The sequence below is a fragment of the Vanacampus margaritifer genome, chromosome 10 (assembly GCF_051991255.1).
Source record: "Vanacampus margaritifer isolate UIUO_Vmar chromosome 10, RoL_Vmar_1.0, whole genome shotgun sequence".
NCBI lineage: Eukaryota > Metazoa > Chordata > Actinopteri > Syngnathiformes > Syngnathidae > Vanacampus > Vanacampus margaritifer.
Window position 1 is genome coordinate 7,334,506 of NC_135441.1, and position 72,089 is coordinate 7,406,594.

Consider the following 72,089-nt stretch of genomic DNA (forward strand, 5'->3'; position numbering starts at 1 on the left):
GAAACGAGGGCCACAATAAAGTACTATCAAGTGGAAAATGAGGGCCACCAGACCCCAAAACAAAGAGCTGATAGCAAGCACCAAGAAAGCCTGTGTTTCCAGAACCCCCAGGCAATGCTACGGCGCATCAAGGCAGCTGATTAAGACAAAGGGAATCCAACCATCTAGTGACGATTGACATATCGTTTTGAAAATATCATCCATCCATCCATTTCTTCACATCATTCTAATTTTTTGAGATCAACAACATTCGATACGTATCTTGATACGTGTTAATTGGAGAGATTTACACCCCTAATATATATAAATTAGGAATTATAAATGAAATAGTGTAGTGTATGAAATAAATATTTAAAAAAAAAATGAAATGAACAAGCAGCTATTAGATTAATAACATCTTGAAATAATTGAATTAATATTCAAATTAATGGGGGACATCAAAAACATATTTTACAAAGTGATATAACTGAATACATATTGAAATAAGGGAAATAATGAACTAAAAAAAAGGAAATAATGAACTAAAAAAAAGGAAATAATGGAATAAATATTTAAAAAATACATGTATTTATATTTACGTATTAAGCAGTAATATTGATAGATTGAATAAATATTTAAATACAAAATATATATTGAAATAATCAAATAAATATGTAAATAAATAATCAATGAAACAAAACAATAATGAATTATTAATATTTTTCTAAATATTGAGATAAAAAAAACACATCAATATTAAAATAAATACTGAAATAATTGAATAAACAGACAAAGCACTTTATTCCATTTTGGATAACACAACATGACATTTCATTCAGATTGAGTTATTACTTGCACATTCTTAACAAATGGCCTTAACTTAAAAAATACATATATATATATTTTTTAAAGAATTTATTGAATAGGTCAATCAATGTAAAATATGTGAGTGGGGAAAAAAATCTCATACAAAATGACTGACGACAATTGTGGGAGCTAAACATATCCAATATCATCACTGACTTTGAGTCGTAACACGACATGCAAGTGGAATCATTTGCAGAGGAACTTTATCAGTTGTGTAAAAGTAAGGAAACATTTTCATGTTGTCAGACAAATGTGGCCAAGAGGAAGGTTTTGTTTTGCACAATTCAGTGTTTGTATGTGATTCAGAGAATGAAATTGATCTTTTGTTCATGTCCACATGAACTCTGATCTTCTGCAGCTTCACTGGCGGATTCCATGATCCAAATGACCCACCAAACTTTCTGTGTTTATCATCACGAAATGCAATGCACCGTGTTTTTATGTCATGTGGCAAACAAGAATCACCCCATGCCACACCCAGCCCCCAGTGTCTATTGTCTCCCACCTCAACATCCCACATGTGCGTTTGAGAGACCAAAGCAGAACCAAGCACACATTTCCACTCGGACCTCTCTGAATTTTTTGGACACTGATGTTCTTTTTGACAACTAACACTGGTCAGATCTTCAGACAGACTGAGTGCTGCATTGGCCGTGTTTGGGTCCAGTATGACGGGACTGTAGGAGACCATCTCCTTCATGTGTTCCCACACGCTGAACTTGAGGTTGCCCACATGCTTGACTTCGTCCAGCAGAGCTCCTGAGAGCAGTTTGGGCTTGTCGGGTAGCTTCTGGATTTTTGTCATTGCGGTCTTGAAGTTCTTCATGAAGGAAACGGGGTCAGAGGTCAGCTGCTGCTCTATGCTTCTGATCACGTCTGACACATCGGCTATGTCTCTGCTGAGAGCCTGAATCTTCTCCTTCATCATCCGACTCTTTTCCTCCTCTTCCTCCCTCACAGCAGACAACCTGGCGTCCTCCTCAGCCTGCAAGAAGCGGCGAAGTTCCTCGAAATCCATCTTAATCTTGTTTTCCACCTGCTCCCTCTGGACCTTGATGTACGTCGCTTGTTCATTGCAGTTGTCTCTTGTCTCATTGTAATCTTTCAGTCTTTTCTTTGCGTCCTGCAGGCCGTCCTGGAGTTTGTCTTTGTGATCTTCGTGAACTTCAATGAGGGGACAGAACTTGTGGCCAGCGTGGATTTTTGCATCTTTGCAGATGAGGCACACAAGCTCCTGGTGGTCCACACAGAAAAGTTTCAGTTTCTCCTTGTGCAAGCTGCAGATGTCGTCAGACTCCACTGAGGCTTGTGAAAAGACCTCACATATGTTCTTCAAGGCCAAGTTCTGAGGTACATCAATTGAGCTAAACTCCGTCCTACAGACTGGACACGCTCGATCTCCTTTATACTCACACCACTGCTGTACACACGCACGACAGAAGTTGTGACTACACGGCAGCATGACAGGATCTTTAAAGCTCTCCAAACAGGCTGGACATTGTAGATGGTCCTCAGCTGGGCTGGCCATCGTTCCTTGCGAAGATACCGACTCTGTCGACAAGCTTCCAACGTTCAGAGTGCGTCTATCAGTCACGAGTGAAGGAAATATTTGCACTTCCTGCTTTCATTTTCTGACTTGGCTGCAGCCACACCCCGTTATCTGGGATCACACAAAAGCGATTTATTACCACTTGCACATAAAAAATAATATAGTAAAAACAGTGTACAGAGTAAAAACAAAAAGCAAAGCACATCAGTTGCATCTATAGTCGACGTGAAAGAAAAGGGAGGAAAAACTGAAACTGAACTGAGCCCTGAATGCAAACTTGCTCAGAGAAGAAAAAAAAAGTTGAAAAAATAAGAGGAGGAGAAAGGGTGTTAAAAGGAAATAGCCGCTTACCCTTCCTGCTTGGTGCTCGATGTGCAGCAAACAACGAAAAAACAACCCGAACAGCTCACCTTAAAAAGAAGACAAACCCACCAAACTCGCTTTACAATATTGCAAAACTCCGCGTCTCTTTTGGTAAATTTTCCTTTCAAAATGAAAACACCAACATTGAAATACAGCTTGATTTGATTGATTCTTATCTGGAACGAGTAGGTAAAATTTGAAAAAAAGAATTTCAATTTTTATTAAAACATTTGTTAAAATCTTAACTTCCTGTAGGTGCTCCCACACAAACAAACCTCAATGTGTCAGTATAAAAAAACAAATATGAATCACTATCAATATGATCAATGTGCCACGTCAAACCCTTTTTTCCTTGTTTTGATTAAAACATCACATCACTTATTTCCAGAAAAATCACAGTTCCATGAAAAATTTAGTGAGAAGCTTTTATTATATACATAGTCAGATACACATTGAAGCATAAATTCAAATTTTTTTTACCGACTCTGTCGACAAGCTTCCAACGTTCGCTCTCAAGAGAGCCGCGGTGTGTCTGCCTCAGTCACAAGTGAATGATTGTTTCATATCCAAAAGGTCCATAAGTGCACTTCCTGGAGTTGTGCTTTTATTGACTCCAATCGATGACACTTGGACTTGTTATGATCAAACCTTTATGTATGTATTATTGTTGAACTGCGATTTGCCAGATGCCAAAGTCCAACAATAAACGAGATAAGTGTCAGGTCAAGAAGACGTTCGACGATTTGGCATCATCTTAAAGGTGCAGTGTGCCGTTTAAAAATCTAATGTTAAAGCTTTTTCTACATCATATATGCTCCACCAATGCCATATAATACAGTATAATATAATATAATATAGTAATAACAGTGGAGGGAGTGTCAGCTCAAGAAGTTTGTTATTGTGGCAGTAGGAGCCCATTAAAATGATTGATTTCATCCAAAGTGAATGTAGTCGTGGCAACTTAATTGAAAACACTGCCACCTACAGGAGAGAAATTGCAATTGCCGTTTTCACTTGATTGGAAGCTGGCTGTGTTGTTTAGCCCCCGGTGGCCACACACAGCAAGGATTCCTTTGGCCAACATGGCTGCTCACCGACAACTGCACAGGACGCCATCTTGTTTGTTTGTTTATTTGTTTTTTGTTTTTACAATGAACTGTATACAAAACCTGTACAAAATTTGTACATAAAATTAAAGTACCACTGATTGTCGCACCCACCTAATTGAGACAAAATTCGTTCTCCGCATTCGACCCATCCCTTGAGGGAGCGGTTTGCAGCAGCGATGCCGCGCTAAACAACTTAACAAAACACGAGGATGCCATGTTTTCTGTTTTAGAATGCCATGTGTGATGTATTAGTCCATTCTCTCCACATGCACTTCAAACTACACGAATGTGCTTGCTACAAATTCAAACTCAAAAGTACACAACGGTGAGAAGTGTTTTTGGTTTGTTTTATTTTTTACCTACAGCGTTGACACACTGCTTATCCTCACACAACTTGTGTCCTCCAAAAACTTGGATAGACTATATAAGTTGTGTGAGGATAAGTTGTTTGGAAAATGGATGGATGGAAATCCTCTGCACTTTTAACAAAATGTCAACGCTGTAGGTAAAAAATAAAACAAATCAAAAACACTTCTCACCGTTGTGTACTTTTGAGATCTATGTTGTCGAGCCCAATGACACGCTCCTCACAATTCCAGCCTCGGGCCTGGAGGCCCTGTTAAGCGATGTGTACTAGTCCAATTGGGCGGCATGGCTCAGTGGAAGAGTGGTCGTCTCCCAACTGTGAGGTTGTGGGTTCGAGGCAGCCAACTGAATGACATTATGCTTTTGGTTGTTCTGTTGCCTCTCACACGCTTGTGGCAACAACTGTGTTACGACCCCCCCGCCTCCCACCCACACCCGCCATCCACCACAACCCAGCTCCCAAACCCCCAGACACCCCCAGCACCCCCTTACCCAGCCACGCGTACCACCACCACCCCCGCCTAGCTGCCACCCCCCTAACCCCATCCCCACACATTTACTTTTCTGAAGAGTAGATGGACTAATCTTTGCTCTTTTTTTTTTTTATTCCAGTAGAATTTGTAACGGCAGAGTCCAACGACTGGAACCAGATAGATGTTTGAATGGAATCATTGAGAAAAAATTATTCATTTTGGGTAAAACTTTCATTTTTAATGGTGGCTATTCGTCCTATTAGAGAAATGGGAAGATTATTCCAGCGCTCCAAGTCACTGTAAATGCTATCCAGAAGTGAAAGGAAGTTTAGATTAATTAAATCAGTTAATTTAGGTGAAATTTTTATGGCTAAGTATTTCAAATGACTTATAAGAAATGAGTAGCGTGGGTCCTGGCTTGCAGGGTTCCATGAATTTTCTGTAATAGGTAGTGGTGTTGATTTTGTCCAGTTAATAGAATAATCTGATAAATGTGAGGAGTTAGTTATTAAGTTAAATATTTCCCCTAACGAGATATCAGTTTTTTTCTAAATAAAGTAAAATATTATCGGCATATAGATTAGTTTTAGTTGTACCCCGCCTACTGCCCAAAGCCAGATGGGATAGGCTCCAGCAACCCCCGCGACCCTTGTGAGGACAAGCGGTAAAGAAAATGGATGGATGGATGGATGGAAGATTAGTTTTATGTTCTGTTAGCCCGGAGTAAATTCCTTGAATCCTTCTTTCCTGGCTTAAAGCTAATGCAAGCAGCTCAATAAATATCGCAAATAATAAATAGGACATCGGGCATCCCTGTCTTGTGCCTCTCTGTAGAGTAAAACTCTGAGATGTAACTGTAGCTTTAGGAGAATCATATAATACTGGACTTACCAAAGCCAAATTCATTTAAAACAGCAAAGAGGAAGGACCAGTTAACTTTGTCGAATGGCTTTTTCTGCATCCAACGATATAATAACTGCCTTTTTATCATGCCGCTGTGACATGCTAATAAGGTTAAAGAGTCTCCTAATATTATTAGTAGAGTGACAATCTTTAACCCCTGGGCGTTATTTGACCATTTTTGGGCTTTTTGTTGGTTCTGACCAAGCCATTTCAAAATAAAATAACGCCCAGGGGTTAATAAAGCCTGTTTAGTCGCTATGAATGATTGTTGAGATTACTGTTTCTAGTCTAGATGCGAAAGCCTTAGTCATAATTTTAATATCAGTGTTAATTAGTGAAATCGGACGGTAACTTGATGGAAGGGTGGGGTCTTTTTCTGGCTTTAATAAAAGTGTTGTGCTGCTGTGTTCATGTGTGGACGTACGTAACCATTAGTCTTAATTTCCGTTACTACTCTTAAGAATAATGGAGCAAGCATTAACCAAAAGTGCTTAAAAAATATAGCCGGACAACCATCCGGACCAGGTGCTCTGCCATTAGGCATACTATCTAGAGCACTGTACAGCTCATTTATAGTGAGTGCCGCATCTAACATATCTTTATATTAAGTAGATAACTGATGTATATTTAAGCTACTGAGGAATGCCTCAATATGCTGAGTTTCTGAGTTTAGGTTGCGATAATAGTTATAAAAAATGTGATTAATTTCTTCTGGTGATTGTGTGCATTCACCAGTTGTCCCTTTGATAGCCGTTATAAAAGATTTTTTCCGATTGCGTTGAAGTTGGTTTGCAAGAAATGTACCTGATTTGTTATTATATTGAAAGTTGTTGTATCTCAATTGTTGTATTATAAACTCTGTCTTTTTGGATAACATACTGTCTAACTGTATTTTTGTATTTTGTAAATCAGTCCATATTTGGTTATTTGGGATTATTACGTTTTAATCCGTCAATTGTTTAATTTTATTTTCCAGGGCTTTTTCTAATTTTTGATCTTGTTTCTTTTTATAAGATGAATATGATATAATTTTACCTCTAATTACCGCTTTCCCAGCTTTCCAGAGAATAGATGGAGATAAGTCTGGAGAGTCCTTTATTTCCAAAAAGTCTGCCCACTCTCTTCTTATAATTTTATCAAACTCTGCTGTCCAGCGGAGCAGCTGGGGAAGGAAGTGATGAATACATTTTTCATGTCAGTCTCATCATACAAAAATATGGTAATTTGTCTTAGAAGAGAAGGTGAAAGATATCCTCATGTACCACTGACAGTACCTTTGGTGCACTGCAAGCCATAGCAAGGCACGCTAAGCTTGGAGGCAAGTGTCTTGAAGGCAGCAATAGAGCCCTCTATTGGGTGGACAAGGAACAGCGGCCTTTCTTGGCTCTGCACATCATTGAGGGATGCCACAGTGGGACCATCTGGGTTGACTAATAGCTCTGTCAGATTAGACTCCGACAAGGTTCGAATGACGTCCTTTTTCGCTGGAGCATGGAAATGTTTAAAACAGTGAATAAAAAAAAAGTGAGTTAATTTAAAGTTCCTTTAAATCCACACTTTTTTTTTAATGGGTGATTAATGTCCGCCCCTTTCTTGGAAAGCCTGTACCAGGGGAATTCCAGTCTCAACACAGCAGACACGTGGACATCAAAATTTAGCACTAATACATTTAATAATAATGCATATATTTGTGGAGACTGGGGTCAAGTTGTATTGTACAATTTTAAAAATGTGCAGAATTTCACAAATTAAAGATTAGATAGCTCTTAATATGAAAAGAAATAATGCACTGAGCTGCCAACAGTGTCTTACAAATGCAATTGTGCCATCTAGTGGCAGAAAATGGCCTCAACACAAATCAATCACACTTGTTTTTAATTTTAACTAAATTTTATGAATTATTATGAAATTACTGTATCAATGACTAAATAATGCAGCCACATTTCTATTAGTTAATTTTTTTCCCCAATTTTAGAGTATGAAAATTAGAAAAAAAATGTTATTGTACATTTAGAACAGATATAAAATTTGCCATTAATCATGAGTTAACTAATAAAGTCATGCAATTAATTATACTTAAAAATTATAATCAACTCGTGCACATACAAAAAAAAAGAGAAAAAAAAGAGAGAGCAATGATGATGACATGTCGAATCGGTAAAATTACCGAATGAACAATACTGAGCTCTCTCTCTCTCCAAAAAAATAAAAAAAATTTTTTGATCATCTGGCACCCCTAAAAAAATAAAATTTTTGAATTTGCAAGCAACAAAGAACAGTATGATGTCAATTCAGATATGTAATGTTACCATTTGAACTTTCTGATCGAGCGTGTCCAGTCTGTAGGACGGAGTTTAGCTCAATTGATGTACCTCAGAACTTGGCCCTGAAGAACATATGTGAGGTCTTTTCACAAGCCTCAGTGGAGTCTGACGACATCTGCAGCTTGCACAAGGAGAAACTGAAACTTTTCTGTGTGGACCACCAGGAGCTTGTGTGCCTCATCTGCAAAGATGCAAAAATCCACGCTGGCCACAAGTTCTGTCCCCTCATTGAAGTTCACGAAGATCACAAAGACAAACTCCAGGACGGCCTGCAGGACGCAAAGAAAAGACTGAAAGATTACAATGAGACAAGAGACAACTGCAATGAACAAGCGACGTACATCAAGGTCCAGAGGGAGCAGGTGGAAAACAAGATTAAGATGGATTTCGAGGAACTTCGTCGCTTCTTGCAGGCTGAGGAGGACGCCAGGTTGTCTGCTGTGAGGGAGGAAGAGGAGGAAAAGAGTCGGATGATGAAGGAGAAGATTCAGGCTCTCAGCAGAGACATAGCCGATGTGTCAGACGTGATCAGAAGCATAGAGCAGCAGCTGACCTCTGACCCCGTTTCCTTCATGAAGAACTTCAAGACCGCAATGACAAAAATCCAGAAGCTACCCGACAAGCCCAAACTGCTCTCAGGAGCTCTGCTGGACGAAGTCAAGCATGTGGGCAACCGCAAGTTCAGCGTGTGGGAACGAATGAAGGAGATGGTCTCCTACAGTCCCGTCATACTGGACCCAAACACGGCCAATGCAGCACTCAGTCTGTCTGAAGATCTGACCAGTGTGAGTTGTCAAAAAGAACATCAGTGTCCAACAAGCTGTGGAAAACAATGGGTCGGTTTAATTTTATTTTTATAGTTATCGTTAGTATCGCTATCCTCACAATATCATGTTAATTATCATATCGTGATTTCTTATCATGACATTTGGATATTGTGTCATACATGTGACATACTAGAATTATTGGTCGCACATTCATGATTGCATGAAATTACATTATAGCAGTCTAGTCTTAGTAAGAATTTAATTGTATTGGTATTTTTCTTTTCTTTTTTTTCTTTTTTTTCTTCTTCAGGAAATGTATTGGTATTTTTCTATTCATCTGCCCCAGGTTTCCACTGAAGCACAACCTGATGAAGACACAGCTATCACAGACTGCGCCAAAGTTGACCAGGTGATTAGATTTCTTTTTGAATGTTGTTGAAATCAGTTTTCTGCGATTGGCTGGCAACCAGTTCAGGGTGTACCCCGCCTACTGCCCGAAGCCAGCTGGGATAGGCTCCAGCACCCCCGCGACCCTAGTGAGGAAAAGCGGCCAAGAAAATGGATGGATGGATGGATGGATGAAATCAGTTTTCAGAAGCAAGACATTAGTGGAAGGTGGAGATACTAGGGCTGCACAATATGTGGAAAAAATCTTGCCGCACAAATGGCTTATGCAATATGTGTATTGCAAAGACGTGCAACAAATTAATATTGGATTGATTGTATACTTTAGTCTGAGGCTAAGCGATATGGCCAAAAATTAAAATTAGAAGTCTTTTAAACCAACCATCCAGCATTCTGCCACCACTTATGCAAAATTACAACTCACAATAACATCTGGATGTAACAGAACATAATAACAGCTTTTAATAATCCAGAAGACAAAATAAATTTCACATTTAGCAAATTTTCAACGATTCAATTTTAATTTAATTTATTCAATTAATTTGATTTATTGCCCAGCCCTACTTGAGTCTGATTTTGACCAATCAGAGACAACCTTAATTGCGCATCGCCATACAACAGAATTGTATCGAGGAGCATTACTAACAAAAAATAACTTATTTGGATAAGACTAGATCACAATGAGAATGATTATTTTTCTGCACGTACGTGTATTTCTTTAATTAGATTATAAAGATATATATATTAGGTCCATGTTTAATGTCACAATAATCTCCATCACTGTATAAAACACCCATGTCGCTTGTTTTGTCAATACTGTGCAGCCCTCGCAGGTGTATAGTCCTCACAATGTCGTAGTTGTGAATAACTGACACTCTGAGGACAGTGTATTTATACACTGCGAGTGTAAAATACATTTTGAGGGCTTGACGTTACAGATACAGTCCTCATAATTCATACTCTGGTCAGGTATGGACTCTCTGAGGACTGTGTATTTTCTATTAATTGTTTCATTGTGAAAAATAGACGTCACTAATTTACACAAACCACTAGTGCTGACGGATTATTTATTTTTGAAATGGCAAATAAAATGTGTTTGCATTCACAATACTTTAACCTATTCATTGTTCTGTATGTACTGTAACTGTGTAAATGCACAGGTACAGTCGTGTTACTAAGAATTGAATTTTATATGTATTTTTCTCTTCATGTGTACCAGGTTTCAACTGAAGCACAACCTGAAGACATAGTTGAAGACATAGCTGTCACAGACCAAGTTGACCAGGTGACGAGATTTCTTTTTGAATATTGATTTTGAAATCAGTTTTCAGAAGCAAGACGTTAGGAGTGAAGAGTGTAGAGTAGATGCTAGGGCTGAACTATATAACTAACAAATATAATCACAACAATTGTTTATGCAATGTGTATTGTCAAGACGTTCAAAATACTGTATCCAACAATAAGCTTGTATGGGACTAAAATTCCTAAAAGTCAACATAAAAAAAATATCACAAATTGAAGATTTGTTGGCAGTTTGGTGATTTAGATTATGCACTGTAGTGATCTTTTTTTCCCATTAATTTATTTATGGTGGATTTTAGAGGTGAACTCGCTATCAATTTATTTTTTAAACAGAAGTGTAAACATCAGGTAGTTTATTCACTTGTATCAAGCTTGGATAAATGTGCTTTATGTTTTGGACCTTTCGCTGCACTAGAATGGACTGGCATGATGGGTATTTTTTCTTGTGTGTTATTTGTATCTGCAATGGATCTTTGTTTCACGCAACCAGGATTAATAGTGCAGGCATTTTCATTGAATTTATATAATTTAGTCAAGAGGATAAATTATGACCCATGTTTATACCTCTGTCTTTAGTTGCAAGCAGCTAAATGTTGATTGTCTCAATCTTAACGACTGTCCGACTCGGTAAAATAGAAAAGTATACTGTAACTGAAGGACTGTATCACACAAGACTTGTTTTAGGGGCAATGCCATATATTAAGCATATTAACTATCCGTCTTGTTAAATGCTTCATCTCATCTTTCGAATAAATGTGGTGACTAGATTTATAATAATCTTTAGTATATTCACAAACTTTAGGTTCTAAATGTTTTTCTAGTTTGCTCCAGCATCTGGCACACATCCCGTTTAAAAAATGCAAAACTGCTTGATGATGAAGACCACCTATCTTTGGTAAATGAACTTTAGCACATTAGCCCATTAATGGCGGGAGCTACTTCTGCCGCGAGCGCTCGACACTTGTCTCGAGCTTCTACTTCAAGTCACTAAGTAACAGCGAAGTAAAGCTGGTAAATATTTATGACCACCCGCCAAAATGAATTTTAACCCGCATCTGGCAGGTGTTAATTTTAGAGCCACTGTATATATGCATATGTATGTGTGCGTCTACTGTACATATGGATATCATTGCTGTCCTGTGAAAAACAGGTTTCCATTTTCAGGTCGCGGGCTGCTCTCCGGTAGCGATCCTTCTTGGCGGCACGGCACGCTTTATAGTCTGGAAAATATGGTGGAAGTGTTTTTCACAGGACAGTGACAATATGTATATGTATGTCTGTATGTATGTATTAATTGTTTTTGTTTAAAAAATTAGGTTGCTGATGTATCCAGTTCAAGTGAGGATTCATCAGCAGAGGAACATGTTCCAGATTCTCACAGTACTTTGGACACTTCCTACATTGAACCTGTTTCAGAAATCCGAAGGTATTCCAGGAATGAGCTATGAGAAAACTGCTCATCCTTTAAGATGAGAGGTAGTCATGTTTTAAAGAATAAAATGTTCACTGACTCTTTTGCATCTGGTTTCATGTCTAGCTTATGCATTTCAAAGATATACTTGACCTAGATAACCTGTTCACATAAGAAGCATTGTTTTATTAACATACCAGTTTCAGTCTGTCCTAAAATTGTGGTGCTCAGGGATCAGGTATGACTTTGCATTTCACAGTGTTGTTATGCACAACAATGTGTCCTTATATCAGGTAAGTCATAACACATCAATGCTATTTTAGTTTGTGTAACGTCAGAATGCCAGAACTTTCAAGTCACTTCAGTGACATGGTTGCCGTGTGTTGTGTAAACTTTGTCCTTGTAATGTGAGTTGGTCCTCATAATTAAAATTTTTGCCATGGGCATGGCTTATTTAGGTCATTATCTATGTCCTCACAATTACGTTTTTTTTCAGGTTTTTCTTTTTTTCGTGAGTTGAGTTTTTTCAAGTTTTGAAGTGACATTTTCCTGGACAACCACCCCCCCCCCCCAAAAAAAATTTTTTGGGGTGCAAGTCCTCATAATACACAGAGGCAAGTATGTGTGTGTGTGTGTGTGTGTGTGTGTGTGCCTCACGCGCCATCCGCTGGTCAAACTGCCGTTGCAACAACACAACAAATAGGGCATTTTAGAGATGGTACTAGGCCAGGATCAAGAAAACAGTCATCCAAACCCGAGTCAACCAAAGTGGAAATTTTAGCATGGTGTCCAAAACCCCACGCTTCTCCTCCCTAGTTCCAGTCTCTTAGTATTTAATCAATAATTAAATCAAAAGACTATGAACCCTCATTGGGGTACTCACACAGGTGACTGTTGTCAGGGTTGGGGAGAGGATCGTCCACAGAGTGCTGACCTCTGTGTCGTCAGAGCGGTGCGGAGTTCGCACCGGGCAGGAGGACACCCGATGTCCCAGCTGTCCGCAGTAGAGGCAGGCTCCGGTCCGGAAACGCCGTTGACGCTCGGCCTGGGAGAGATGTCCCCCGCCAACTTGCATGGGCTCCTTGCCGGTAGTTGAGGACTCCGTGGGGCGCCCAGTTGCTCCAGAGTTGGGCCAGGAGTGTCGAGGGAGGGCTAGGCAGGTCCAACCGGCATTCCCGCTACTACTCCCGCATTCGATTGTCCAAACGATTAGTTAGTTCAATAAGCTCCTCCAAACCAGTGGTGTCATCCCGCATGGCTAGTTCGTCCTTGAAACAGGTGTTTAACCCCCGGCGATAAACTATACACAAAGCTGGTTCGTCCAAACCACTCTCGGTCGCTAATATCTGGAACTGAATAGAATAATTGACGACCGACATTTGGTCCTGAGAAAAGTCTAGCAAACGGCTACCAGCCTCCCTCCCCTTAACTGGGTGATCAAAAAACCCGTTTAACTCTGCAACAAAAACAGGAATAGAAGTGTGCAATCCTGGCCTAGTGTTGCTAATTGCCATAGCCCAGGTGGCAGCTCTGTCTGTAAGCAGACTCACCATGTGATGAGATGTATCATTAGAGTAGGTCAGAGGTTGTTGGTCAAAAATCAGGGAGCATTGGTGTATGAATTGGCTGCACAACCCGGGTTCACTGCCGTACCGGTAGTGGTGCGGGAGACTAGGTTTGTGAATGTTGCGTGCTGCTGCATCCAAGGCAGCCGGACGCGAAGTCAACGTGGGTGCCAGTCCCCACTCCGACTCCACGTGGGCTGTCAGAACATCTAAACGACTTATACTTGGGCTACTGCCACTGGCAGAGCCAGAGGGGAGGCCGGGGTGGCACGTGCCCCTGCTCAAATGAGATTGGACCCCGCAGGCGCCAAATGATTGACATATCACAGCACCAGTGCAGTGGCGCCGCGCGTCTTGCCAGTGCAGCCTCCAATTTTTGGTCTGATCAGTGTAATTTATACACTGATCAGACGCCGCATGCCGTCGGTCCTACACTGTCCGACTCCCAACGTCGGATTGGTGTATCTAGGCCTTTAGGCCCTGTCCAGACGGCAGCAAAGCCGGCTTCGTTCCTCAAACAAATCTCATACACACAGAAGCATTTCAAGACTTGCGTGTGTCCAAAAGGGATGTTTAACTGCTGTAATGTATATGCCAAGTCTAGAGTGGCGCTGTAGCGCAGCCACAGGGAGTTAATGGAAAGCGTAAAAGAAGAATCAGCAAAGAAGATAAAAAGTTTTTTTTTCTAACTTTATTGCAATCTACAGAACAAACATGGCTTTGCATGCATCGAAACAACATGAAAAAGACAAACACAGGAGAAATGACAATGGCGGGTGATCCAAGTACAACATCGCTTGATGAACGTGGGAATAAAGAAAAAAAAGATTTTGCTGCAAAAGCATAAGCAAGCTAAGGAGGCTGCGCAAAACGACTAACACGCAGCTATCCGCCATTGTTGTTGACAGACAGGCGGTTTGCGCGCAGTCACGCGAGAATTGGAGCATGCGTCATCAATCTGCGACAATACGTCGACATCGAGCCGCGACCATTACGTCATCACTGGAGGAGTATCCTGCATATAGTGTACAGACGGACGCGTTTTGAAATCTTTCCACTCTGGAGTCCGGTTTCAACAATGATCGGTTTCAAGCAACGAAACCGCGCCATCGTGTGGACCAACGGCCTAAACGGTAAGAAACTTGTGAGGATACATTGAAACTGGCTTTTGTGTGGACGGGGCCTGAAATGCAGGTGCTGGCTGATTACAGAATGGTAGCAGGTGTGTGTGTGTCTCGTTTACCACCCGCTGGTCAAACAGTCGCTGCAAAAACAAAACACAGCCTGAGAGCAGAGCCTGCCGGCACAAGACATGACAAATGTTAACCGCTTTGTTGTGTGTGGGCAATTTGAGTGATACGGTTGTACTGTGTGCATTTTATTTAAAACACACTTCATATTTCAAAGAAATCTCAAAGTGCTACAAGAAGTTTAAAAACAATATTAGCATTCAGAAATTACAACATAAAGCTGGATGAGGTAAAGGCAGACAAGCAAGTGAGCAAGGTTAAGAATGGAAAGTAGCATGATAGTTTTACAAATGAAAACTTTTGTAGCCCCCTTTTTGAACATCTCTGAACTTTGTGGAGCCCTCAGGGAGTCAGAGAGAGCTTTCCTAAGATGTGGGCCGCTGAATGGAAGGCCCTGTCCCACATGGTGGCAAGCAGGGTTGGAACTTGGGGAATCCAGATCCACAAAGTAAAAACCCTGAAACAGTTTTGTTTTAGCCACAGGTGCTTCTATTCAACAAGTGGAGATGAGCTTGTTTACCTGCCAATTGAGTAGAAGCACCTGTTGCTAAAGACAATCATTGGCAGGGTTTTTACTTTGTAGACCTGGATTCCCCCAACCCTGGTGGAGAATTTAGTCTTGGGCCAGTATTGGTGGACCAGACACTCCTGTTGTACTGCAGTGGCTTATCAGGAGAGACTATATGTAACCAAATCTATGCATTCGTGGCAACCTATTTTACTTTTGTTATGTTTACTTTACTTTCATTGGGAATGCTCTCAAAAATAACTAAATCATTTTTTAGTGCTATTTTTAAAGCTATGTCTTCCATTAGCCAACAAACAAGCTCAATCAAAAAGCTTTTTACAGCATTCCCAGCTAGCTATTCGACAAAATAATTCTGCCATCTGTCAGTTTTGGAGTGAAGTTTTATTGTTTGACTGAACATTTTTGTTCCATACAAAATAAACAGTGCACAATGTTGAACAATTGTCTGCTTACAACATATAAACGTATACACTAAATAACATCAGACTTGATCATTTCTATCTTCTTTGCCTTCTTCTGTAACACCATCAACAGCTTTCAAATTCTTCATGCATCTGAATACTGCAGTTGTGAAAAACTGATTCAAAAGTTATCTCATAGAGCTATCAAGTTGGTGTTAGTGGAAACTCATGTGATCATCTGCATCTCACAATATTGATATTTAGAAAATGAATCGATAATCAAATTAATCCACAACTATTTTAATAACCGATTAATCGTTTTGAACCAATTTTTAATTTAAAATGGTCCAAAATCTCTGATTTCAGCATATCAACAGTAATTGTTCACCGATTTCTGCAGTCCTTCATGAAAAAGACTGATTATCTTCTGTGGTTTAATCAAAATAAGACATTTGCAAAACATTTGATTTTACTTTGGAAAACAATAACTGAACCGGTAACAACTTAGTAGAACATCAATCATTTAATCACTATCCGAATACAAAGTACACAACAACCACCAATCACTGGTTAATAAACAATAATCTGGGGAAAAATGATTTCGTGATACACTTTGATGCAAATTTTAAATTAATCCGATTAGTCGATTAATCGATAGATTAATCAAGTTTAAAAATATTCGATAGTGACAGCACTACTGCTATTGTCCTTAAACATCAAAATACAAGGGAATTATTATGCAAAGCACATTTTGAATCGACTTGAGTTCCCACTTCTTGTCGTAGAAACTACAATGGCACTCCATCCATCCATTTTCAGTGGTGCTTCTCCTCATTAGGGTTGAAGGCGAGCTAGCGCCTGACTGATCACCACTCAATCGAAGGGCAGTACCTGTTATCCCTAAATGTTGTGAATTATTAGGCAAAGCACATTTTAAATCTAACTGTCTGGACTTGATCTTGTTGTCTTGGTGCGAAGGGTGAATTACAAGTTTGTCATGCCGTAGGTAGGCAATGTCCCCTCTGTCACGTATTGCTTTTACATTTAGGATGGATTATCTCCCAGCGTGGTGAGCTCTCTCCATCTCAATCTTCTCCCTTAACTGGAGTTTCTCCCTGAAAATTCTTTGAACATACTCTTCAGTGTCAGCTCAAGTTTCTCCTGGTAATTCTTCGATTCTATCAATGGCTAAGATTATTTCTCCTTTATTGGGCGGCTAAATTAGGGGTGGGAATCTTTGAATGTCTCACCATTCGATTCAATTCCGATTTTTGGATCTGCGATTCGATTCAGAATCGATTTTCGATTAAGAACAATTTTTTATTAAAAATGATTTGCTTGACAATGATTTTTGCTTCAATCTGTAGATGTGCAAGGAATTGTAATGATCTACTCCAGTCTGACTCGCTAATTCTAATTAGTAAGACAGTATAAAATAATTTAAATCAAATCGATTTTGGGACATTTGAAATCGATTCTGAAAAGTACTAAATGAGAATCGCGATTCTTATGAGAATCAATGTTTTCTTTTTTTGGGCACACCCCTAGTCTTAATAGTCCATTTTAAGCGTAATTACTAGTAGAATGTCACAGATTTTATTTATTTCTGCCTGCATGTCTTTACAATGATCAATTTGTTTGATTTGACTTTTTTTTTTTAATTTCATCCCTCCCCCCAGTATATCAGAGCTGTGATGCTTAACACTCAATACATGTCTATGCAAGTGTTCTCGAACTACACCAAGGAAAGGAACTACACGTTGAACCTAAGTAGCTAAATGTGCAGCGTACGCATCTTTTAAGTATACTTCAGCAGTAAAGGCAACTTAAGGGGCAGGATACAGAGGTCACTTTTTTCATATATTTCAAATCAAATTAAAGCAGATAATTAGCATAAGATGTGAGAGTCAAGTAACATACTTTTCTGTGATCAGCGGCTGACAGGTGGAAACCAGTCTCCGCCAGAGCTACTCAACTCTAATCACTCCCCGTGCGGCATGACAGTGACAGAAAGCACTTTGAACAGCTACTTAAATATAACTCGCTTTTGTCTCCCTCATTTAGATTAACATGAAAAGCAGGCAAGTTAGCAGAACGATTTGGATAAAGAAAAAATAAGAAGATTATTCCTTGTGAGTTGTTAAATAACACATTTGAATAATTGGTTTGTTAAATCATTTTTGAAAAGACAGCTCATCCATGCCAAATAGGGAAACTACCAAACTATAGATTTTACTATACTAAAGAATGATACATTACTGATTATGTGATTAAGCACCATGAATGGTCACATTACAATCTTAGTCAAAACAGTGCAATTAAATGCTAGTTAATTAAACACATTATTTAATTAGATTAATTAGATTATGTTCAATTCAGTAGGTAGAAAATAATGTGTCATAAATCACAAAAGCAGACCTGATGACTCTGAAATTGGGTGGGTAAATTAGCCATTAAATGGAATCATTCTATGCTATTAAATGCAGACTATTAAGAAAATACATTGAAATGAATTTTCTGAAAACATGCACTTCTTCTTTGCTCTAGTAGTGGTTTGTGAAACATTGAACACACGACACAGAAGTACATCATAATGTCACTTCCTTGCAATTCCAAAGCACTGACAATTTACCACAGTCATGAGCCAGTTGATTAAACACACACATTATGTGTGTGATTTCTTTATCGTAGACAAACCAATTAGGTTTGAGCACTACAAAAATGCAGCAGGTAAGTTCACTTGCATTCAACCAAAAACGGAAGAAGTCAAAGGAAGAGGGTGAGGGTGAGAGGGGGAATCGGTGGAGGACGAGCAGGAGGTAAATTGTAGCAGATTTACACTGGCATCAAGGACCTTCCAATTACAAGTTAAAAAAAAATACCAATGAGTATATTGCCTACGATGTTGATGAAATTCACGGGTCGGATCCAACCAGGTGATTGTATTTATTTATTTATGTATTTATTAAGTTATTTGACAGTAAATGCAACCTGTGCTTATGTGGGCTTACATTGATTGTTGGGTCACATTTTGTTGTGTTTGTCTATGTTGACTGATTTCGGGTATATGAAGAAAAATAAATCCTATTTTCAATAGTGTGTAGCATTGATCTTGTGTTTGATTAATGTAGCATGTTGTATATTTGCACTTTGTGTACTTTACTTAAAGTTACTGTTAAAAGTGTTTTTTTTTTCTTTTTTTTAAGTTAAACATAGCAGTGTGTAACTGGTCCAAACAGAGTTAAACCTTATGAAACGTGTGTATTTCATATTGGAACATAAGATGGTTTATATCTATGTCTTTATGGTTTTTACATGAGCGATTCATTTTGCACAGGATGTCAGATGAGATGTTCTGCATAACCCTGGTTGTGCTAATTGTGTGTCGTGTTTTTAAAATCCGAGCCCTATTTTATATTTCGTGCTTAAGCAATCATAAAAAAAAACGGTAAAACATCTTGTGTGAAGTAAATGATTTTCTTTTGCATGTGTTAAAGTCAAATGAAAACGGTGAAGAAGCCTCTTCCCTTATTTGGGACACCATGGAAGTATTCAGGTTTGACTTTTTAGTCAGACACAATCTCACCATGGTTCCATTGTACAATAAGGTCAAAGGGAATTTTTGATGAAGGACTATTTCAGTCAAATCTAATTTCCTTTTCTGCAAAGCATAAAGATATCCAATGAACTGCTGCAAACCTTAATGAACAAAGTCATATAACAGTGGACAAAGTTGTATTTGAACTGTGAACAGTGACCTAATTCCATCCTACCATTTTCAACACTGCTTATTCTATTCAGGGTCACGGGGTGCTGGAGCCTATCTCAGTTGACTTGGGTGAAAGGCAGACCACACCCTGACTTGGTCACCAGTCAGTCACAGGTAGCATATACTGTATATTGTAGAGACAAACAGCCATTAACGCTCACATTCTCGTCCCTGAGGGGGAGCTGAAGCCACGCTAAGGTGAGCATACCACTACACCATCAGTGACTTGATCTAATTCCTTGAGGGGGGGTGGTGGGTTTCTTTAGTGTACAAACCCCAATTCCAATAAAGTTGTGATGTTGTATAAAACGTAAAAATAGCATACAATGATTTGCAAATTCTTTCAGCATATATTCATTTTAATACACTGCAAAGACAAGATATTTAAGATTCAAATTGATTACGTTTATTTTATTTTTTTTAATGGTTTTGCCTTTTAAACTACAGCACGACCATAAAGATGGGCAACAAGACTGAAAATAATGATGAAAGATATTTAACTCATTTGCTCGCAAATATTACAATGCTCCCAAAGACGTATTTATACGTTTTTGTTGTTTATGTTGTTTATGCTAGCGCATACAGAATGCTTTGATGCAGCCGTTGAACTGAAGAGAATGCTTGAAACAATTATAGTTATTACAAAAACGGCCAACAGGTGGCAGCAGATTATAAGAGATCAACTAGGTTGCAAAAAGCTCTTTCGCCCACTGTTTTCAACAGATTTGTGAATAATGATAAAACTTAGCTACATTCTAATGCTAATTGCTGCAAAATGGAAACAGATAGAAACATACTTGTATGTTTTTATAGCAGTAGAACCCAATATTCTTTGGGCCTTGCAAAATCCGTCAAAATTCAGTAAAACAGCCGGAACAAAGGGGGTTGTTTAAGTGAAAATTATTGGGAGTGAATGAGTAAAAAAAAGAAAAAAAGTTTAATAACAGCAAACAAATGCAGGGGATATAGAGGTTTCATCAACTATGATAATCGATCATCCATCTCATCAATAGATTCAAAGAATCTGGAGACATATCTGCTTGTTAGCGGCAAGGCTGAAAACTTGCAATGACTACTCATGAACTTTGATTTCTAGGGTGGCAATAAAATAAAAACTGGCATTATTGTGTAAAGCAGCGGTTTTCAACCGCGGTCCTCAAGTACCCCTATCCAGCCTGTTTTCCATGTCTCCCACAACCAACACAGGTATTTCAAACGAGGAGCTAATCAGAAAGCTCTGCATGAAGCCTGATAACAATCCTCAGGTGTGTTGGTTGCGAGAGACATGGAAAACAGGCTGGATACCGGTCCCTGAGGACCAGGGTTGGGGACCTCTGATATACACCACCATTTTTTAACTTGCTTATTTACCAATAAAAAAACAACAACAACAATAATAATAAAACAAACCAAAAACAAACATTTTTTTTTTTTTTACAGCACTGAATAAATGGGGAGGGGTGGGGGGCTGGTTGAGTGTTAACCTGTCTTGAAGAAATTCATAAAAGGTTGCCACTTGTTAAAGAATTTGGTCAAAGTACCACTTCTTAGCACAGTTCCTCACCTGAAAATATCAAAAAAGATGGGAGGATAAAAGGTGAAACTCAGTAATCAGCTCAGTGAAAGACTGAAATGCCCCATCCTTATAAAGATCTTTAAAACATTTAAGTCCCTTCTTCTGCCACATGACAAAAGTGATTTCAGTAAGTGTGTGTTTAAACACTGCATTCTTTAATAGTGGAGTCAACACCGTGGGAGCCAAAAAATTAAACTGCTTCCTAAATTTAAACCATATCTTAAAGGTTGCGATAACCATGGGGTTGCTGGTAAGGCCAGAGGGGTTTGTGGTACCGGACCAGTCAACAAAGCAACAAGAGAAAATGGGGAACATGACTGCGCCTCCAAGTGACACCAAAATACATCAAGCATCCTGGACAAAAATGTAATTTTAGCTATATTTGCTTGCAGCCCAATAATAAGATTGGAAATTCGGTAGAGAGAGCCCAACATAGAATTTACAATTTTAAAGTACTTTCAGTCCAACTCTAGGTATTTGCCATCCCACAAAAAATGAGAAATAGTTGAGTCTACTGCCTTAAAAATAAACTTAAAGGCAAAAACACTGGCAGCCGATGGAACAAAAACAAAAACTTTGGCAAAACAGTCATTTTAATGGTGTTTATTCGTCCAATCAGAGTGAGCAGGAGGGAACCCCACCTTTGAAAGTCTGCCTTCATTTCAGTCAAAAGAGGAGAAAAATTTACACAACGGAAGTAGCGGAAAGAGGGGCATCCCTGCCTGCAACCTCAATTCAGAGGAAAGTATCCAGATTAAATAGTATTAGTAACAATACTAGCACACGGCACCGGGCCAGCCTGCCACTACAGCCAACTGGGCTTCCATCGCACCAGGCCAGGCCTCCACCGTGGCTGGCTGGACTTCCACCACCGCTAGCTGGACTTCCACCACACCAGGCTGACCTACCAACACAGCTTGCTGGGCTTCCACCGAACCAGGCCAGGCCTCTACCACAGCTAGCTGGGCTTTCACCACGGCTAGCTGGACCTCCGCCACAGCTGGCTGGACTTCCATTGTGGCTGGATGAGGTTCAATCGTTCCACCAGAAGAGTTTATCAGCGACCTGCAATATTGCTGGCCTTCTTACCGGCCCTGCTGCTGATCGGCCTGCTCCTTGGCCCTGCTGTCCAGCCTGGCCAAGGAGCTAGCCCTGCTGCTAGTGGACCTTCTACTGGTACTGTAATAATTGATCAGGCTAAAGTTTGCAGTGTATCATGTAATGTAGATACAGGACGTAAACAATGACGACACCTCACAAGGACCAAAACTTGCAATCGCGCAATACTCATGCAAAGAGCTAAAGCTTTTTCAAACCGTAAACCATGCCCAAGTTATTTGGAATCCTCAGACAAAACCTAGAGGACTTTTTGGAGGACATATTAATGTAAGGAGTATATTACCAAAGATTGACCAAATACATAAACTGATAACAGACTCAAACTTGGATTATCTGTGTATATCTTAAAGGTGGTTGAAACCATCCACTCCAACAGGCTTGGTTAATGTACCTGGTTATAAATGTTACAGGAGGGGTAGGGATCAAAAAGGAGGTGGTAGTGTATTAATATATATTAAAGAGCAATTTAAATCTGAAGAAATTAAAATTAGTGCAACATTATAATGTCTCAGAATACAAATAATCCTATCACCAACAATGAAATTTAATTTAATGGTTAGTTACAACTTTTTATGATGATTTTAAAAGTCTTCTTTTAAATATTGACAGGGGATTAGAATGTATAATCATGGGTGATTTTAACATAAATTGGCAGGATAAAAAGGATAAAGTTAAGTTGAAATGTTTAATGGATAAATTGGAATAAAAAACAAATGACAAATCAACCTACTCCACAAGACATAGTGAAACATTGATTGATTTAATCTTTGCAAACAGACCAGAAAGAATAACAAAATCTTATAATGTCATCACAGGGATCGCTGACCATAACATGATATTAGTTGCAAAGAAGTTAACAAAAAAAAAGAAGTCTCACACAACAAAATTAGGGAAACTATTCTAAGTCTAAAAAATGATCTGTCAAAAGATTATCATAACCTAAATGTAGAGTTTATAAAAACGCACTTCAATACCGTACTAAATCCTATTACTCATCTTATAAACCTTTCAATACGAACAAACACTTTCCCACAGAGCTGGAAAATTGCTGTAATTACATCAGTTTTCAAATCAGGTGACAAGGACCAAGCCAGTAACTACAGGCCTATTGCCATTCTTCATGTAATATCAAAGTGCTGGAGAAAATTGTGGCAGAACAATTAATCTAGAGACGAGCCAACGGCTGTATCCCCAGCAAATTGGCTTCAGAAGTCATTACAATACAGAAACCGCCTACTGGAACAGACAGGTCTTATTTTTTTCAGTTGCATGTTTTTTCTTTTCAGATTCAGATTGTATTTTTTATGGTTTCAAAACTTATTTTTTCACTTTCAAATCGTTTTTCACTTTCAGATCTTTTTTTTTCACTTTCAAATCTTTTTTTTTTTTTTTCAGTTTCAGACTTTTTGACCCGAATGTTTCGTGGGGACGTGGTGTCAACTGAGCGGGACATGGAATCATGAGTGACAGTTGCATAAAAGTGCTTAGGTTTTTAAATGGAATTTTGTCACTGGGATCAATTCATATGCTGCCAATCAGGTGTATATAAGTGTTGAGTAAAGAGTTCTTTTAATTCCTACGTTCCCTGAAGGCACTGTCACTGGGGGTGGTTCCAAAGCACTTTTGTGCAGCTGTCACTCATGATTCTACGCCCCGCTCAGTTGACACCACGCCCCCACGTAACATTCGGGTCAAAAGTCTGAAACTGAAAGAAAAAGATTTGAAAACTGGGAAAAAAATAAGACCTTAAATGTCAAAATATATATGGAAGCAAAAAGGACTGACTGAAGTGAATCAAAATTAATTTTGACCCGAAAAAAAGGTTTCACACGCTTATTTTTATTTTGAATACCTTTTTATATTTTGCGAAATTCAAGATCAACACAACAATTTTCAGTTTCAAGTTTTTTTTTTCAACTTTTGACCCATACATACATACCGATCAGCTGCATCGGATCCACTGTGAGAGGAGAGCGTTCCGATCACCTGGCTATGGTGGCACAGCTGCCAACCTATAAAAATTAACTTCCTGAACAATTCATCTGAATTTTAAATTTTTTTCTAAATGTTGTTATTGTGTGCGGGCCATGGACATCAAGGTGTTGTAATTAGTTGAGTTTCCATCCACCCATTTTTATTTGAATTTTCAAGAAATGTGAAAATAAAACTGAACGAAAACGCTAGAAATTCGAAAAGGGGCCCAAAATTAGCAAAAAGTTGCACTTAGAGGGGGTAGATTTTGAGGCGTATCGAAAAAAAGAAAATGGTTTTGCGAATAACAGCTTGCAAAACTGTGACGTCACGTGTTTTGACCGGATATTATGTTACGCGTACATTTGTAGTCGCAAAGCAATGTCAGACGATACAGTAAGGTATGTTGGGGGGATAACAAAACAGAAATCATTTTAGAAGTAATGGTATTTTTATTATTTTAGATAGAAAACAGCAAAGAAACGCTACAGTTTATCAAGAATTACAAAAGCAAACTCATACGACGTCATCGCACGCTTCCTGTTCTTCTTCTTTGAAATGACTGGTGGAGCACATCTTTATGGTTTATACCGCCACCTACAGCGGCGTAGCCCCCTCTCAATATTCTTAAAAGAAAAACAGATGGAAACGGGCATAAATCACATTTCCGTTTTGTGCATTTTGATTAAATCTGCTTGAAAAATTCGAAACAATTTGATGTAAACCTGACTATAGTGAAAATAAATATTTATGCTTCAAATGATAAATCAATTAGAACATTTTTGAAATAATTAACTTAGCAGTGAAATTCGCACACATACATATGGCCCCGAATTTTTAAATAAAAGGCAGTACTCCCCTAAACATTTTAGTGGTGCCAGCCATTTTCATTCAAAGACATATTTTCAAGGACCGAAATAAAACAGGGCCTCCAGAAAGGTCTGGTACAGTTGGGGCTAGGCCAATTTGAAGTAGCAGCAATCAAGGAGTGGTTTGGGTGGCAGCTGTTGGGAAGGATGTCGACTCCCATCCAAACACTTATGGTCAGCAGATATTACCTACATTTTTCAGTCATGGCTCACTTTAGTGCTAAGAACTCCAAACTTCATGTGTAGTTGGCCAAGTCACGCTCAGTGGGCCTTAGATGTCTGCTGGCAAAAGAAATGGGTCTCACCTTACCAGCCTGCTCAGCTGTCACTACAGGCCACCCTGACTTGAATGAACCTCCAAGATGAAGGGGCGTGAAAGATCCATAGAAACAAGAAGCGGCACAGTTGTAAGTTTGATCTTGAGTGCCTCGATGCTTTTGATAACCTTGGTCACTAGTCTGCCACCTGCCGCTGTAAAGGGCGAGTCAAAATGGTAAAACCTTCCACAAACAGTGGTAGTAGCTGGCATCAAAGGAACAATCACAGTTCAGAGATGGTAGCTGGAGGCTTCCAGTTGGACTGTGACCGCCACCTTTCGTGGGTCTGTGGGGACACTCTTGTCAATGGTTTCAACATACCAAAAATTAACGAGAAATGAGCACAGTTGGGGCCATGATCGTTTCACATTCAGACGTCAAATCCAGTGCAGTCTTGAGTTTATACAACATAAGTTCTCATTCAAATCACAAATTTCCATCTCTCAAAAACTATATGAAAGAGTCACACCGTAAAGTAGTTTCCGCCTTATGAAACCAGAATACATGTTCTGCCCCAAATTGGAGACATGAAAAAGGTTAAGCCAATTACCTGTTCACACCTGAGAGGCGATGGTGATCAGAGAGAGCTGAGTGAAGTGGAGCGAGAACACAAACGAGCAGGAAAAGCGACCAATAATAAAATAAGACAAAGGCACTCCTTGTACGACTGCAGACTACTTCTTTGTCTTCTCTTGCAACAAATCCCCTAATAATAACTGCACCCAATTTCAACCTACTAGAAAAATAAATAAAGAACGGAATACAGCTTAAGCATCAAAGCGTGAAAAATCCCTCTGTGGTAGGTTGAGCCCTGCATGTTGTCTGTTTCCCTCTCGGTATTATGGCAGATCTTATAAATGAGGGGACATTTTGTTGGCGAGATTACCCCGGCTTCGTGGAGGGCAATATTCATTAACTCTTGTTGACATCTCATAGGGTGATTATGATCCCGCAGAGTTCGGGGGACGGAGCATATGAGCCACAACAGAGACTCTTTGCCGCTCACTGGAACTGAGATAGAATCCTCCTTGCGTTCTGTCAAGAAATGCCAAAGGTTAATTTATGGAAGAATGCGTTTTTCTCCTGTCCAGCAGAAAGGCCACTTATGCGCTAAATAAGATTAGACCGTAAGCATGGACCTTGGACTTTATAAATGCCTGGACGAATTACAGTATCTTTCTTTATCATTGTCTTTCCTCTTGAGGTCTGAAAGTGTTTACGTGCCATCATTGTATTCCGAAAAAGCTGTTGACCTTGTTTAACAAGACACTTTTTTTTAGACAGATTGAAAAAATGCATCTCCGTTAATGACAGTAACAGAGCAGCACAAATCCCTTGCATACGTACTCTACATGGACTGGCACCGTGACACCTAAAAAGGCACAAGCCACAGTTTATTTTATTTTTTAAATATTTTTTTATGTGTATTTATTGTCTTTTCAAAAGAATGTATGTTAGAAATAGCCAGCATGCCTTTCTAAAATCAATTTTCACTTCTCAAAAAGGCTTGTCATTTTATGGGCCATTTTTCCATTTAATTTAACTGTCAAAATAAACTTTGCTCTGATTGGGTTGCTGTTCTTAATTTGATATGGAAAGCAGTCTGCCCCTGATTGGTAGTTGCCGATATGTGGGCGTCTTGTCTTCACTGTGTTGGCTTGATTGAAAATCAGCAAGCCGTTGGTGGAATTGTGGCCAACCACAGTGAACTCTGCGGCAACCATGGCAGCTAGATGCCCTGGTTATCCTGGAGGAACATATTTCCACCTCCATGGTGATGATAACTGGTTCACAGTTGTACTCTGATTTTTTATTATTAACTCTAATCCACCTCCATTTTGGTAGCCCAGAGTGCACTCTATGGCAAACTGTATGTGTATAGGTGTGGCTGTATCGCTTACAACCCAAAAATGTATTCTTAGCGTGTGTGAAAGCCTACATTGAAAAAGGCACAGCACAATTCTGGCTCTGAAATACTTGGGAGTTTCTCCCAAAATAAACTGAAATAGTTTATTCCTCAACTCCTTTGAGGTTGGCAGCTGGGCACACGACGCAGGTGTCATCACATGTTTTTCCTGAGTTGAGTGGGCATCAAAGTGGGAAGCTACTTGAATAAGGAGTGTCTAACCTACAGTCTCCACCAGAAGTATTGGAAAGGTATTAGTAGTACTAGTTTGGATGCGTTTTTCTGTAATTGCCAAACAAAATGGTTTTGTAGACTTCAGAATTCATTCTGAGCCCCTCCTCTTCTCCGCTCGAAGTTGGTCCGGTCTGAAACAGTGACACGGCTAGCATGTTTAACACCAGAATTAAGTGCTTGGGTGACTGAGTCCACTTTTAACAGACGTCTGACCTGGAACTGCATTAAAGGGGAGTGTATCCAACGTTGCACTGGAAATGAATTACTGAATTTGTGATGTTATACCATCTATTAATAAAAAATACTTGTAGTATTAGTAATGTAATCAGTAATTGTTTGTTTTCACAATCAAATCCTGAGTTTTTTTCACAATTAGAACATTGTTCCTCAAATGAAGTCAATGACTCCCAAAACTGCTCCTCAAAGAAAGAAAATAAATACATATTTTAAGCTTTGTAAAGCAAGTCACAAACACATTTGAACATGCTATGCATAAAACTGTGGAAAATTTTATTTTAATGGCATGGGGCATTTGAAGAGCTTGCGGTGGCTGAACCAATCCTACGCTGTCAGTTTACAATTACTTGTGGTCCCCCCAAAAAGAAAAAAAGAAGTAAAAGTAGCATGAGAGGTAGGCCTTCAGCTATCAGACTCCTCATTCTGTGGAACTATCTTCCTGATACAGTCTGGAGGTCAAATACCCTTAAAACTTTCTTTTTGATAAAGCTTGAAATAAGGGATGACTCGGGCATCTCTTTGTTATGCTGCCATAGGCTGAGATTGCAAGAGGATCTCCCTTGATGCACCGCACTTTTCTTCCTCTACTAATGTCACGGTAATTACTACGGACATACTCATTGTTAGAAGTACTGTTCTCTCATCACCGTCCATGCAGTATGTTACTGACCTGCTTCTCATTGTCTTTCTCACTGCACTGGCAGTGCCATTGCGCCTTCGCATGGAACTGCATGCTAGCAGTGGTGTTGTTGATATTTTTGCTCGCATTGTTCATTCACTCCTCGCTCACTTGCTCAACCTGGTTCAAATTGGATATTGTGAGAAAAAGGGAGCTCTTTTAGCTTTGAGTGAAACTGCAGGGAATAATTGCGGACTGCGGGGAGGACGCTGGCGTTGTCTGTTCACCGCTTCTCTGCATAAAAAATTTAAAATCTCCGTCCAAACCATTTCTAGCTTCGGTGCCCTCTCAGAGTCAAGCTGGACTGGACTGTCTGTGATGTCCTGGTGACACCCGACCTCTGAAAGCTGGCCGTTTCACAACGGCTTTCAATACCTGCCGGCATTCATTTGTGCGGCACGGCCATGCTAGCAGTACTAGCCGTTGCTATTCTCACACTACTGAAACCCATCAGTTGCACCAAAATCTACAGACCCTGCATTGCCTCTGCCATCAGCTGGGAATCTGCGGGGGGTGGGGTGTCGTCCCCGTGGGGGCTGTGGACTGACCTTTTCTGTGTGGCTGCCGTCCATCGCTACTCACTTGGACCCTGGCTAGCTGTTGGCATTGAGGGCTCATCACGCAGCATGTTGCTGGCTGCCACGTCGAATCAGCCGATCCGGACTCACACCATCAGCGGAGCCTCACTGGATCTTCCTCACGACCCCATTACATTCATCGGAGGTCAGGGCGCCGCTTTGTCTTGTCCAAGAGCGGTGAACATTGCTCCATCACATCACTCTGGTCGGCATTGCGTCCTGTTGCAAAACGGCTGCGTCATCGATAGAGTCATCAAAGCGACGCTAATCCTGGCCCTGTTATGGATTGGAGTGAACGGCGCTTTGGAAGACCTGGAGTGGATTACAGTATTCTCCGTTCTCTCAAGAAATAACTAAATTATTTCTTCAAACGCAGCAGGAGGTCGAGAACATCATTTGCAAATCCAAACCATCTACTTGCCCCATTGATCCAGTCCCGTCCTTTTTGCTTAAATCTCACCACCACTCTATTATTTCCCTCATTACCGAAATAATAAACCTCTCTCTGAAAACGGCATTGTGCCATCCACCCTTAAAACTGCACTCATTAAACCCCTCCTCAAAAAACATACCCTGAACCCTGAACCCCTGTCTAATTACAGACCAATTTCAAATCTTCCGTTCATCTCCAAACTCTTTGAAGAAATTGTTTCTACCCAGCAAAAAAAATTTGAAAAATTCCAATGTGGTTTTCGCCCCTCCCACAGTACAGAAACAGCTTTTATCAGAGTCACTAACAATCTGCTGATGACTTCTGACTCCGGTTCAACTTCCCTCCCTTTTTTCTCAACCTCTCTGCTGCGTTTGACACTGTCGACCACAACATCCTCCTACACCGCCTCCGGCACAACATTGGTCTCACTAGCACTCCCCTTCACTGGTTTCACTCTTACCTCACCAATAGGACCAAGTACGCCAGGGCTCTGTACTCGGCCCTTCCCTCTTCGCCATTTATATGCTTCCCCTTGGCCATGTTGTCAGCAGGCATGGAATCAATTTCCATTGCTATGCTGACGACACACAACTTTACATTGAAATCAATTCCACCAGCTCCCCCGCTACCTCTACTGCCCGTCTTAGCTCCTGCCTGGAGGTGATGGGGGCGTGGATGAGTCAAAACTTCCTGCAGCTAAATGGCTCGAAAACAGTAGCCATTCACACCGGTACGCCTCATCAACTCCGCTCCTCTCCTCTCACCTCTGTTTAATTTTTTGGGTCACACTATTCCTCTTTTCCTTCTGTTACAAACCTGGGGGTCAAGTTTGACCCCCACCTCTCTTTTGACAACCATGTCACCTCCATCTGCAAAACCTCCTTCTTCCACCACCGTAACATTTCCAAACTGCGCCCTTCCCTTTCCCTTTCTGCTGCAGAGAAGCTCGTCCACGCCTTTTCCGTCAGGCTGGACTACTGTAATGCCCTCCTAATAGAAGCTCCAGTATGTACAGAACAGTGCTGCCAGAGTCCTGATAAGGGTGCAGAAACACAAACACATCACTCCCATCCTTCGCACTCTGCACTGGCTCCCCATTCACGCCCATATAGAATACAAGATTGTTTTACATACCCATCACTCTCTGCACGGTGCGGCCCCCACCTATCTCACCGAACTACTCACACCACACACCTCTTTCTAGACCCGGTCAGACCAACAGCACCGTCTGGTCTCGCCCAGGACACGGCTTAAAACGATGGGCGATAGGTTCTTCGAAGCCGCAGCTCCTCGTCTGGAACGCCCTCTCGGACTACTTTTTAAGAAAGGACTTAAAACCTTCCTTTTTAGAAAGACGTATCAATTGTGATTTTTATGATTGTTTTATTTTATTTATAGTGGATTTTTTTAAATTTGGTTTTGATACATTGGTCTTATTATGTGTTTTATGTTTACTCACTGTAGCACTTTGAGGTTTGATGTAAAATATAAAGTTCTTCACAAATTCACAAAAAAATATTATTGTTATTATTATTAACAATTAAATTTTTTCAAAAGGCTACCAGGTTACTTTCTGGTACATGGACGATGACTTTACAATACAAGGCAGGACTCGACCATTTCAATTCTGGTGATATAATCAAATTAATAGAAGAGACAACGTTTGCCACATTTTAGCGCCAAAGCTGAGTCTTTTGAACACATTCCTTGTAGACTTCTCTAGACCTTCTATTAGCAAGAGTTGCCATTTTTCCGAGGTGTGGACAACCCAAAGCCTGTTGACAAAAGTTTTTTCTATTGCCAAATACAGCCAAAGAGCCTCCAGAATCGAAAACCGTGGAGGGTTCTTGTGTCTTGTGGAAACCTGGCATTCAGCTGTTTGACTAAGAACCCAGTTGAGTTCAGATGACATTTATTTGAAGCATGAAAGAAGAATACATGCATATGAACTGGAAGTCATTTGTAAATCATTTTACAATGATGACAAAGGCAGCATTAACTTTGGAATTGTTTATAATCAGTATCCAATCAGACATCTGTAATGCATGTTTTATTCTCTTACCTCCTTCTTCAAATTGTTGCTACTCTGTTCTACTGAACAGCAAGGGAGGAAAAATGAAATGTTGCAATATTATAACTACGGATTGGCAAGTACCGATGCCCAGCCATAATATCTAGGTATAGATATCGATACTGGTATCAGCTCTTATGGCCCTACGATCAGGAACTAAAGGCAGCTGCCAATTAAGATACAATTTCACAAATGTATATGTAACAGACACACATGCTCCTGGAAGCCCAGGCTTTATTGATGCTTTCTGTCAGCTCTTTGTTTTTGGGTCTGGTGACCCTCATTTTCCTCTTGGTAGTACTGTATTGTAGCCCTCGTTCTCCTTTTGTAATACAGTACCATCAAGAGGAAAACGAGGGCCACCAGACCCAAAAACAAAGAGCTGACAGTAAGCATCAATAAAGCCCTGGCTTCCAGGACCCCCAGGCAATGCCACAGCACATGGAGGCAGTGGTTAAGGCAAAGGGAATCCAACCAACTTTTGAAGATTGACATATCATTTTGAAAATACCATCCATTCATCCATCCATCTTTTTCCCCATGCAAAACACTGTGTTGTATGCATGATTTCTTCACATTATTCAAATTTTTTGAGATCCTATTTTCATGGGTTTTATGAGGTGGAAGCACAAATAATGTAAAAATAAACAAATACTTGAAATCACTTAAATTGTGGACCCTAAATCTATAATCTATGAACGTTTGACTTTTTCAATGAAATTATGGAAATTAATTAACTTTTTGAAGATATTCATTTTTTTTGACAAGCACCTGTATATGGCAAGGATTAACATGCTTATAACTTCATGTATTAATATATTGCGCCATACAATGCATTCTGGGAAATGAGTGGCTTTACCCTAATAATTGATTTGAAAAGATACAAACAGTGAAAACTGGAACGGGCCACATCACATGTTTAGAGACGTCATTATAACCAGCAATCCATACACTATTTGTGTTAACAAGAAAATATGGTTTGTGAAAATGGTTTTAGAAATGAGCACGTTTTGGCTGCGTTCACACTGCAGCGCAAGTGTCTGATTTTTTCATGCAGTGTGAATGGTACAATTCCGATCTTTTCACACACGACCTGGGCCTCTTTCGTGTGTGGATATAAATTGGATATGTATGCGATAAGTCTGCACTGTGAACACCCATCCACACGCATCACTGTGATTAGTCAACTGCTGGTCACATGGCATACAGACGCCATGTTGTTACCCTGCCGAAACCGAGTTGGCCAAACACTATCAATTGCTCTGAGTATGCCATCACGTGGGTGCCTCCTAGTGGTCAGACTAAGACACCACAGTTGAATTAAATGGTGACAATTCCTAAATGTTAGTTGAATCACTATTCAATTTAATTTTTTGCACTTCAAAAAGGTGATGTCACACCGTGGCATGCCCGTTCATCCGTTTAAATAGCTTATCTCTTGTAGTATATTCATTTGAATATACTTGTAGATTGAAAAGGAGTTGCAAATCATTGTATTCTGTTTTTATGTACGCTTTACATAACATCCCAGCTTCATTGGAATTGGGGTTTGCATGAACAAAACCTTTATTCAGTCACCTTTTGAATTTGTCACATGCGGTAGAGTGTGAAGTCAGTATTAAACAATGTGTTTAATTGATTCCACAATTCATCTCGCACCTCAATGATTAAGCCCATTTAGGCCCTTTTAATGGGACAATCTCATTTAAGTGATTAATGTTTGGGTAGAGGTAGTACTGCTCCATGGGGTCCAGGCTATACTGAAGCTAACAATAAATAAATAAATAAATTAAAAGAAAATAGTGCCTCCACTAAACTTACACAGAGCACAAAGAAAAAAAAGAATGCAATCGGTGTAGGCAATTAAAAATTAAATAATCAAGTCTTAAAGCAATTAAAATATCTGCAAAGTTCATTACTTGGTTGAAAGACGGCTACATGTAATAGTTCAAGTTTCGGATTATAGCTGTTCGTTTTAAACGTAAAGTTTATCTTAGTATAATAAAGCGCAGAAATGAACAGAATAAAATAAGTGCCCCAGTGAGCAAAGGTTTACACCAGCAAAGCAGAAAGTCATTCAAATAAATTCCTGAGTGGAAAGGCCATATAATTTTGGTACAAACTGATTTTTAATATTTACATGTGTTGGATATCATCTTAGGTTGTTTTCATGGCTAGGCTATCATCAGCGTTCCCCCACTCCTCAATATTCTACCACATCACTGCGGTCATCTATCATATATGAGTTTTGCAGATTTGTTGTTGGTGCAAGATTATATGCAAATTATTTATTATAGCAATCACTCAAAGCACATTGATTTTTGGTTAGAGATTGTGCATTTTCTGCCGATATCAGCAGTGACCTAAAAGTTTAAGTGAAAGTTAATTTGACATTAATATGTCTTGATAGTATTCATAGGATAAAAAAAAAACTTCAATAATTCATTTTTTAAAAAGTCATTAATGGTTTTAGAGAGTGATAGTTTGACTCGCTCATGATTAACTGGGCTTTGCATCAATTTAATCAAATAGATGGATGTTAGTGGATACAAGCGTATAGTTGTTTTTTTTTCAGCCTAACATGAATGTAAAAGGTGCTTCAGTCCTCAAGTCTCAAAGTTGGGCGGCCATAGCGAGTGGCAACATAAGATGGCTGCCAGTGCCTTCACTTCTCGCGGCATTGTTGGTCCATTCATATACACTCAACAAGAATATAAACGCAACACTTTTGTTTTTGCTGTCATTTTTTATGAGATGATATTGTGTATGTGGTAAAAGTTTCAGATCTTTGAGTTCATCTAAAAAAACGGGAGCAAAAACAAACATGTTAAGCTTATATTTTAGTTGAAGATATACGTCTGTGGTCTTGACACACATCTTCTTTTGAAATAAACGCATTCAGTGCCAGTTTAATGACGTGATGTGTTTCTGGTCTCTCCTGCGCCATTTTGAATGTTATGAGGATGGGTTACCGCCGCCAAAGAGTGACATTGCTCACGAAGAAAACCTCACAGAAAATCAACAAATTTCATTACACTGTTTCTTTTGAACCGGGTCGAACAGCGGTCAGTGGAGGCCTGTCCATCCCATTTTCTTTCTTTTACAAAAGTGGGTGTGGCTTGCCAATCTACTCTGTTAGGACATGTGTCAAAGGGACTAGCTTCACCAGAGCACTTTGATAACATGTAACACAGAAGTAATAACTGTCTAGCGACCAATCAGCTGACATTGTGCGCAACACTTGAGCCAATAACCCACTGAGGGGCGGACGTTTGTGACGCTAGCGAATGTTGATTTCACATCAGCGGTGTTCAAAGTCGCAGCCTTTCCTAAATGTTTCCAAACCTTATCTAAACAGTCTTAAAGATTTTCTAAACAGTCTTAATGGTGTTAGGGAATTTTGAGCATGGCAAGAAAGACCAATAAGACAGCCTCTGTCTGTAATTATTAAATTATTTGGTACCTAGGTCCTGGCTTTCATATTGTTCCAAAGCAGCTCACATGTCACCTTTATACTTGGCTGGATAATTATACTTAGGCGGCAAACACAATGGGATTGCACCAGCGAAATCTTCCTTGTGTTGTATTTAATTACCTCAGTCCAAAAATGACACAATGACATCAATTTTCCAGGTTCAAATTAGATTAATTAGCATGGACGTTAGGGGTGTTTTTTGTACATGCCATAAAAATGAGATGGGATCATCACACTACTCATTACAGAGAAAAGCACTAGCCTAAAGGGCGGATGGGGAGGATAATACTCTAGAGCAGTGGAGTGTTAAAAACAAAACAAACAAAAAAAGATGCAACACCAATCTTAAACCTTATCAAGCACATCACTTTTGTTTGTGGCAGACTCAGCATAAACTATTAGCAAGTCAATTTATCTGTAAGTAGCGTGTTGATATGAACTAATGGTGTGGACATACTATATAGCATTAGCTTCTTCTACAGGAGGGTGCATAAATTCCCCCAAGTGTAAGAGTTTGGTACAGTGAGGAGAGAGAGAATCATGTCCTACTTGAGTAGGTGGATTAAAGGGGGTGAGAAAGTGAGTCTTCATGTTTATTTCATGACATGATTCTTCAGTAAATAATCTCTCCTCTAGTATTAACCACGCAAATTTTTAGTCCATGCTACAATGTTTCTTCTCATTTATATAATCCGTGACCTCCTAAACTGACCTAAAAGCACTTGAAAGGATTAGATATCATTCAGTTTCTTGCTTGTTGTTTGGTTCCAGCATCAGTCTTCATCTCCACTCTTTTTCTTTCTTCCTCTATGGATTTATTCTTATCGATTCATTCCTCCTCCTTCCCTCTCGCTCTTCTGCTTTTTCTCTTTGTAGCTGGCTGAGAGTCCTCATGCTTCGCTATTAGTTATGCAAACACCCCACATCTTTTTAGACCCTTCCACGTATATGGTTTTTATGGCCATTATAAGGTGCTAAAAACATTATGGCAATGACTTTCACATCTCCTAATGAGCTGATTAATCTCAGAGGTTGATGCTTTGCTCACTGGTGGGACCATTTACAGCCATGGCGAACAAATCACAGGACTGTTTATCTCCATCTTCCTGTCCTTGCCCTCATCTGTTTGATGCTCCCTGCATAATTTTGCACCGTACGCTCCCCTGAGCAATGGCTGGAAGCGGATGCTCTCGCTCAGCGCTTTGATGTCAACGATTTTGTTGGATCCTTGCCTAAAAACTTGAGTGTGCGCATCCCACCATGATCTTGCTTTTAACTTCCTGAGACATCAATAACCGCCAAGTTACATTCAAGCGTGATGCTTATGGTTTTGCTATAAGATAATCTATTTCAGTGTTCATAAGCTGGAGGCCTACTGACTCTAGCTCCAGCTGACACTCTCTTGACTGTCTCCCAGCAGCCTGTTGCCATGGTTACCTCAGCTCAGTGGCAGCCTGATGCAGCAGTGTAATGTATGATCTAATGTATGTTCATTCTCCTTCGCTAAAGACTGGTGGTTTGGGCACCTATGATCGGCCATCTCTCTATTCCCTTGTCCTCATCCCAACCAACAGTCACTTTGCTTTTACGTCTCCTGCACAGTCCATTTAAGGGAGACGACAGAATGTGTAAGTTTACCAAAGTAAGAAGTCTGACTTCAACACCCTGGAGCACAAACTCAAGCAAAAGTGGGCATGATCTGCAGCTGAAATGCCAGCAGGAAGAATATAATGACTTGGTTCATGTCCTTGAAGGCTTGCATTGGGAGGAAGGCAGCTGAGATTATGTCACACATCAAGATGTGTAGTAGATGGCAATCGCAGTAGGGGAGGTTGCAATGCATCTAAATTATGCATCAGCTCAACAACAGATATTTTCCTTCGAAGATTGACAGCAGGCTATTGTCCACTTACATTGGGGCCAAAGAGTAGTTGTGACTGTCCAAATCCAGCAGATAGAGCTGCTGCGCTTAGGGGTAAGAATAATCATCTTTATTTGTCTTATACATAGCGATACATGAAATTTGACCGCTACAGTCCAGGGAGCAGTTTGGGGCTATCAGTGTTTTTGGTATTGAACGGATAGCATGCAACATTCTTAACCACTTGGCCACGGCTGCCCATAAATATGTAATGTGAAATGTGAGGTTTTGGTAGGACTAGTCTTACTTTGGTTTGCTAATATGTGAAAACAGGTGGTTCTTGGGGTTATCATGCAAATCTATAGCTTTCACATAACTCTTGAAAATAAGGTAATGGCAAAGAGGAGTACCAGTACTTACTTTCTCTCCCCCAAAAAATAGTGTACCAGAGGAGATAAATCCTGATAATGAGTTCCAATCATTTTTTGACGACATGGTAATGGCAAAAAAAAAAAAAGAAGAAGACGGAGAGAGATATGGTGGATAAATTTACATCAGACATCCTTGATGAAGTTGTGTATGTCGGAAAGTGTTGCCGTTTTTAAAGTATCAAAATGACCAAGCCATAATAATACTGTATAGTAAAGGCTTTTTAGTTGTTCCAAATAGAATGCCTTGGAATTATCCAGAGTTTTGTGATTGTCCCATCCAAAGAGCACCTCAAGCAAACAATCTAAGTCCTAACACCTGTACGGACATTTTATGAATGCCAAGAATATTGTTGAGCTAAACAGTTTTGTAAAAAGGGAGAGTCCAAAATGCCTGACTGTTACAGTAGCCCAAGAAAACTGTTTGTTTCACATTCTTGTAATTGTATACACAGACAGTAACATTGCTGGTTGGTATTAATGCTGAACAGGTTAGCACACACAGGATTGGACACTGAAAATGTCGCTGGCTGCCATCATCTCTGTGACGTAACGGCAGCTAAATGAATATACTAAAATCCAATTAATTGCATTCTTCTCTGTGCGTTTTCACAAATTTGGATAATGAGGGCCCAATTTTTCTTCTTTTTTTTTTTTTAAACCCCTCGGGGCGACTGTAGACGCACAAAGAAATAGGTGATTTTTTTTTTTTTTACCAAGCATTAAGAAAAAGGGAGCAAATTCTCTCTTGCCTTAAGCATTTTGTCATTTGTAACAGTTTCATGTAGTATTAACATGTCAGAACAGAGGAGCAGAGACGGTCCTGGCTGTAATAATCGCCAAAGGTTAGGAGTCCTTCCACATAGGAGAGGAGAGAAATTGAGAGTATTGTCTCTTTACACGCTGGCCTATATTTAAACCCTCATGAACCTGAATGACCTAAGTGCCTTAACCATTGATCATTTGCAAGCATTTATATAAGGTTCTTGTGTGAGAAGTTTATTTCATGTTATTTGCGCACGCACAGTGACATGTGACTTCATTCAGATGTCTGATGGTAGGGTGCAGTGTTATGAGTTCCTTCGGAGGTGTTCATCATGAGCTTTTAAGTGCATTCAGTTGTCGTTCGGATTTCTTTTTTTTATCACTTACAACAGTGGTTGTAAGTACCCATATCCAGCCTGTTTTCCATGTCTCCCACAGCCAACACAGGTGTTTCAAACTATCAGCGAATCATCAAGCGTTGCATGAAGCGTAATAACTATCCTCAGCTGTGTTGGCTGAGAGAGACATGGAAAACAGGCTGGATAGGGGTACTTGAGGATCGGTGTTGAGAAACAGTGAATTAAAATGCCAATACAATATGAATATCAATGTTGGAGGGAATGGTAAGCTATTTTAGATTGCTACACTTATAAGAGCCATCACCTGACCATGGTTGAGGATTTATGTGTCCCAATGATCTTAGGAGCTATGTTATCTGAAGATTTATGCCCCTGGCAGGTTCACCCATGGCAAACGGGTCCTAGGTGAGGGACCAGACAAAGCACGGTTAACAGACCCCTTATGACAGAAATAAATGGACTCCTCTCCCCCTCTCTCTGCGGCCCTGCCGCTGCCTCCTGCCCTTCTTGTCGTCTCCTTCTCCCGTCCCCTCCCCCTTCCCTGTCCGCCTTCCTCCCCCTCCCCTGGGCCGGGGGCTCCATCCGTGGCCCGGGTCTCGGCGCTCCGGGGGCCGGGAGGGTGGGTGGTTTGGTGTTGTGCCCGCCCCGCTCCGGTGGACCTCCTGGCACTTCGGGCGGGCCCCAGTATCCGGGGGGCAAGCCCTATCGCCCCGCCGGGCTGGTCCCATATGCCCGCCGGCGTGCCGGTTTGGTGGATGGGGGGCCTGCAGTGCCCCGTCCTGCTGCGTTGGGTTGGGGGCGCAGGCCGCGTTGGGGTGGGGGGATTTGTTGGAATTCAGATGTCTCTGGGGTTGGTGAAGGACTCTGGTTGGTGGCCTGGTGGGTGATGTCTGGTCGGTGCTGGACTTCACTTTCCTTTCTTTGGTCCTTCTTCGGGTCTCCTGACGGCCCCACGACTCTGGCTGGATTCTGAAGTGTTCGGTTTAGTTGAACGGTATGGGATTTTTTAATAGGTTTTAGGTGCACTAATGAATACACGCACGTACGCACGCACACACACACACCCACATACAAAAAAAAAATAAAAATAAAAAAGGGAGAGCAATGATGATGACATGTCAAATGAACAATACTGAGCTCTCCAGAAAAATAAATAAATAAATAAATGGACGGACATTTTCCTTGCCCAGACGCCAACACCCTTTTCAGCTAGTACAGTCATTAGACTTCTGGGGAATAATGCAACAAAGTCTTTCACATCTAGATTTGGGGGTCCTATGCCATTCTTCCTATTCTCTTCAGTTCCATCAGGTTGGATGGTGAACGTTGGTGGACACTGGACAGCCATTTTAAGTGTTTCTCTAGAGCTGCTCAATTGGGTTAGGTCAGGGTTCTGGCTGGGTCATTCAGGAATGGTCATAGTTATTCCAAAGCCTCTTTTGTAATTTTAGCTGTGTGCATTGTCTTGTTGGAAGGTGAAACTTCAGCCCAGTCTGGAAGAGGTTTTCTTTCAAGACCTCTCTATACTTGTCCGCATTCATCTTTTTTTTTTTATTTGCAACCGGAGCTGAAGCACAACCCCATAGCATGATGCTACCAAAACCATGTTTCACTGCGGCGATTGTATTGGGCTAGTGATGAGCAGTGCCTGTTTTTTTTCCCATGCATGCTGCTTAGAATTAAAGACAAAAAAAGTCTTCATCTCATTAGGCCAGATAATCTTATTTCTCATAGTCTTTGAGTACTTCCTGTGTTTGTCTGTTTTTGAAAATGGATTGCTTTTTATATAGCGCTTTTAACTACACCATATGTTGCCCAAAGCGCTTTACAATTTTAAGGCTCACATTCAACTATTCACACACACACTCATACACCAGTGGTCGGCTGCTGCCAAGCAAGGCGCTGCCAGGTCCACTGGGAGCAGATGGGGGTGCAGTGTCTTGCTCAAGGACACTTCGACATGGTCACCAGGGGTGAGTATCGAACCCACCCCATCGCGGATGGGAGACGACCACTCAATCACTAAACCACACCGCCCTGAGTTTGAGGCAAACTCTATGCGGGCTTTCATGTCTTGAACTGAGGAAAGGATTCCGTCAGGCCACTCTGCCATAAAGCCTCGACTGGTGGAGGTTTGCAGTGGTAGACTTTGTGTAACTTTCTCCCACCTCCTTAATGCATCTCTGGAGCTCAGCCACAGTGATCTTTGGGGTTTTCTCTACATTTTCACTAAGGTTCTTCTTCCACGATTGTCAGTTTCACTGGATGGTCATGTGTGGGAAATTTAAAGTGGTCTGAATACTGTATGTTGAACTTGAGTACTTACAAAGATGCTAATTATTACAATAAAGCAATGTTATTTGATTAAAGGTGCATTGCGGAGATTAAAATGTTAATGTCAAAGATTTTTTTTACATAATGATTGCTCCACTAATACCCATATGAGTACTAAGAGCCCTGACTTTTTAACTGCGACTGCACCTATCAGCTTGTATCTGCCCTTTAGTGTGGAGTTTTCTGGACGAACACTCCACAGATTCTTGGGGTTGGGGAGGGGTGGAGGGTGCTTGTCCCTGTGGGCATGTAGTTTTAGCGTATGACACAATTGGGATGGGAACAGGGAAATAAACGAAGAGGCCGGCTTTGAGCACAACCCAAACTCCAGCTCAGACTCCAAGAAAACTGAAAGAAAAAAAAAGTTTATTCAAGCGCAATGACTTGCACGCGCACCATGATCTTGAAACAGATGCTGCAGTTACGCTTTAGGCCAGAGGAGGCAGTGGCGAGTAAAAATAGTGACAAAGTTTCAACTAACATGCAGCAATGTGTCAAACTCCAACATGTCGTGCTACCCCAGTGTAAAAGTGGGTACAATACACTTTACTAAACTTTCTTATGGGACGCTAGTCAAATTCTGACTTGTTTCATATTTCAGAATTGTTTCCCCCATAGACTTAGCTGATAATTACATATTCTTCTGAGCAGCCTGGACAAAATGGCTTGTACTGCATTCTTTAATAGCGCAGATGCGCCAAATGGACATATGGAACTACTCATGACATTACCAACTTATCCATTTCTAACACTAGTCAGGTCACAGTTGAAATACAGTGACATCACAATGGTTAAGTGAATCCAAACTAAGTTCTCCACCTTAAACAAACGTTTTGCTCCATCACTGTCTTGCCCTACCCACTGAATTTAGCTTCAGGTGTGAGTTGACCTGTGGGTAATTTCCTTCTAATTACACCGCATGCTGCCATTTATGAACCATAACAACAGTCTCTTCATCTGTGCTGTGTTGCTAAATCACGAAAGCTCCTATTGATCAAACCTCTGCAAGCACAGCTTACACTGTATAGAAAGAATTATTGCAAGTCTTACTTCACTGCGCAGGGTAAAATTGAAGAGCTTTTCAATTTGTTCACGATGTTCTTTGACATTTCAAACATTGTACACTTTCTGTTTGATTTCTTTTGATGCATTTTTAAATGGCTGCAAAGATCCACTTTGTATAAGGAATAAGGCATGTTTTTTTCTGATTAAAGATTACATTGCTCTGTGTCCTTTACATGGTGTTAAAAGTATACTACACCTCAAAGTTTAAGATGGTAGAATTCCTATTTTAACTCAGTAAATTGATACTGTATGTTTTCTACAGCATATTGATAATGCTATTAGCTTGTGTTTATTTATTTCTCAACTACTTACTGTATTTTATACACACGGCTGTCGTTGAAACTCAGTGTTAAGTCTTACAGTCTATTTTCCATGTTTCCAATACTTTTGTTCATTAACTCGTTCACAGCCATAAATTCATTTTAACTATTTCTATTAGTTTAACATTTTTTTTCCACTTTTGTTAACAAGAGTATGAAAACCTAGATTTTTTTTATTGTACATTTAGAACAGATATAAAATTTGTGATTAATCGTGAGTTAACTAGTGAAGTAAACAGTGGTATCGGTGCCGATACCAATAATTCTGACACTAATCTAGGACTTTGGATGCAGCATCTTGTGTCTTGCTCATGCACGACATTCACTGATATGTGACACGTTCACTGCATGCCGGGCTAAGATATCCTATTGGCCCTTGAATGCTCTGAACCAATGGCAGGACAGCTTTTTCATGTTGAGAAAAAAAAGGTATCGGTATGGTATCGGCATCAGCCGATACTGCAAAGCTGGGTATCGGAATCGGTATTGGGGGCCAAAAAACGGTATCGGAACAACACTAGAAACTACTGTGAACAGACTAGCCATACTGTTAAAAAATGCATACATTTTAACCTGTGTCAGCCTTTTCACTTGTGTAGTGCTCATTTTACCTCAGCGGTTTCAAAGTAAGTTATTTCTTTCAACAATGGGAAGAGCCTGGGAGCAAAATAAAACCAATAGGAATAGATAAATACTACATCAAAAATAGTGGCGCTTACTGGTGCTTTAATCCTGGGATCCTATATTCCCAGTCACAAAATATTGTGCTCAGATATTAAATTAATTCATCCCTGCTAAAACATAACTTCTTTTGAGGTGACTTTATTTTAAAGGTGTCTATTTTTTTTTAACATGTCCTACCCGGAGGCTAAAATTTATTAAATTAATAATATCGAATGAACTGGATCAGTCAAATTAGGACATCACCTAGGTGTTAAATCATAGGGCCCTATTTTCATAGACCACAAGGCGCCTGTGCACTTGCTATAAAAATGGGCACATCTTGATTTTTGTGCCGGGGGTAAGTCTAGTTTAGTGTGTTTATGAATTTGGTAGGAATTGTGGCCTATTGCACACCCTTGCGCATCTGGTAATTTGGTGACCATACGTACACTAGATTTTAGACTAGCTAAAGATGATGTAATGCGTTTTTGATGGATTTGATAGAAGTGCAGGCAGACAGATTCCGAGCTCCACAGACTTGTGTTGTGGATGTTGTCGTATTTCATTCATAAATATGACAACAGCGTGCATAGGACAATCCCTCTGAATCATTGTAGAAATCAATTTATGAATGAATTATCAATATCATATTAAAATATTTTTATTGCACCCCTCCGACCACATGGCACAACTATGAGTGGTGGTGGGGATGGGTGGGAGGATTTTCGGGAGGATTTTCGGGAGTCTCTGACTGACGATCCAATGTGCACCATTTAAAGGACTTCCCGATCAGCAACATATGGCGAAAACAATCTAATTACATACAGGAAAATGTACAACATTAAAATACTACTGACAAAAATAAAATTACAAAAAAAGGGGTCTGTGGGGGTTGAGGCAGTTACACTCCCACCAAAATTTGCCATAATGAGATTACACCCATCCGCCCCCTATCCCCCCCAAAGGGTATGGCTGAGGCAAACAAACGGCTGCTTTCCAAGAGAAGTACCAGTTTTTGATCTGGCTGTCCGATAATCAAATCTTTCCCCTTTGACTTCCGCTCACCCACTTGAACCTTGACCCGTCACATGAGACCGTCAGTCCCTTCCACAGTCAGAACCACCCGCCCCATGTGCCACTCATTCCTTGGAAGTGTGTCATCTTTTATGATCATTACATCATCTACTTTCAAATTAATCTTTTTTCCAATGGCTTCAAAACTGCTCAACCAGGTACTGAACCCGGCGCCAGCTTTTTGTTGAGTACACAGCTTCCTTTAACAAAGTTCCCAGCGGGTGGTAAGGCAACTTTAGACGCCATCGAAATAAGATTTGGGATTAAAGGCTCCAGGTTATTGGGATCATTGATACTGACAATGCTCAGTGGACGGCTGTTGACAGTAGCCATAATTTCATAAAAAAAGTGTTCTAAGCTAAACATCGTCTAACCGACCTGACCTCTGAGTGATTGTAACATTCAATATACCTACTGTATTGCGAATAGTTTGTGTTTGCCTTTCCCAGATGCCACCTGCATGGCTCGCCGAAGGAGCGTTCAAGACAAACTCACATTGCTTATCTGCCAAGAACATTTCCATTCTTTTGACAATGGTTCAAAGCTTCTCTAAGCTAATTTCTTGCTCCTATAAAGTTTGTCCCTTGATCATAATAAAGTTGAGACACCACTCCTCTGAGACTGATAGGAAACCTCAGGGCATTGCACAAGTTTTAACAAGCCGGGTCCATGTTGAAAATCAATTAAAACAACTTTAAGACATCCTGCTACTCATTGATTTGGTTGGTGAACACGAGCTGATTTTTCCTCCGGGTCACCCACAAGCAACTCACCGGAGGGGTTTTCTGCTGTAATGAGCTCTTGCTCCCGTAAGAACTGAGGCCCTGAGAATCAATTCGATTAGGACATTTCTGTGATAGAGAAACCTCTGGAGGCGCGATCAGTTAGCTTTTGGGCTGTCTCAACATAATGCCATTGACTTGGGTTTGTACTGGAAATCTATGTGATTAATTGTTGATTTAGGCCAATACTACCTGCGACTCAGTCCAGAACAACTCCTCAATTTTCATCTCCAGTTCTGTGCCAAAGTTGTATGGGTAATAATTTTATCCTTCAGCATCTGCAGACCGTCCTTCCACTCCTCCCACTCACTTACATTATCATTCACAACAGATTACATTGTTAAAGTACCACTAATTTATCTGTTTACTTTTAAAGTTTGGGTATTTTGCCTGAGCAAAAAATGAATGAGAATGACACTTTAAATTAACTTCTCAAAATACTACCACTCAAATCAGACATTTACACTCTAATAGACGCACCAAACCGATAAAAAAAATAATAAATAAATATATATATATATATATATATATATATATATATATATATATATATATATATAATAACAACAATTTGCAATCAGGAGATGTCACTATAAATCATATTAAGTTTATCCTTTAACCGCATATGTTGTTCTCTTGCTTGCACACAATGTTTTTTTTCCCACTTTTAATGATTATTTGCTAAAAACAACAAAGTTTATCAGATTAAACATCAAACATGCCGTCTTTGTAGCGTACTGAACCAAACTCAGGCCGAATGACCCGCAAACGACGGCACTCCGTCCTCTGCCTATGTATGTTTTGATACATTTGGAATACATTTTTTGGTTGATGACAGCAATGTATCCAGTACAGACAAGCATTCTATAATGAGAACTGGTCTTATCAATATTAGACATCTCACTTTTAAATCCTTGATATCAAACGAGCTGATCAAAAACCATAATCTTGATATGAGTCTTGATTAAAACCAGATCACTGTTTTTAATGATAATATAATTATCATTATGTGCACCACAAAAACAGAAAAACACATTTGTTTATTTTTAACTTAACCTCTTAAAAAGTTTTTTTTTTAAATTGAGTTATACATGCAAGTTGTGATTGTTTATCTTGGGTCTCTGGGTATTCTGTATCTCTTATCCATTCGCCATTGTACGTCTTGTGACGATGTGCATGGTAAGTAAAACGCCATGACGTGTGCTAAAACTATGTAAATAAGTAGAGGTACAATCTGTAATCTATTTTTCTTTTTCTTATCATCTCTGACTTTTAGCCTACATTCACAGGCAAGTAGGTACCATGACAACCGCTTTATTAATCACATCAATCATCAGTAATACCATGGTGACCGTTGGGGGCTGTAATCTCCTCTCAGCAAGATGACTATTTCTTTCCTGAGAGGCTCATTACCTTGATGTTGATCTGTGTTTATTTCTGTAGATATATTGTAGGTGGTTTCCTTGACCATAGTGTTGCCTCAAACATGTGGAATCTTCCTTGATATTTTTATCCAGATTGTTTGCGTTTTTAGTAACTAGTATGTAGGTACATTGGTTACCACTGTTGTGATGTTTTTTTTTAACATGCAAACTGGTCACAGTTTTATTAGGAATATATGTCTCACTAGCCTGACCATGCAGAAAGTGAATGAAAATAATCAATGCCCTACTGCATTGATTCCCAACCAGGGTGCAGTGGCACACTAGTGCCGTCAGAGGTCATCCGGGGTGTCCCTCAATTTGTCTCATTAATTACAAATATATCTTGGTTCATCTGTTTTTGACAGCAACAGGAAGTGACAGGCATAACCATTACCTGCTTTCCAATAGTGTCACAAAGTAAAATGAACGTGTCTCCTCCACCTGTTGCCATTCATACAACAAAATAGGCCATGGCTGCCTGAAAGTAAACATACCCAGAATTTACATGCAGTTAGTCAATTTGTAAGTAAAATGAAACAAGATCATCATTATTAAAAGTATTCATAATTTTTGTCACATTTTTTTGATGGTGTGCTGTGAGATTTAAAAAATAAATAATTTAAAAAATAAATAAAATGGGTGCCTTGGTTCAAAAAAGTTTTGGCAGTGTGACACAGACAGCACCCTGTTCAAACTATTGTGCAGCCTGGTTATAGAGATCCGGACGTTGACGTCACGCGTCCCAAAATGGGCGTTGGCGAAGCCATTTTGGCAGCATGGAAAACGCCGCTGCCACTTTGAGTCAACGGCAAATGCCACACTTTAACAATAATTGACAGCTGTTGTGGACCAGCTGCCACAACGAGAAGAGGCAAAAAAAGGATCGAGCATACTGCAGGCTACCAAAAGAGGAGCCAATACGTAGCCAATAGAGCACTTTGTACATGGGGGCTGAATCAGCAGATGCTAACTGTTACCACTCGCAAAATGTGGGGGAAATAATCTGTTTCGTTCATTTGTGCTGCTACGGTTTAATAGATATTGCACAGTTGAATCTGATAACTGACTAACACCATAAAGAAGACTTTTTACGGCATAAATGACGGAGGCCGCGGCCAAATTAGCAGCTGCTAAGTTGCTAACGTATCTAAAAAACACTGCAAGACTTGGGTGAAACTGCTAACTTCGATGGCATTTTGAAATTGAAATTTGAAATAAATACGGATTGTACAAACTTGTAAAGCCTTTGTATGATCAGATTTGAAAGCACTCATCGGCAAGGAGGTAATTCCACGTAGCAGCGTCACAGACTTGAGAAAAAAAAAGCCCTCCTGACACTATATCGGCAATCCAACATGTCCATCTCGCACATGTATATCATGTCCTTTTCATCAAAGTGACTGTCAATGTTCTTGGGTGGAAAGTTGGCGGATAAACGCTAGATTTAGCCCTCCTCACCGTTATAGTCCATTAACGCTGCACCGTTACTTTCCTGCCGCAGGGGGGCATGTTCAGTTAAATAGTCACATGATGTCCAGATCTGTATTTGGCATCTTCAGGGTAGATTTTTTTTTTCAATTCAAGTACTCAATAGATGGGTTTCCATCCACCTATTTTTATTAAAAATTTTAAAGGATTGCAAAGCAAAATATGAATGTTAACCCACCCACCCTACCCCCCAAAAAAGGCCTAACATTTTTACGTTTGGAGTGAATTTTTCAGCGTATCAGTAAAACTAAAAGCACATCACACGTTTTGACCAGATGCTTCGTAAAAAATACATAATGTATTCACAAAAATGTCACAAAGTTTCACTGACCACACGGTAGTCCGCTCATAATGCGAGTAACTGTATAGCAATAGCAACTTTTTTTCTGTTGGCACAGGTGGTTGATACCTTGGAAGATGTGGCCCTACAAATGGTCCAATTGTGTCACACAGATCGTAAAACATGGCACTTGTCGTGCGGGAATCTTTCACCCAGAGTTTGTCTGTAAAATGCCGCTGAACAACCACTTCCCAGAAGCCTTTTATGAGCCTGTGCACTGTAAAAAAAAAAAGAGAAAAAGAATAAAGAAAAAAAAGAGTAATACTAACTTGAAAAAAAATCTTCTTTTTTTTTTGCACTCAGACATTTACAGACAAGTAATTTCAAAAGGAGAGTTGTGAGTACATTTTACCAGTTTATTTAAAAAAAAGGAAGACAGCCACTCTACCAACTGAGCCATGCCGCTCCTGCTGTGTGTTGATATATTGATGGTGTCAGGAGGAATCCTTGTATACCTTCAAGAGACCCGTTTTTGGTCTCATTTTGGACACACCGGCAATAGTGGCAAACAGCAAAAGTGGCATGGCTCAGGTATTAGTGGCTGTCTCCCAAGCTGAAGGTCATGATTTCATTTCTCAAGACTTAAGTTTTAATAACCTGGTAAAATGTACTCAAAACTCTCCTTGTGAAATTTACTTAGAATTTCCGAGTGAAAAAAACCTCACTACGTTTTTGCAAGTAAATATTACTCTTTTTTTCCTTTTGTGGTTCACATACAGATGGAGAATGACGATGGTCTCCTTATCTACGACTGTTTTCTTATAAACAATCTTCTACGCCGGCTCCTTTTCATGACGGCTCGGTATGCGGCGGATGCTGATGCAATTGTGAGCTTCTTGCAAATAATGAAAGCTCAATCAGCAATCTGTCTATGATCACTTTTGTTGACAGTCGGTCGAGTGTCTTGTGGGAGAGAGTCGCTCTCGTGATGTAATCTCATGGCGCAGTCTCCTCTCAATATTCCCAAAAATAACAAATAGAAACCGGTATAAACCGCATGTTATTTTTGTGCGTTTTCACTAAATTTACTTAAAAATTTTGAAACATTTAGATGGAAACACCATTAGGGTTAAAAGCCTTTGGGACAGCTAACACCTTGAAGGATGCGTATGGAAGAATGGACTAGGATGATTAGGATGGGGTACCACTGTAAAACAGACCAAACCAAGACCGTGGCCATCCAGTAGACCCTTGTAAGTTTGTTCACTTGTGTATGAATATTTTGGCTTGGATATGAATCATGGCTTTTGCACAGCTCTGAAGTCCCCGTTTCACAGAAGCAAGGAACATTTGCATGTTATCCGTTTGTGGTGCTGTAATTCCTTGGCAAACGTACAATACCTCATTAATAAAGGATAACAAGGCAGACATCCCTCATGCCATGTACAGACTCAAATGGGCAGATGGTTCATGATTCGTTGATGGAGCCAAACTCTTTGCGTGGGATCACCAGTCGCACAGAGGTGGAATTTTGTGACAAGGCTACAATATTTGCAGGGCTTGCAAGGCTTCACATGAGACTTGTGCAAAGTTGAGAGAATTTCCTATAAATAATTATGAGGAGATTGCTTTGTCATGGCTGTGCCCAAAGGACTTCAGCTTAGTTAGATGAGAGAAGTGGGAATGAAAAGAAAAGTTGTCAAAATTGCTGCAAGACATCTCTTTGTTTCTCTGCTCTGAGTTTTGCCTGCTGTCATGCTGAGGGCAAGCCAATTCACTGACTCCATCAGATAGAGAATTGGCTTGGCTCCTGGTGCAGTCTCAACACGAGTCCATTTGACTCATTAAAATGGGCAGTGCATGCTTAGAACCTGATGCATGTGCTTTCATTTAGAGCCGTTTCATTTGTAGCCGCTGATTTTGTCATTTCAACACAAAAGGGTGAAGTGATTAAAATCCACAATGGAATTTCCCATTTGTATAGATTGAGAACAATCCTCTGCCCTCAAACAGGAAATAATTGAAAATGCTACACTCAGGAAACCATTATCTTCTGTACAGGTGACATTTTAAGTACCTAACTTTTCAAAATTCTTATCTGTCACACAAGTGTAAAAACGTTTAGCCACTGTATAAATAAAAGTTGTAAACAATAGGATTGTGGACTTAACTTGTTTTTACATAAACTGTAAAGAGATAACCCTTAGATTTACAGCCACAGTTGGCCTTCCGCCCTGGATGCCATCAGGTCCAACTTGTAGTAATTCAAACATTAACAGCTGGTGATCAAGAAGATGGACAACATCCTCTACCCTTAGCCATCAAGCAAGAATACCATCTTGGGTGGGAGTCTCTGTGGGGTGGTGGGCATCAATGGTTAAGTGTATTAGCTGTATGCTAAAGACAGTTGGCAAGACAGGGCAACGTTTCACAGAGGCGGCTCAGTACGAATGCTTTTCATTTTCAATGATCTTCTCTTGGGTACTATGCAGTGACGTGCAGTGAGCTGTAGGTTTGGGTAGGCAGGCAGTCAAAAATTCAGACGCACACAACAATTACAAATGTTTGTGTCGGCAGGCGAGTGTACAACGTATCCTAGGGTGACTATATTTTTATTAAAAAAAAAAAAGAGGATACTCAGCCTGACCTCGAGATACTTGATACTCAGGTACAAGATGCCATACATTCAAACTATTTTAACACACGCCTCCTTTGTATCGGTAGAAAATAAATCAAAAAAACATTACTCTCTTTTTCAGCTAAAGTTCTGGGCCACCGCCAGCCACAGTAAACATTGCAGTGCACTCTGCCTCCCCTTTGCCGCACAAAGAACGGACAATTTCAAACCTGTTTGGGCGCCTGGAAAGAATGTAATAAAGTGAATATCTCCCTGTAAATCAGCCTAATTCCTCACAAAGCAAGCTAGCAATAGCAATGCCAAACACCATGTAAAGTGAAACAGACAGTTAATTGAAACACATCCACAAAGCCAATCTTTACTTTTCCACCATTCTTTGTGAAATGTACGAACAATTCTTTGTCCCTTACTTTGCTGAAGATCCGGTAGCAAAGGCGTTGGTCCCCCCTCCTTCAAAAGATGGTGTTTTCCCTCAAATGAAAAGCGTGAAAATAGATTTACATTGTCCAGAGTGGCGTCATCTCTTTTAAATTCATGAATGCACTGTGCGAACATACATTCGCATAGGATTACTACAGCGACGTAAAAAGACTGCGTAGCGATCTGCCTATTTGCGTAAAGGACTTTTCGACTGGGAAACTGACTACACATGCGAGAACACACATCGCTGCGGACAGTGCTGGGAAAAGCACAGTAGCGGTGTGCCTTCAGGAGGATTTGCAGCATTTTTGCCTGCAGGCCAGACAAAGTAATGAGTCATTTTTAATTGAGGTATGAAAATCACCAAATGTTGTCACTTCTAAAAAAAAAAGGCTTCCTGAAATGAAATAAATCATTAAAATAAATAGAAAAAGCCAAACGGTTTCAAATTTCATTTCAGCCTGGGGTGGGCAGTGCCTACTTAGCCTTTCCTGACCGCACGTCACTGGTACTATGGATAGAATAAATCACAATCATCAAAGTTGCCCATTACTGCTACAGGTGTTCACTAAATGTTAACGTATTGTGAGATATAACTGGTTGTGGCGGGGCCTCTGCTGAAATTTTGTGCCACTTTTAATAATGTTTTCTTGGACGTAATTATTAGCAGTGTGCATCGCTTCACAAAAGACGATTCGATACGGTTTCCGGTACGTAGGGTGCAAAGTGATTCAAAGTTGGTATGATTTGGAAGTGGAACGATTCAATTCGGTTTGACTCAGTGGGATTACGATTCAATTGGTGCGGCTTGAGAGGGCATGATGCAATTTTGTTGTTATTCTATATACGGTACATTTGAATGAATTTGTGATTCCTTCATTCATTTGTGTTTGTTTCAGGCAACATATCCCGAAATCTGTAACAAAAACAAAGAAAAGTACATGTTACAAAATGTCTGAAAAGGAGTGGGAAGAAGAAAACTTTTTAATTTAATCCCACTCCTTTTTACACATTCAATATAAAATATAAAAGCATTTGCCACTTCTGTCAGAAATTAACTCACAACTTTTTGTTCAAAACTGATTAGGCAATTATCATTGACACAATATAACAAAAATACAAAAATATTCACACATGAGTGTTGCCACAGGTAAAGATTTGCTGATTGCATTGCATCAGTAAATTTTCCACCAATATTGGTAACAATGGAAATAATACATATAATGGTAAGGATAGCGCATACCAGCACTGGTAATAGACAATACGTACCAACAATGGTAAGAATATGACAAACAAAAGTTGACATTAGGAAAACAGGCGAAATCTGATGTTATAAAGGTATGAATCTGAAAAATATATAGGCATTGCTTTATTAGAATATGTTGTGAATTATTTTAGTTATTTACAATTATATGTATATCACTGCTGGATTGCAGTGCAGTCTCCAGGCCCTGCCACCCGTTCCCATCATTATTACTATTATACACATCTTCACAACTAGCTGCATGCATAGACACACATGAGTATTGAGCAGATTGTCCTTATTTACACAAATACAATCAAAGAATACATTAAATGTGAGTGTCCTAATCTGTGCGGTAAAACAAGCAAGATCTTGTCAACTGTTGCCAGAAGGGGAACCACTCCTAACACCAGTCCACCAAGCAGCTTTTTAAAGTAATTCAAGACCACAATATGTCATAAAAGCATGTATTGGAGTGTAAGTACAACAAACTGATGCCAGCGAGGGTCAAGAAAATAGGAGGCACCCATGGCCACTGCAATCACAGCAATGCTCAAGGTTATTCCAGAATTAATCCATATTTAAAGTGCACTAATTAAATTTATTTTAGATAGGAATTTAAGGCCCCTGTCTGGCTGCAAATCCAGTCAGGAGTGTGCTTTTATACATAATTTTGAATTGATGGACAGGAGAACACTGTTTTAGTGATATATTCAATCCATTCCATAGTTTAACTTCACAAACAGCGAGGCACAGACTCTTCCTGGTGGTTTGAGCAACTGGAACTTTGAAATTCAGACGAGGTTTTACATCCTTCTTCCCATTTTTTTTTTTTTTACTTTTGAATACAGATTGGTAAGAGCTCATTTTTAGCTTCAAACATTATTATTGCAGTAAAGTACTTAACAAGATCTTTAAATGTGAGCAGATTTGATTTTACAAAGAGAGGATAAGTATGATCTCTGTATCCTACATTATGAATCACACAGATTGCTGTTTTCTGGAGAATAACGAATGCCTTTGTGGTACTACTGTAACTATTCCCCGAGACCTCAATACAATAGATTAAATGCGGGAGAACTAACATACAGTAAAGAGTCCAAAGTGATTTATAATCCAGTATGTGTTCAGCTCTATTTATTACTGATATACTTTTAGAGATCTTTTTTTGAATATTTTTAATGTGTGGCTTCCAGCTTAGTTTGCTATCAATTAGAATACCAAGAAATGTTATTTCCTTCACTCTTTCTATTTCGAGCTAATTTATCTCTACTCTTAGATCAGCATTAGTTCTTCTGTTGCCAAAAAACATATATTTGGTTTTAACTAAGTTTAGTGAAAGTTTATTTTGTTCAAACCATATATGTAATTTGTGCATCTCAGTTTTCATAGTGTCAACTAACCGGTCTACATCAGAGTAAAAAATATTTGTGTCATCAGTGATTGTGATTACTTTAAATGTGACATTTCTTTCCATTTCCTTCTAAGATACAGTATATCGCTTCAATATAAAGCCAATATATACGTATCTCGATATATTTCAAAAGTGGAATATGCATAAACATCTTTTAGATCAAACAACAATTTTCGGGCTTAATACAGTTTTTATTACACTCCTAGTAATTATTATTATTTTTTGTTTATACAGTTAACAATTGTGTGTAATGGGGTAAAACAGTAGGTCAGTGAATAATTGCTTTCTTTTTGCGTATCTACTAGTAAGCACAACACTTACATATATGAAATAAACAAATAAACATAGAGCAAATAGCAGCAAATAGAGACAATTGATTTTCAATTCAATCATAAACAGAGTTTTAGAGTTGGACTTTATATAGGCTAATGAAAAAAGACCTGGCATTTTAGAGCAATGCAGCCAAATTAGATGGACATAAGTCATAATGTATTTGAATTGTTTTGAATGTGGGGCTATTTTGCAATAAGGACTGCGAATATGTCTTCTATCGCTTAAAATTGCTGTCCTCAAGCCTGATACTCATTTCTCTGAAAGCAAAGCAGTATACATTTACATGTGCCTCAGTGTAATCAGATGATCTAAATTCATTCACAGTTTGGATGTGGCACAATCGCTTTGTTGCTTTAATTGGTGTAATGTTGATGCACATGGTGATACCGGCAGTAATGAGTTGTCACTAAATTAATGGTGTGTCGCTAATGCCATTGCATGAGAGTCTCAGGGCCAGATTTTCTATAATCTGTAATAGCGGGCGCTATACTGCATGTTAGCTCAGATTTCATGTACTGATGGTGTCAGGTGTAAAAGTGGTGGAGACCGCCATTATTTAGAAAGGTTTCTTTGCTTTAGGTTGCAATGATGGTTGGTTGTCACTATGGAACATTTGTGAGAGCACCACAGCTGCAAAATTAAGTGATGGATTTAGAAATGTTAGTGGAAACCAAACGTATTACTGAATTACAGAATATAAAATATATTGGTCCAATATTTAGTCTTGTGCCCCCCGTCTATTATCTTAACCATCTATTTTGCATGTGCAATCAAGTGTGCTGTGCTCCTGTTTTTGCGCATGCAAACCTTTAGTATATCATTCTCTTAGTGTTTAGCTCTATTGTATTCTCATTCAGAATGTGCCACAAAGGACTTTCTTAGGTTTGCACATAGTCATTACACTGCTAAACTATCTTGCCTTTGTAGGTTATTATCACAGGTTTAACCTTTTTCCTGCATCTTTTAACCCAGAGGGGGTGGCAGATCAGAGTGGGTGTGTTGGTTTAGCAGTGACAGCTCTCGACCTGAACACTCTTCAAGGATTTTCTAAAAGCCCCAAGCTATGGGCTTGTCGAGACAAGGGCAATTTGACGCGTTGTTTCTTCAGATTAAACATGATCAAATTATACCATTTTCCCTTGACTACTAGAAGTAACAAAGAATCAAAGGAGATTGTGTTTTATTCTTTTATTCATGATGTTGCTCAGTGGGACAAGCAAGGGGACAAAAAGACACATTTGCTCAACAAATCAATAGTGCTTTACAGCCTACAGAGGGCACCCCCAAAACATAATACTTGACAATCACACATGGGAAAATAAAATGTGATGGTCCCTCAGTACTTCACTGTGGGAGTTAACTGGCACAATATATAAAATGGAGGAAGGTGAGGGCCTGTGTGATATGGAGGTGATCTGTTATTCCACTGAATTTTATTATGGGGCATTAAGTTGACAACTGTGCTGGCACTGTCGGCACTGTTTAACAATGGAATTTTAAAACATAAAATACTGTACGCACTCCAGTCCTAAAAAAAATAAAAAAAAATAAAAATTAAGAAATGCAATAACAACCTTGAATAATAATAATAATAATAAAAATAATAATAAAAATGATAATAAAAGTAATAATAATAAAAATAAATACTCATGCTATTTTCCCTAACTTTAACCACACATTTCGAAGCCCCATCTAGAGACTGATGGTACAGAGGCTGATGATTTGCAGTGATGAATGTTCCCAGGATGTCATTCTTTGTGTGAGCTGTCCCGGTCTCAGCAGTGCAGTAATGTCAACACTTCAATTCGCTCTTCCCCCGCCTCAGGTCAGCTTTCTTCTTTCATAACTTGCATCACCCAAGATTGCCTTTTCACAGAAAAATGTTCCACACTTGTGTAATTACCCAGAATTTCTCTCTCCAATCCTGCGTCCGTCTCAAGGGTACTTCCTTTGTAGGAACAATTAATTTTAGGTCACCGCTGTGGGGCATTTAGAAATTAAAATCATCTCTTTTGGATTAATCTTGCTAAACAGTTTGATCGTTCCCTTAAGAATTATTCATTCTATTCATTGACTAACCCCTACTAGCCTTTATACTGTAATATGTCCAAACCATTGACAGTGTTAAGAGTTTTCCTTTGATTAAGACTTTGTCTTGTTTACTTTGTCTTTATTTATGTAACTGGTCTATACTGGCTGATTTTTATACTGTTCCTATTCAGCAGTAGGCTACATTAGTTGTACCGGTTTACTTAACCCCTGGCCGTTATTTGTCCATTTTCTGGCTTTTTTCTGTTTTTCTGTTTTTCATCAAAGAAAAAACATTTGAAAAAAATACACTAGGGACCTGACATTTTACCAGGATTGTTTAAAAATGTAGAAGTTCAAATTGGCGCCATGCTGTAATTTATAATTATTACCAAACAGGAGGGAGAGATTCACACGAAGTTGTTGTAATAATGCCCGATTTTGGCTCATTGACTCCCATTATAAATCACAGTTTTTGATATGCTGTAAACCTGATGTGTTATAATGCGTTTTCCGTGATTACTGATGCAATCGCTTCTTTGACGAGTCATAAACATTTTTGTGTTGAGAGTGTTAACACAAAAATCCACTAGGTGACGCCAAAGGCTAATAAATGAATACAAAATTCATGCATAAAAAAATTATATTGTTATGACTTATGGACTTGTTTGAGTAAATTATTCTTTTATTTTATATATATATACACCATAGTTAGTCTTGCTATTAGCATAATACTGCTATTGTTGTCCATAGGGGGCATTAAAAAATAAATAAAAATAAAAAACTATATATGTGTAGATAGGTCTGATGCCACTGAACATTTTGAGTGGTTGAAAGTGAAAAAAATATTCATGAATGACTAAGTTATCTCACTTCAAAGGAAATGGAGTTTTGAGCTATTCAGAAAAATGCCATTGAGAAAAACTGGGCATGCATAAAAAAATTATATTGTTATGACTTATGGACTTATTCAAGCCTCTAAATATGTTATATGAAATATTCAAATTAGACCTTTATTTTTTCCTTTATACAGCATAGTTAATTTTGCTGTTAGCATAATACTGCTATTATTGTCCATAGAGGGCATTAAAAAAAACGTCTTTTTTTTTTTTTAAACTATATATGAATAGATAGGTCTGATGCCAGTGAACATTTTGAGCGGTTGAAAGTGAAAAAAATATTCATAAATGACTAAGTTATCACACTTCAAAGGAAATGCCAGATTTTGGCAAAAATTACAAGAATTTAATCAAACTATAATAACGCCAAGGGGTTTTAAAGCGTTGCACGCAGGCATGCATGTTGCGTGGGAAGAAAGTAAAAGAAAGAATAAATACAATAAGTGATCAATATTTAGATAATTTAATTTCAGAGTTGCATTAGCTTAGTGTCTATAGTGGACATCAGCTATCTCACTACCATCTCTGTGTACTCCTCCACCTTCCTATTTGAGAGCGCTGCCTAAAACAAGCTGTCAATATGGTTGCCTGGGTTCACATAAAGATGAGAGCATTGTCAAAACTAGGCAAAGTGCAATTTCTGGAGAAATTGCGTGTGAATGCTGAATGCTAATAAAAGATGAATGCATGTGGAATGCTTTTTAAGTAAATTGAAAGATAAATTATGTGAAAATTACGAATTAATAATTGTATTTGAATGATAAATGAGGAAAAAAGACAAAAAACTTGAATGGCATTCACTCTAAGGAGCTTCGAGCAGGAATTGAACCCAGCACCTTCCAAATGCCAGTCATGTGCTTGGGTTGTTGGTGGTGAGGTCCAAATGCAAACATTAAGGAAGTAATTGGTTCCGTTCGGCTTGAAATATTGACAATGACGGAAGGGTGCCCTGAGTGCTGCCGATTGCCGATTGACAGACGCTCAAAATTCATTGACGTGCCCACCTCTGTATTTCACCAAATAACTTGGTGCAAGGATAGAGCACCAGATCTACACACAGTGTTATATCGAATGACTAAATTAATGTAATAATAAAGGAAGAGATTACATATATACTAATAATATTGCATTAGTTTTTGCTGTGGGGTTGGAGGTGGCCATTGTGATGTTGGATGATAAAATTGGGTGTCCTTTTTTTCTGACTTCAGGACTCAGACCTCAGAGTTCATAGAGTGCACTTTTCTTGGTCGGATGTAGGAAAATCAAACTTCTCACTTGAATGCAGCAAAAGTGCCCTGCTCATTGCCAACAGATGAGCACTGCAAGGCGCCTCCGCCCACTAGACTTCACCAAAGTAACTGTGTGACATAGAAAAATAAAGCAGCCTAGGCAAAAATTGGGGAACATTCCAATTAGAGAGTTTGGCTAGTTTAGGTGCATTCCACAAGTATCACCTCTTAATTAAATTTGTTATGGTTGTGCTTTCATTGCGTTGTGTTCTTTTTTTTTCAGTGTCTGATTGAGTAGAGGGGCGTGTCCACCTGCGCCGCACCTGTTTCTCCCTTACAAATCAACGCTTTATAAGGACTGGAACTGCCGACACTCCTCGTCGGAGTATTGACCTTGCTACGTCCTCGCCCAAGATCTTTATTCTGACTTTGTGTTCCAAATTCCTATCTCTAGCTTTGTTCCTTGTTTCCAGTTTCTCACATGAGTCTTTTGATATGTAGTTTTATGTTGTTGTTTCCTCGGTTTATTGCCTGAGTGCTTGTTATCTATGTGTTGTTTTTCCCACGTCACTTTTAGTTTATCTGCTTGTATAGCTCGTTTTGTATTTAGTTTTTCCTTATTCGCGTTGGTATTCCTCGGGTGTATTTTTGTTACTTTATTTTCTTTGCATACTTTGCAAGCGACTTTTGTTAACTGTTTTTCTCCTGGCTTCGTCCAGCGCTTTGTGTCATAGAATTCCGTTGTGTACAAGTAAATTTGTCAATCCACACACCCTTTTTGTGTCTATGCGTTTGTGGGATCCACTATATGGTTATTCTGGAAATCATTACGAAATTAGATCAATCCTGATGGTGAAAGCATGCTCCAAATTCTGTTTACCCAACCAGAGAGGGTCATTCCAAATAACCCTGATTAAATATTTACTGGTGTCATGAAAAACAATGGAGGTGGAGCGCAAAATGTCTCTCATACATTACAAAATTATTACAGTAACATTCACATTAGCGCTGTCACAAACAAACCTTTTTGGAATTGATTAACCTATTAATAATCACGTCAATGGATGGATAGACTCCCTCTTTATGTTCTGGAATAAAACAATTTCTTATGAACAGCATATAGACCTTTGACTGCCTTCTGTTGAAGGACATTTCTTCCCGAAGGCAATGACAAGTAGCTTGGCTTGTTAAGTTAAACAACATGTCATAAAAGGGCGTGTTGCTTTACAAAAAAGTACACAACACCACTGTAAGGGCCAAAAGGGATCGCTTATCTAACTATAGCAATACTGCCTGAATCTTTTGAGGCTTTGAGCATTTAATTTCCTCATCTTAGCAACCTCACTGAACAGAGAATTAAAGTGCTGTCGTTTGAGGTGAAATCTTGATGCGTTGACAGTTGTTGAGAAAAGATAATGGAAAATGAGCTCGAAGGGGAAAATGAAAAAAATACCAAGACAAGTATTTCCATTGTTCTATCACCCATTTAATTAAAAAAAAATCTGTACAGACGGTTTTGTGGTTTAAATGAGGGAAAGGTGCTCCACAAGGTCGGCCTCCATGTTTGAAGACCCATCAGAAAAATCTCATTACAAGGACATTCTTATTTATGGAGGTTGTCTCTTACCCAAAGGAGGTGAACTACATGTTTCGACTGCTGATGATTTGATTCTGCTCTCTGGTTAATTCATCAGAATGTGAATTCTTCTTGTGCTTGTATCATATAAAACTTTCCAACTAAAGCACAGAAAACAAGGCTTGACTGTGCGGCTCAACATTTTTAACAAAATCCATCTAAAAAAGTGAATTACTTCAAATTAAATCTCTTGAAAGATGATGATTAAAACCATACCACATTTTTATCTATTGTACTTCTATCGTCTATTTTAAACCATCAACGCCTGGTTCTGGTAGCCATTCTGATTTGGAACAAACCTTTTTTTTTTAAGGTAGTGATCCAGTGATCCAACTTTTTAGTTGTAGTTCATTAGGTCAGATTTGAAGGAAGGAGTTTTCTCGGATGATGAGGTATACTTATTGGGTGTGGTATAAAGGTAAGTCCTTTAGTGAGAAGGTGTTCCTGTACTGGAGTCAATTCAAGGTGTGTAGAGAGGTTTAGAATATCTCTTCCACACTTGGAGAGTAGAAGCCAGATTGATAATTGTGATTCAATCAAGAGAGTTCTCCACAATATCAATCTGAGACTGCTCCACGCTCTACATTTGCTTGAGTTACGTTTTGTTGAGTGCAATATGTGTGTGAATGTGCGAGTCCTGCTCGTTGAGATCGTTCAGTAGTTACGTGGAAGCATAGCCATATTAGTGCGTACTGTGTGCGTGTGTGTGTGTGTGTGCGTGTGTGTGTGTGTGTGTGTGTGTGCGTGCGTGCGCGCCTGTTAAGCTCTATGGCTCTTTCTATTTTGAGCTAAAATAAGAGGAGTTTAACTGTTGTGATGTAAGCGTAATATGTTATTATTGATGATACATTGTATACTAGATATAAATCAGCTTAAGTAAATGTGTAACAGTATTTTGGTTTCTTATTAAACAGAAAATTTTGAGTTAAGAGGGAAATGCCTTTATAAAATTGCACAATTTCATTACACAGAAATGCCTTGTAAGAGATTGAATTTTGTATTTGTTATTTGAATGTTCTGTAAATTTTTGGTTGTTTGACACAGTAAATGTTTGCTGAGGAAGCAACACCAACATCACTGTCGTGATTATTTCTCCCTGTTTTCAGCCAATTTAGGGTACAACACATGTCTACCTGATTTCTGTTTTGACTAATGACGTCGATGGATGAAAATGTCTTTACCAGATAAAAATGCACAAAGCACCTCTCACTGTTCAACATTGAATGAGGAAATGGTGAGCAATTCTGTGAGAACAGAATTCATTGCAATGTCCGTTGATCCAAGTTAGGTTTTTTTGTTTCCCTTGGCATCGGCGCTTCCTGGTTTCATCACAGCTGTATGTCCCGCCCCCGAACACAATACCGCTTTGTGATTGGTCCGTACAAAAAAGTGTATGGATCGGTGAACATCAGCGGGTTCGGTACAAGATGTATTCTCGGGAGTTTATGAACTCATAAATAATGCGAAAATTTAGCTTGAGTAAGATTACTTGGAGGTGGGGCCCTCCACCCTAAATCAAAAAAAGAAAAGCCATAGGTCTATATTTCTTCTTTGGCTTCCTTTGTTCAGTGAATGTTGTCGAAATCGGTGTTGAGATTGTTTTTATCCAGTCTTGGTATTGCTCTGTTGGTACTTTTGATATGATGGTTGATCATTTTTACGTGGGCATCTTGTTTTTGGTAGATTTGTTGATGCTGCCAACAGTGGGATGAAAATCTCGGCTCGTGGGAAGGCTATCTTTGCTGAATGTAGTAGAACATGGATTTCTCTTTTTAGAGTATTTGTATTTGACCGGCGTCTGCTGTTGATTCCGAACGATAGAATCACGTGTGTCGTGCGATACATGTTCTGAGATTGGGATGTTCACCCAAGATGTGATAAGCATCCAGTAATGTAACTCCGGGGAAATAATCGATCTGAATTCTGCCATCATTTACATCCAGAAGTCTGGCCATGTTTGAATCCCTTATCATCATTATTGGTCAGATCGGAGTGAGTTTCCAGTTCATGCTTTTGTCTTAGTTGTGGTTGTGTTTGTCAAATAAAGTTATGGGCGGTTTGGTAGGTTGTTCAATCATACATCATCAGTGTCTATGTTTCGTCAATTTTCTATCCACTGTGACAAATTGTTGGCTTTGGATTTGAAGGAAACTGACCAAGCTGTCATCATTTACTGTGGCCTGATGGCCGACTGTTATATCAACTTTTGGTGCACATAATGTAGTAGTAGTGCAAGACTATTTAACTCAACCAATGAAAGGATGGAAATGCAGACGTTACTCTAGGGATGCAAATAGGGCCTGTTGGATGAATCTGAAATTTGTTTGGTTAAAAAAAAAACATTATAGCATTTACGGAATTCCAGACTTTCGGCCGTATGCCATTCCATTGACATGGCACCATATAGAAGCCGAAATCTGATTGGGTTTGGGGAAAAATAATAATAAACTAACACTGCTGGTAGCTGGGCAGTCAAGATAGGCTAGATAGTTGTACATGGAAGTCTGTGCTTCTGAATGTCTTTAGGCCAGCAAAGAAGGCTTTGAAGGTCGTACGCCACTCATATGAACATAGGTAAGGGGACAAACCAGGTATTCACGATCGTTTTAAGGGGGATAGTATAAAAATGTGTCGGTTATTGACATAAACAATAACCACACTTGCAGTAAATCAAAATCTTGGGGGTGCTTATGTTTTAGGCACCCGTGGTATTTATATATTTTTGTAATGTTTAAGGTGTTCGGTAAGTATTAAAACATTTCACACTTAGTCATACTGAATATGGGGCACTTGATGGAAGGTGTAAATGGCTAGTGTTATTTAAATGTGTGCACTCAAATCTGAGTTGAGAATTAAGACCTGCGGAGTAAATGTAACAGTAAATCGTTTTCTTTCTCTTGTCTCACATTCCAACTTCCCCTGCATTTTCAAAAAAGGGATTCCCAGAGCAGCTGACCAAAATATTAAACTCCAAGTGTTCTTGCTGTACCTCGAGATGTCTCTTTAGTTGGATATCTCAGAAACACCTCCAGTGGGAGAGCATGCTAATTAGATGCCCTAACGACTTCTACTAACTCTTCGATGTCAAGGAACAATTCAACCTCCCAAACATCTGAACCCCACTCTCTATCTCTGGGACCAGACACTCTGGTAAAAAAAAGAAAAAAGAAAACTAATGATAGTGGCTCCTGGTTATCTCTTCATTCATTACCGTATGCATTGGTGATAAAAGGTGAAACAGGGCAATTTCTCATTGGTTCAAATCTGGTGTGAAGGACTAATTTAAATATTCAGTCTGAAAAGCATGATTTTTATGCGGTAACCACTCATTGGCCAAGCAAATTTGAAATCACAGGTTCATTGAAACATTGAAGATACATGGCTGGAAATGACCAAATAAACTTGCAAACGTGCAAATACTGAGCACACTGTTGCTGTGTTCTGCAAGATGCAGTATTATATTCCACACTCTCCACTTTCCTGCACTGGCTCTTTTCTTGCTGCCCTCTCTTGAATAAAAAGGAGCTAAGTGGAAAAGCAACCACTGCAAACTGAAGAAAGTCGAGCTGACTACATCTGAGCTGTGCGTTGGTGCATGAGAGAACCACCACACTACCAATGGCCCTTGACAAATACTGACTTGAAATACTCAATCCACTGTTTTGGGTTTGGATACGTTCAATAAAAAGACATATGTACATATTATATTGTTTTTTAAAGACTATTTTGTCAATTATCTGGTTTGAAAGTGCTTGGTCTTATGTGGGTCCCTGATTTAGGTGGTCATTAATGGGATACCCGCCATGTTTAGCATAGATAATTGGTTGTTTTTCGGAATATGAAACTGAAAATCAGAGTTGGCAAATCCAGCTCCAAAGAGTAAATACCCTGCCACGGTTTAGCTTTAGCCCGTGGTGTTAGCTAGCTCCCCGGCAGGTAAATGAGCACCATGGGAGCTAGCTAGGGAGATATCTAGCTAGCACCTGAGGCTGAAGCCAAACTGTAGCAGGGTTTTTACTTTCTGGATTTGCCACCTCTGCAGAAAATGTCTTGAAGAACACTGTGGAGTACCTGTGACAAAGACTTTGCATCATTTGCTCAGTTCAGACATTCTTACGCTTGCTTCCTGGCATTAGCTGTTTGCCCTAATGGTTGTACTCCTGTGAACAGTGAAGACTGCACCTGCCCACCTGCTACTGTGTAATTGACACTGACTGGATGTTTTCACCCAGCAAGGGAGCCTTAATGAACAAACTGCCATTGGGCTGCTCTCCGCACTAACATAACTCGGAGCTCAGAGTGGTCGGGGCAGACACTCCCATCCTTTAGTCCTTCCTGGGGTAGAAGCCAGGCCTTTTATGCCTGCCCAGGCCCACTGCCAACAGCATAGTGAATAATTCACCACCTTCTGGATAGACCAGCCTTATTATGTTTGTTAGATTAATCAGTGTCAACATATAGGAGAGCATATTCTCACGTTTTGATTCTGTCACAAAGGCTGTCATTATACTGCCTGTATATTAAACAAAGCAGTCCAGCGACACCATTGTGTTAGTATTACTTGATGCTACCTTTGGATAATTTAGTGAGTTTCTCTGAAAGGTGCTGATAGCCATGAGTCTTTGGTGATTGGGTGAAATGGAATTAGATTGTTTCTTTCTCTCTGATCTAAATTGAAGTTCCGGTAGCAGGTTTAGAAAAATCTGTCTCTATGATTGAACAGCTTATGACCCACTCATCACTTGCAAAAAAACAATTTCCTTGATCTCTTTGTACACACTCTCCTCTCAACACCTTATTATAGGTATTTGCGGTGGTGATGGTGTGTGTGTGTGTGTGTTTGCATTTGTATGTGTTAGGGGGGTATTGTGATGTCAACAAGAGAGCTCTTGAGATTTCATTTTATCTAAAAAAATATATAATGATAAAAAAAAGAACAGGAAGTTGTAAAATATTGATAAATGATTGCAAAACAACAGAAGAAAGTGAGTTCCTCCCTCCTATGTTTAATGACATTGTATTGCAAAAATGAAACAAAAAAACAGCAAAAGTCACACATATTGAACTTAGGGCCCTATTTTAGTGCTTATTGCAAGTCTAAAGTGAGGTCTGCTTGTGCTCATGGATAGAGTTTTCGTTCTTTTGGTATTTTCACAGATGAACGCAGTTAGAAACTTGTTTTTGCGCTGTTGAGGGCGTGGACACAGCCGACTTGCTTGCTAGCAAATGGAAGCGGCTTGAAAATAGAAACCAATTGGCTGAGTCCGTGCAGGTGATCGACTTGTGCAAAGTACTTTTATGAGAAAATGCAGAAAGATCTCTACTTTCGGATGGAAAGTTGACCAGAGCGCACAAACCACCGCTGTGTGGTCGGCACTTGAAAACCACCCCGATCGGTTGTGTCCATGTGTGCATTTTGATTGAATTTTTTACCTGGTCTATATTTGGAACTTCTGGGTGTGTTGGCAGCCTTCTTGAATCTAACTTGTAATGTGTAATAATCTTCTTCCACCACTAAATAGCAGTATAATGTCCTTGGAAGTGAACACCAGGCCCTTGTAGAACAAAATTGAATACTGTGGTCTAGTCTACAGTAGACAACTGAAAATGTTAAGTCCACACATGTGGACGCCAGGTCCGAGGATGCTTAAAATTGGATTTTTGTCATACATCTAATTAGGAAGTCTTACATGGTTCCCCGCCAGTATGGTCCCCATCATCATTTAAGTTTCACGTCCCTGGTCCAAACACTACATTTCATGGCAATTTATTTACACGCATGTAATGTAATTCTGTTTATTTTTTCTTTTGTTAACACCATGTGAGCATGCTACTCATGCTTTAAAAAATATATTCTTCTTCTAGAAAAGCATATATACTGTGTTCTGAAGAGATTTCATTATATGTACCTCGGAGCAACCTTGGATCACAGTCTGCTCACTGATTCACAGATTTGGAATGAACATATGGTGCTGACAGTTTACTGACATGCGATATCCTCACCGGCTATCTCTCCTTGTAACCGTGTGCTAGAAGAGCACAGATTCAGTCAAACAGAACCAGGAACCTCAGCAAGTATCCCAGATGGGTTGCCTGAGGCTGAGGAAGGATAGATTCACAATTGGCCAAGTTGACTGCAAAGCCGAGGACATTTGTCTTGTGTATGTGATCAACATTAGAAACATGGCAAAACTACACTTTTTTGTGAGAAATAATGCTGGAAGAACTATATTTCACATTGCATATCATCTTTGTAGAATAAAATAAAGTTTGCGTATTATTTGTCACCAGTGGCTTGTCTCTGAGTGAATCTAACCTTGATTTGTCTGTTGCAAGGACTCGAAAAATACAGTAGTTAGTAGTTCATTCAATTCATATTGTTCAATTTTAAAAACAGTCAGGAAAGGAGAATAGAAAGTTATGTGGTTGTTTCTTGAACCTTCTTTAACATTGGCTGTAGGAAACCCCATAATTACAAACACATCACAGTTCAAACAAGTTATGAACTTAGGTATGGCGGAGCTCAGTGGCAGAGTGATTGTTTCACATTCCAGCGGTTGAGGGTTCAATCCCATGCCATTGTGACCATGTTGAAGTATCCTTGAGCAAGATACTAAACTACCAGTTACTCCTGATGCTACGTCATCAGTAGGTCAATAATAATAATAATAATTCAGAATTTCTTGTATAGTTGATATGCCCAAACTTATGTTGCTATGTACTGTTAGATATTACTACTTTATGGTTGGACCTTTAGACTCAGCCTAATGGCTCAGTCAGTACTGTATATTATTCACTCTAATGGCTTCTCATAGTCACACAATGTTTCCATAACAACCACATAGCATCATAGAGATAACATCCAAGAAAACGACTGAGAGACAATCTCACCAACAACAAGCGATTAGAGTCAGTCTGAGCCTGCCAGAGCTGTTGTTATCACATGCTGGCAAGCTTCATCCTCTCAAGCAAGTGGGCCACGGCAACTGCTTTAAAGACTTTTGTACTCAGTTAATCGGGGCGTTTTTCATCAGACCTGTGTGTAGATGAGAAAGCCCAGCGCTGTAATTATCCTGATATGTTGCTGATTCTATCAAAATACTTTGTACTCTTTAAATTGTCTGGTTCGTTGAGCCCATGGACAAAACTGTCTAACAGTATATTACAGTGATGTGGTTTTGGATTTGACGTTATTGTGTGATATTGCTGCCCTGTTACTTACTGGCAACCATTCCAGGGTGTACCACACCTCTCGCCCAAAGTCAGTCAGGGTAGGTCCATCTTATCCTAATGAAGACAATATGTATAGAAAATGGAAGAATGGATTAAGCTGCCAGTGGCTTGTGCACCTGTACTAAACTAAGCCTTTTTTTCTTTTTTACAAAATACATTGTCTGTTTGATATGTTCTGAATGCTAGCTAAATTATGAGGGATGAAGCGAGACAGAATATTGACTGTGTAACAGGACAAAACAATAAAAACATAATCAGAAGGGTGAAATTGCTTGTGGATGAGGCCATCTTTCATTTCACTCCCTCAGCGTCCCAAGTCGTGGGATGAATCATTTTAACACACGCCACCAGTGTTCACTCAAGTTAAACTGGCCTCCTGTGAGGGTACTTATTGCATGCTGGAAGTATATTAATATTCATACAAGTGCACCTCTCTGAATAGAGCCATATGTTCCAATGTGTGGGGAGAAGCACAGAGCATCTGCTGACACTCAGGCTCGCCAGATAGGGCACTCGATGGATGCAATCATTCAGCGTTCTGCTTTGTCCGAGATGCATTTAAGTATCTGCTCCCAAAGGTCATGTATTCAGAACGTTCCATTTGAAAAGAAATTGAATGAAAAGATGTGGGATTAAAAAGAAATAGAGACATACAGTTAAAAAAGTACTTAAGATGGAACTTTTTTGGCCTTTGAGCTGGCCTCGTGCCATTTCAATGTGGAGTTTTCCAGTGAAATTCCGGCAGCATTAGGAATGCCGGAATTGTTTCCAACCAGCTGGCTGGACAACTGGAGGTTCTCACCAGGTGTTACTATGGGTACAAATGGTTATCTGTGTCTCAGACTAACTAACAAGTCTACACGGCCACAATCAAATGCCAGGTTTGTGAAATAAATAAATGAAATGAGAGCAAGATAAATCATATAGCATTTTTGTTTTCTTTGTAAGATAAGATTATCATCTTGCCACCCTACCACAAAGCACCACCATATGAAGGTGGGAGATTGTTGTCATGTGTATTGAACAGTAGCACTTTCCAGAAATTTCTGCAGGTTTGAGTGTTGCTGCCTAGCAGCTTTTCGGGCAGTTTTTGTCTCATATTTTCAGCAATTTTGAAGGGAAGTCCAGTTCTTGGTATTGTCACTGTACCCTTCCATAGGCTGATAATATGAATTGTTTTGTAAGATTTGACTACAAAAATGTCAGGAGAAGGTTTAATGGGTTGATGGTTAAGGTTAATCAAAGGCTCTTAAAATAGTGGCAGGTGTCTACTGACTCCCAATTCTCGTATTTGAATGTGATTGGTTTATTCTGAAGACAGCGAAGAGGGTCTTCTGCCCAGATTTAGTCATAACTGTTTTAATTTACTTATTTCCTCAATAGACCATTTGTCTGTGGTCGTAGTCAATGTGTATTGAAGAATGCTGTAAAAGTCTTATCTCATGTCCTGGGGGCTGGGGGCTGTTTCCTGGGGGCTGGGTTTTTTTATGATACCGCCCTTCAAAATAGTATAAGAATGTTGTGAGGCCGCTGTAACTTCGCACTAGTGAGAGGCTGCCATTTTAAGGAAACTCACTTGTGCCCGGAATATTCTGTAGAAATAAAAGCTTCGAAGTGACTGTTCATCAATCTCCAGCCTGCATTCGGATAACCAACATTCTCACTACCCGAAAGAAAACGAACACACGGAAGAAAAATACTATTTTCTTCAACAACAGCCACTTTCTGAATTATCAGAGTGTGATCACTTGTGCAACCAAATTATCTCAGTTCTTTATCCCCCACACTCCCCCTTTTATTTTGTTCAATTGGGTTGTACAGGTTATTGTTATGACTGTGTTTTGGGTTGGGCCATATTATGTTGTCCTGTATTATGTTACGATGAGACGTATTTGCAATTGTTAGTCCTATTATTTTGTAGTTGCTATACAGTTGCTATGCCCCTTATGATTATAATGTTAATGATAATGTTGATGTGTTAGCCACTCGTAGTTTGTCTCGTCTTTATGCAAATGCCCCTTATAATGAAGTTATCAATTGCCATGCAGCTGCTAAGGTCCAATAGAGTTACTCCAATGTTTATCTAGTCACTCTTATTTGATCCTTTATTACCTTTATTCTGTCATATAGAATTGTGTATAACCTTAGCAAGAGTTACAGAATGACACTTAATCAAGGTTTCCCTAAGAACATCAAGGTTTCATATCCTAACACTTCCATGTAAGCGGTCTTCCATACTTTTGATTTCTTCGCCGTGCCAAGGTTGCTCCAACAAGGTCAAGTGTTCATCTGTCTTTTCTAGTTCAAGTTTTTACAAGGCCATTTAAATACAGCCCTGCTCTCTGTTGTTACTTTGTTTTTGTACATAAAGACTTCCAGCATTCGTGTCTTGTCTGTGTTTGGGCCCAAATTCCAGACGGTACTGGCGGTTGTGTGTAGACTTATTATATGTCCACTGTGGTCCAGGTTGAACTCTGTGTTTTCTGTCAGCCAGCTTTTTGTGACCCTACCCATTATAAAGTGTTTAGATGATTAGTGGGTCCCATTCAAATATGATCACTTCTTTGAAAGTCTTTTAATATGGCACAAATGGTAACAAGTTAAAAGTGTCACACAGCATTATGCAATTAAATAATGTGAGCATGCTAGCCATGTAAATACTGTATACGGAATGGAAAAAAAAAATGTCAACAGTAATTTGACCAAGTTGGATGATCTTCCTGTTAGAGGGACAGCATGTGACGCATGCTAATCCTGAGCTGCCACTGGAGATTGTCCCCTAGAGCCAACGACTCTGGGTTATGAGCGTAAACACTACACAGGATCACTGAACTTGGCGGCAATATCCATTGATGATTCTGTTCTCATTAATTGAGTAGACGTCTGGGAATGGCAGCTATCGAGTCCCCGAACTAGAATGTTTGGTGCTCCAGATATTTACATATGGAGACAGCAGTCCAAGTCTTTAGCGCTCCTAGCCCTGCTTTATGAATGGAAATTAAAACAGTGAATGAAGACTGAACCTTTGGTTGGTGGTCACGACCAAGATGGCACCTTCGGAACTGGTGGATATGGTATAGATTTTTGGATATTGGTGGGTGGGCCGGGTCCGACTGCCTGTAGGACTTGGCCTTGAGGCACATGGTCAATCCTCTTGCACCAGTAAATCCAATGTGTGGTTTTGATGGGTTGATGATGAGTTCACCAGTGTTTCTTTCAAAGGCAAAGTTAGTGTCAATGTGGAAAGAGCAAAATAAACTGAATAATTGTTTGTGAATTTTACCATCTACAATTAAGTCTTCAAATACACATCAGTTTCAACAGCCCCCCCAAAAAAGAAAACAGCAAATTTTTGTTTGGGGGCACGGACAAGCAAACCATAACAGATTACCAAAACGAAACAAAACTACCATGATGTTATGCCATCACTTCCCATGTGAGATGTCATAGAGTGGTACTTTGACTAACAAATTTAATGTTTTGCGTGATCAAGCTCACAACTCAATTCATATATCAAATCAATAGTGCTGTCAAAGTTAAAGCGTTAACTAATTAATCACAAAAATGTATCGCATCAATTATGTATTGACGCAGATTAATCGCACAATTAATTTTGACCGCAGATGATTCTTTAGCTTGACTACGGATGGTTACGTTAAAGGTAGCACAGGTTGTGTTTGAGCAATAAACATAACTACATGCATTAAAGTAAAGCAGTGAATAAATGTTTGCATATGACATTCAGAATATTTGTTCATGTCAAACTACTGGGGTCTTTTTTTTTTCCATTCCAAATTATGCAAGTAATTAACTTTACAGAAAAAGAGGATGATGAGTGTGCAGTGGATCAAAAAATGTTGAAGACGTCCTCATAACATAAAAATAATTAACACATAACAGGTGCTCTTCTAATTTGGCGGGCAAAATTTTTTGATAAAAAGCCTTTTTTAATTAGGGTTAGGGTTAGGGATTTTAATCACGTTAATCAAAAGATGTGCTTAATCTGATTGAAAAAAACTAATCGTTTGACAGCTCAAAATCAATCTTCTCAATTGAAATGAATTCAAATGCCACTAATCCATTCTAGCAATAAATAATAACATTTTTGGTTATGTTTTAAAAGAAAAATAGCCCATTATTTAAAACATTTATGCCACTGGTCGACAAAGCAAAACTGCATGATTTGCTTGGCAGTTTAAAAAAAAAAAAGGGAATACATGACAAAAGCCACTCACATTTAAATTCAGGTTTTTGATTGAGCACTGTATTATTGTAAATAAAACAAAAAACAATTTAAAAATGTAATAAACATAATAAAAGAGAATGTAAATAAATAAATAGAATCACTGTATGGATTGTTTGCATTTGCTTCTGATACTGACCAACATGAGATTTGTCCAATGTCCTGTTGTTTACACCACATCCAAAACATGTACGCTGGGTTCATTTCCATTCAGTTTATTTGACCAATTACTACAGCTCGCCTACGATCGTGACCAGCTTAAAATCGATCTCAACATGTAAATGTTTTGAAAACATCACAATTCTAGCATTTCCATTAAACAAAACCAGTGTTGCCAATAATGTAATTTAATGCCAATAATAATAGTATTAATAATAAATGCATTATCATATTTCAATCCCAGGTGCTTTCTCCAAAAGAGATACTATAGAATATTCCTTTAATGTTTGTCTAGGATGCATTTAACTGTTTACTACGATTTGGTCATCTATTTACATATCCGGAAGATTGCTTTCTATGTATTCTCTATTACCCTGTCTATTTTTTTTTCTTTCTGCTGTGAGCTCCCCCATCCTTTCTTGTATTCTTTGTTTGCCAATTCTATCTCCTTGGTGTTTGCTATTTTTCTCCTGTAATCAGACGCACAGATTCATTTTTGCCGCCCTCGGAAGTCACCTACATCAATTTTAGAGCACTTTCCCCATCTTGGAGGGGACGGTGTCAGGGGTAGCACCCTGCAGCTTGGGACACTCCTCTGCACATGCACACACACTTGTATCTTTTGGTCGCCCACACAGTCACTAAAGCGCACACGGGAACGCACTTGTTCCAACATGATTCACTACATCAATGTTCTCTAATGTCTTACTTGCTTCATCTTGGAAACATCCATTCATCTCTGTCGACAGGTCCTGGCAGTCGCATCTATCCATTATACTCTTATCCTCACTCCATCAGTCCACATTCTGCTAACCTCCACCTCCTACCCCATAGCTCAGTCTGATTCGGAACATCAGAGGAGAAAGTGAGGTTGTTACGCAACAAAGGATAAGCATCCTTACTAAAGGAATTAGCTTGTTTCCTTTTGTTTTGTCCCTTTATACAGTAAATATAGAGCATTGCATTGTGTTAAT

At 39.4% G+C, this 72,089-nt stretch overlaps 2 protein-coding genes and 2 long non-coding RNA genes across 5 annotated transcripts in view; 2 read left to right on the forward strand and 2 right to left on the reverse strand.

Annotated features, from left to right (window-relative positions):
- Window positions 1–923: 923 nt before the first annotated feature.
- Window positions 924–7,932, reverse strand: LOC144059169 (E3 ubiquitin-protein ligase TRIM35-like). Of its 2 annotated transcripts, XM_077578094.1 has the most exons (5): window positions 7,919–7,932; window positions 6,884–7,093; window positions 6,645–6,771; window positions 2,747–2,805; window positions 924–2,506 (listed from the first exon to the last, which is right to left on the reverse strand). In XM_077578094.1, exon 5 carries the CDS (start codon window positions 2,372–2,374, stop codon window positions 995–997), a length of 1,380 nt encoding a protein of 459 aa, XP_077434220.1. In that variant the 5' UTR covers window positions 2,375–2,506; window positions 2,747–2,805; window positions 6,645–6,771; window positions 6,884–7,093; window positions 7,919–7,932; the 3' UTR covers window positions 924–994. The 2 variants fall into 2 exon arrangements, with proteins under 2 accessions (XP_077434220.1, XP_077434221.1); XM_077578095.1 differs by lacking the exons at window positions 6,645–6,771; window positions 6,884–7,093; window positions 7,919–7,932 and adding an exon at window positions 3,239–3,254.
- LOC144059517 (E3 ubiquitin-protein ligase TRIM35-like) lies at window positions 7,912–12,825 on the forward strand. Its single transcript, XM_077578650.1, has 2 exons — window positions 7,912–8,718; window positions 12,706–12,825. The coding sequence occupies exons 1-2, from the start codon at window positions 7,912–7,914 to the stop codon at window positions 12,823–12,825; spliced, it is 927 nt and encodes a 308-aa protein (XP_077434776.1).
- A 51,187-nt stretch (window positions 12,826–64,012) lies between these two features.
- On the reverse strand, window positions 64,013–71,972 carry LOC144059389 (uncharacterized). The gene is made up of 3 exons (XR_013295649.1): window positions 71,825–71,972; window positions 66,703–66,767; window positions 64,013–66,516 (listed from the first exon to the last, which is right to left on the reverse strand). It is a non-coding gene; the product is annotated as an uncharacterized LOC144059389 (long non-coding RNA).
- LOC144059390 (uncharacterized) overlaps window positions 68,900–72,089 on the forward strand; it is an 8,029-nt gene continuing 4,839 nt past the window's right edge. The window contains exon 1 of the long non-coding RNA XR_013295650.1: window positions 68,900–68,989. This is a non-coding gene — a long non-coding RNA (uncharacterized LOC144059390). The remainder of the gene's footprint in view (window positions 68,990–72,089) is intronic.

Excerpts from the sequence above, each read along its gene's own strand:
- LOC144059169 (XM_077578094.1), bottom strand. The coding sequence starts at position 2,374 with ATGGCCAGCCCAGCTGAGGACCATCTACAATGTCCAGCCTGTTTGGAG.
- LOC144059517 (XM_077578650.1), top strand. The coding sequence starts at position 7,912 with ATGTTACCATTTGAACTTTCTGATCGAGCGTGTCCAGTCTGTAGGACG. Across the intron at positions 8,719-12,705 it reads TGTCTGAAGATCTGACCAGT|GTGACTGTTGTCAGGGTTGG; the intron begins GTGAGTTGTCAA and ends GTACTCACACAG.